Below are 72089 nucleotides of genomic sequence, written 5' to 3'. Positions count from 1 at the left end.
CCCAGTCACCTGGTCTGGAGAGAAGGAGGCAGTCATTATGGAAAACATGTACCGTGGTCTGAATGAGTGTGTCTCCCCAAAATTCGCATGTTGAAACCTAATCCCCAAGGTGATGGCGTTAGGAGATGGGGCCTTTGGGAGGATTAGAGGCCCCAGAGAGCTACAGTGCCCCTTCTACCATGTAGGAACAGTGAGAAGTCACCATCCATGAATTACAAAGTAGGCCTTCACCAGACACAGAAGTTTCCAGCACTTTGATCTTGGACTTCCCAGCTTCTAGAACTGTGAGAGATAAATTTCTGTTGTTTATAAGCCATCCAATCTATGGCATTACAGCATAGGAGCCTGAATGGATTAAGATGGCGTAAAACGATGCTTGAAACATGAAAACTCCGGGAAGGAGAGTAGGTTCTCCAAAGGGGGGGCATGTGAAGAGGAGGGCATTTCCCTGCTGTAGGAGTCTTCTAAGGCTTGGAGGTAGTTTCCTGCCTCAGAGTAACCAGCACTAGCCCAAGCTCATAGGCTCAGGATTTCCCACAGTGCCTGGGGATCTGCATTTTAAGTAGGTACACCAGGTGATTCTTCTACAAATCACAGCTTGAGAATGACCCTGCCCTGCTTGAGTTCAGACTATTTGGCAGTCTCTGAAGATTGCTTCAGGCTTCATCAAAGTTAGGGACATTGGGGTAATCGCCTGTCCAGCACCCATATAGCTCTAGCAGGAAGCACAGATATCCCAAGGACTCCCAGGGGTCCAAGACAACACTGGCCACCATGTGGGCATCCACAGAGCAGTAGAACACAGTGCATCCATGCAAGTGAGCTCAGCAACGGTGGGCAGGGCCAGAGCAGCGGCAAGACACCGGTGGAGAACAAGACATGAGGAATGTGAGGAGTAGGAATGTGAGCAGTTGGGTAGACACTAAGCCAGCAGATATAGGACAGGCCTAACTCATTACTCAAGCCACCTGGAAAGGTCAGACGCATAGACTCTGCAGTTAGCCTCTCTGGTTTAAGTCCTAGCTCCACTTCTTACTAGCTGGGTGGGTGACCTTGGACAGGTTATTTCATCTCTCTTTGCCTTAGTGCCTCATCAGTAAAATAGCGACAATAACAGTTCCTACTCATGGATTGTTTTAGGATAAAATGGGTTAACACATGTGAATATATCAGAACAGCATCTGAGATGCCATTGGCATCATGCTGTCATTGCTGTCATTGTTATTACCATCAAGAATCCACAGCCAGTAGGACCTAAAAAGCATTTATGCTACCAAATTAGTGTTTGGCAAACAGTTGTTCAACTGCATTGAAATATGTCAAGCTGCAACCTGGGTCTCTCCTTGGCCAGTGTGTACCAGTCTCCAAAACTAACTCTACCCTCCTCTTGCAGTCTCAACTCTTCACAGAGAAAAATGATTGACTTCAGGTAGGCTTAGGAACCAATAAGGAGGAAACGCAGCTTCTAGAATTGTACTACCCTGACTCTGCCATTTAGAGTATGGTCAAACTGCTTAAACTCTATAAGACTTCATTTTCTTATCTGTAAACATGGCAATAACCTCCAGCATATGGTTTTTGTGAAAATTTAAATAAATTATATTCTATTTAAGTTACTGATCTTCTCAAAAAGAAAAGCAATCCAGCTAGGGTTATTTATATGGTAATGAACTTAATCTGGTTGAAGTGCCAGTATTTTTATGAACATTTAAAAAAGCAGAAAGTGAATCTATTTAAATCATACATATTTCTAATTGTGGGGTAAGATCAAGGGGTCCCCTCTTTTGCCTTTTGTCTATCGTTAACCCACCACTCCAAAACCCACAACTGGAGAACAGATTGTCTGGATATACTGTATTTATTTTAGATGTTCCTATGGAATAAATTCCTTCTGAATTTAGTGGCTTAAAACAACGATAAACATTTATCACCTTACACCATTTCTATGGATCAGGAAATTGGGAGCAGCTTAACTGAGTGGTTCTGGTTCAGGGTGTCTCAAGAAGTTGTAGTCAAAAGTCATCTAGGGCTGCAGCCATCTGAAGGCCTAATTAGAGGTGGAAGATTTGATTCCAAGATGGTGCACTCACATGGCTGGCAAGTCGGTGCTGGCTGCTGGAAGAAGACCTTATTTCCTCATCATGTGGCCCTCTCTGCAGGGCTTCTTGAGTGTTCTTACAATGTGGCAACTGGCTTTCCCAAGAGCAAGTAATCCAAAAGAAAGCAAGGGAAGCTGCAATGACTTTAGTGACCCGGTCTCAAAAATCCCACTCTCTAATTTCACAGTATCCTATTGGCTGCACAAGTCAGCCTTATTCAAAGTGGGAGGAGATGACACAGGGTGGAATATCAGCAACAGAATCACTGGGGGCCATCTTGTAGGCTGGCCACCACATTTACAAAGGACTTAAAGCCTGTTTTCTTAAGGACTAGATTAAATTGACTTTTAAAATATGCTGTTTTACTCTGAAATTCCCTTGGTCAACACTTCACCAAGATTCTTTAGTTTAAACAAATGCTGGAAATAGGAAGTTAATTCCCAAGGCCATATTTTGCTTATTCCTGACTGGGTATGGTATGAGTGGGCGGATTCTTTTGGGGGAGTACATCAAGGAATGAGACATGGCATTTCTCACCCTGAAACAAATAGTTTAGTATCTTCTCAAACTTTGTATTGCTGGCACATGCGTGCTAAAAGAAAAACCTTAGACAGATTAAATTTAACACGGTTTAGTTGAACAAAGAATGATTTGCAAATTGGGCAGCCTCCCAAGCCAGAGTAGGCTCAGAGACTCCAACGCAGCCATCTGGTGGAAAAGTTATGGTCAGAAAAAAGAAAGTGACATACAGAAAACAGAAGTGAGGTGCAGAAACAGCTGGATTGGTTATATCTTGGCATTTACCTTATTTGAACATGGCTTGAACAGTTGGCCCCCTTTGATTGGCCAAAACTCAATGATTGGCACAGAAATAAGTTACACTCTGTTTATACCTCCATTTAATTTATAGTTCACCATATAGGGAGAAACCTTTAGGCTAAATTTAAAATACGTAAGGAGGCAGCTTTAGGCTAAACTTGATTTAACATGTGTGTATGGTAGATACCAGAATATTTTGTAACAATATCCATGTTCTCTTCTTCTTGAGATAGGTCCTTTGGAATAGTTCTTACGACTGGGATGTAAGCAGAAATTATGTATGTCATCTTCAGACTGAGGCGGTTGAGTGGAATGTGAGTTATCCATTCTCTCTCTCTTTCATCACCTGTTGATAGGATGCAAAGCATTGGTAGAGGGAACCATGGTACTAGAAAATGACAGAGCAACCAGTTTGAAAGAGCCTGGATCCCTGAATGAATGTATGGAGCAGAGCTCTCTCTCTGCCTCCTGAGAGATCCACGTTGAATGGTGGTGAGAGTAAGAAATAAACCTTCATTGTACGAAGCCACTGAAATGGGTTTTTGTTACTGTAGCAAGTATTACTTGCTGCTACTAATGCCAAGTATAAATCATATTTAAATCTTTGCCATCCTGGGATTCAATTTAATTATTACAAAACTAAATTCTTGTCTACTTTAATATTCATGTTTTCTCATGGAAGATACCATTTTTTAAACAATAAGAGTGCCAAGCCCCAGAACATAGCTCTAAGGTGAAAACGTATAATGTCATAACTTATTACATGACATTTGGGTCAAGAGAATAGAGAAGATGGTGGGGTTTAAAAATAAAAAGTAAATAAGGGTTATAAAAAATGCAATACTATATAAAAATTGATCCAATGTATTCAAAATTTAAAGACTCTCTATCTCTTAATAAATACCACAGTACCACAAGATTCTTTATATACACCAAGGAGAGGCCAGTAGAAAAAACAAACAACTTTAACCTTATAATTCTAGAATGAAGGATCATCTCCAGAGTCCTCAGTAGGGCACTTATAAACAGCTCCTAAGATCTTATCAGCACAATCAAGGGCTGTTTCTCAATCTCTTTCTATAAAAAACTAGACTCTGTATTAGTCTGTTCTCAGGCTGCTAATAAAGACATACCCAAGACTGGGTAATTTATAAAGGCAAGAAGTTTAATTGACTCCCAGATCCACGTGGCTGGGGAGGCCTCACAATCATGGCTGAGGACGAAGGGGAACTAAGACACATCTTACCTGGAGGCAGGCAAGAGAGCATGTGGAGGGAACTGCCCATCATAAAACCATCAGATCTCGTGAGACTTACTATCACGAGAATAGCACGGAAAAGGCCCACCCTCCCAATTCAATTACCTCCTATAGGGTCCCTCCCACTACATGTGGGAATTATGGGAGCTACAATTCAAGATGAGATTTGGGTGGGGACACAGCCAAACCACATCAGACTTTATTCGTTTTGGTTCTTCCTTTGAGGAAACTGAGTCCCATAAGGAAATGGAGGAAAACATGGCCAGCAGTGCTGACTCTCACCCCATTCACTTCCCGCCCTCAAGGGTGTGCTGCCCTTTCCTTAGCACCACCCACTCCAGGGCTGTCACCATCGCAGTGGTGGCTCTCCGTGTTTCCTGAGATCTCAAACGCAAGCGTTTCTTGGGGCAGCAGCGGGGCGCCCCGCCATGGAACTCCCGGCTCCCACGAGGGCTTCGGTGCCTGCTGGGTCTTCCTGCTTTGAGCGTCCGCAAGAGAAGCCCCCTGCTGGCCACATTCGTGGCGTGGGGACCTCGGGCTAAATAAATTTCATTTCTCTCTTCTCCCTCCTAAGTGTCTTCCACTATTTTCCTTTGTTGGCTCTGGACTTGTTCCAAATGCAGCCCTACTAAACTTTCGGGGAGCCTGAGTGTTTCTGGCTTCAACGGGTGCAGTGGGGCGGGGCGGGGCGCAGAGGGGCCGGGGCTGCGCTGGGAGATGGCGTGTGTTAAGTGATCGTGGACACTGGTATTTACAGCCTCACTAACGTGCCTTGTCTTGCTGCCTTAGCCTCTGACTGTGAATAAAACAGTTCTCCTATTTTTTTTTTAAGACAAATGACAAATAAAGCTGGGTAAAGAAAGTAATCGTTTACCTTGTGTCTTGGGACATGACATTTCTAACATCTTTCGGAAAGCTAGAGTTCCCTAATGCCCTGCTAAAGAAAATGATTGACATCTTTCAGAGGGCGAGGAAATTTATGCGCTGTAAAACAATTTCCAGGACGTTGGAGATGAGTAATTTCCCTCTCTATCAGTATGTGTACAAAAGAAAAGGGACCCAGGGCACTGATGTAAACTGTATGAAAAATAAATGTGTGGCAAAAGAATAGTAAAAATACTTGAACTGAAAACAAAGAGAAGTAATCATGTTTTATAGTTTGGCTGTAGTTACTGAACAGTTGATTTAGATGACTAAGTCTAACCCATCTGTATTTACATGATCTGGAAGACATAAATTACTAACATGTAGAAAAATTTTGGAGAGGGGAAGTAAGCTACAGCTTAAGTATCTGATGAAGTTATCTAGCAACTCACTTTTTCATCTCTGCTGAAGTCCTGATTACATCTAGCATGACTGTGCCATCTAGTGGTTTCACAGTAACTGCCTGGAGTTGGAGGATACAGTTCGGAAAATTGCTTTGAATATCCCATGAACTCTTGGGTAGGTGCAAAAGTAATTGCTGTTTTTGCCATTAAAACAGCAATTTCTTTTGCACAAATTTGGCCCAATAAGAAAGAGATTGAAAGAGTATTTCCACGGCACCCACATGCAGCTAGTTCTGAATGACTTAAGCCAATCATGGCATGAAAGCTCACGAACTTCAAATAAATGCCTAAATTCAAACCACTGATTTCATCATCTAAAAGCATCTACTCGGTGTCAAAATGCGTATTGTGGCTGTATATCAAAGACACCATCAGGGTCTGTGGGCTTTGTCAATGTCCCCAGATGTTTATCTGCTGAGGAGAGGAGCTGCAGGCTTCTCTTTCCTCTGTTTACAAGGTGCTAAGAGATACTGAGAGTATCTGTAGCAACTAATAAGGATACAGAAGAACCCCCAAACTCAATAGCCATCCGTCAACCAACCAAAGGCTGATGTTCTTCACACAACAACATTGACTTCCCCATATTTCTTGCTCTGAAATGTTGGGGATCTTTGATCATTTTACCTTTAAAGTTAGAGCCCAGCCACACCAGCTTGTGCTCTCTCTTCCTCTACCTGGAATCCCCTGCTCTCTCATCTGCGTTCTGGAGGCCACCAGTGCCCACCTAAGGTTGTTCCCAGCTCGCAAATGTCTCCAGTTCTGTGCAATCCCCTGCTAAGCCACTCACATTCTCAACTGCGGGGACCTCAATGCCAACCACAGTAAAAGAGCCACAAGAAACTCAGGGAAGAAAAATTAGAAAACAACCTCCAGATCTCCAGGGAAGGAATAGTCATAGTTTATGTTACAAGTTGTTTTGAATAACTGCACACTTCATGTAGATCTATAAAAACGTCAATGGACAGAGTGGTAAAACAGCTAGGCTAAGAGGGGAGCAAGGCGGGGCCAGAACCCTCTATAATCTTTGGAAATGTTAGAAAAATGGAAAAGTGTCATAATTTTTTAAACGTAATTCTACTTTTGAAACTAGAGTATTCCAAATCATTGACACGATTTTGAGATATAATTTACATAACATGAAATTCACCGTTTAAAAGAGTGCAGCTGAGTGGTTTTTAGTATATTCACAAAGTTGTGTAACCATCACCTCAAACTGATTTTAGAACATTTTCATTACTCCTAAAATAAACCCGTATCCACAGCAATCACTCCCGATGCCCCCTTCCTGCCCCGGCCCTTGGAAATCACAAATGTACTTTCTATATGGATTTGCCTATTCTGGACATTTTACACAAATGGAATCATATAATATGTGGCCTTTGGTGTCTGGCTTCTTTCACTCAGCATGTTTTCAAAGCTCATCCATCTTGTATCATCACAGTACTTTCTTTCTTTGTATGGCTGAATGATATTCTGTTGTATGGGTATACCAAACTTTACACATTCACCAACTGATGGACACGTGTTGGTCCTGCTTTTACTATTATGAATAATCCCGCTATGAACATTCTTACACAAGTTTTTGTACACGATTTTTTTTCAGTTTTTGTACATGAATATTTTCAAAATGCTCTTGGGTATATATATCTAGGAGTGGAATTTCTGGTTTACATGGTAATTCCATGTTGAGAATTCTATGTGACAATTCTTTAACTCTGAAAAACTGTCCAGTTGTTTTCAGCCGCATCTGCACCATTTTACATTCCCACCAGCAATGTATAAGGGCTCTAATTTCTCTATATTCTTGCCAACACTTGTTATTTTCTGTGTGTAAAAAATATATTACCATTATAGCCATCTTAGTAGATGTAAAGTGGTCATTGGTTTTATTATAAAGAGCAAAAACTAATGCAAATACAGACTACAAAACAAATCAATGTCCTTTGGAGATTGAAAAGATCCCATTATAATAAAGTCAACTACATACTTCTACCTCACTTAGCACAGAGGAGAATAATTATACAGCCTGTTCGGGTACAGACTTTGCTACTAGGGCATTTGTAGGATGAGAGAGTGAGTCAGAACTGTCTTCGTTCATCCCACTGGTGCAAGAAGGTTCTCTACAATTTATCTAACAGTTAATCATTTCATTCAATTTATCTAGTGGCAGGAAACTCTTTTCTTACCATTTTATTTATAATTTCTAGAATGCCCTTCTTGACATTTTCAGTTTGTCATCTTATAACTTCCTGTAAAGTTTAAAACCAAGTGACAAATTTTAAAGTATACCAAGCCACTTCCCATGTCCTCAGTCTCAATACTTCTTTCCATGAAGCCACCTTCACATATTAACCTTTTCTATATAGTCATAGTTTCCATTCCTATACCATCTCTGACACCTTCCTCTAGATATTACAATGTGTCAATATCCTTCTAAGCAGCTATCCTCAAATATGAACAAAATGTGCTCTGGCCAGTGGGGAATACTATGAGACCTTTATCGGTTGTGGTACTGTGTTTCTCTTAATAATACAGTGCAAGTCTGTAGGACTTTTTGCAACTATATAAGATAGCTCAAATAGGGCTTCCACCGAATCTGCTAAAATCCTCAAGACTTTTTCAAATGACCTGCTGTTACCCTGCTGCTCTTGGCTAGTTGGTTTTTGAAGTTTATATTTCTCCATATTAAATCTCATTGTAAAAATTTTAGTCTATAATTCCAGCTTGTTATAATCTTTTGGATTCACGTCACTATGTCAGCTTTATGTCAGTTATGAATTGGAAAGATATTTTTATTGACGTTTGACCAATTCCTTATTATGAACCATGTGGAAAGCCTCCTCTCCAGATGAGCATCTATTCTAGGAGGCAGCACCATCCAGCAGCAATGACAGAATAGCTGTTCACTTGTCTGCCTACTATTACATTGAAATCTTACTGTCCATGTTAAATACTAGTCACTTAATAAATATTTGTTTAATTGAATTGAATAATTTCCCTTTCAAATGTCAGCCTAGAGCTTTGTTGATGTCCCTTGATAAAAATCCCACTATTTAGCTATCTTAAGCCATGGTTAAAAAAAAAAAAATCAATGAAACTTTCTGTACAGCTAACAATTCACTTCCTAATATATCCTCCTTCATCTTTCAAGTTCTCATAAAAATCGCTTACATTTTTTCAAGCTTTTTTATGTGCCATGATTTATGCTAAGCATTCTATGTAAATTAGCGCATTTCATCCTTACATCAAACCTGTAAGTTCCATTTTTATTTTCATTCTAGGTATGAGAAAACTGAGGCACAGGGAATTTAAGTAAATCATCCAGGGTCACATGGTCAATTGCTTAGCAGAGTTAGAATCTGAACCCAAGTCAGTTCCAAGCTAGAGCTAGAAAGCCTTTTATGAAGTCATGACCATCCCCTAAAAAAGGAGAGAAACTCCTATTAGTGATATGCTACTGACAGCATACACATTTTTAGCCACATCCCAAAGATTTCTGCCAGTAATTGACACCTTTCATTCAAAAGTGACCCACAGGGGAGTGGTTGCCTCGGAAAGAGGAGGGAATGAATTGAAACTGAGGTAGGAGGCAAGACTTTACTCCAAATTGGGTTGAAGACTGGCTGAAACAGGCAGGAGGTGAAAACACCTCTCCATAAGACATGTATTACTCAGGGCTCTCTAGAGGGACAGAACTAATGGAATATATATATATATATATATATATGAGGAGTTTATTAAGTATTAACTCGCATGATCACAAGGTCCCACAAAAGGCTGTCTGCAGGCTGAGGAGCAGGGAGAGCCAATCCAAGTTCCAAAACTGAAGAACTTGGAGCCCAATGTTTGAGGCCAGAAAGCATCCAGCACAAGAGAAAGATGTAGGCTGGGAGGCTAGGCCAGTCTCTCTTTTCACATATTTCTGTCTGCTTATGTTCTAGCCATGCTGGCAGCTGATTAGACTGTGCCTACCCAGATTGAGGATGAGTCTGCCTTACCCAGCTCACTGACTCAAATGTTCATCTCCTTTGGGAACACCCTCACAGACACACCCAGGATCAATACTTTGTATCCTTCAATCCAATCAAGTTGATGCTCAGTATTAACCACCACACATGTCCACCAGTGCCATGTCAATTTATCATTGCTATGGCAACACCTGGAAGTTACCACTCCTTTCCATGGCAATGACCAGGAATTTACCACCCTTTTTCTAGAAATGTCTGAATAACCTGCCCCTTAATTTGTATGTAATGAAAAGTGGATATAAATATGACTGCAGAACTGCCCCTGCTACTCTGGGCATCCTGCCAATGGGGTGGCCCTGCTCTGGAAGGAGCAGTCCCTCTGCTGCTGCTGTGCACGGCCACTTCAATAGAAGTTGCTAACACCACTGGCTCATCTTTGAATTTTTCCTGGGCAAAGCCAAGAACCCTCCCAGGCTAAGCCCCAGTTTGGGGGTTCACCTGCCCTGCATCAAAACCAAGAAGAAACTAATGAGGTTTTACCCATTCACATGTAATGCCTTGTCACTTTTATTTTTAAAAGAACGCAAAATTACAAAATGTAAATATGCATTTATTCCAAGTGCTGGATTCCTATGCGTCATTATGTTCTAGATACTTGCCTTCATTTTTCCAGTTACCAAAATAATATTTTTAAAAGCAAATCTGCAGATGTGTGGACATTTTGATGCATGTGAAATTGCTGATGTGGCTGCCCTTTTGACATAGCTAAAGGAGGTAGGTCTGCAGATTTTTACATTTTATCACAACAAATTTAACATATGTCAGCAAAATGCAATTGAAATCCCTTTAGAATGGTTATAATCTTCATAGTTTCTTCTAGAAGATCAATTTACCTTGCAACACTAGGGAGAAAACACCCAGAACCCCTTCAGGTCCGCTGATTCCTCTCAGTAGCTCCAACAATTAGCTTCTATTTAAAGAGCAAGGCCAGGGTGTTAGGGAATGGCCTAATGATGAGATCTTAGTGTATGCAAATTTACTGCACATGGTGGAAGCAGGAGGAAATTAAACAATTGTTGACTGATTATTTCTAAGATACAAGATCATGACGGCTTTTTTCATATACTTTTCATACATGTTCCAAATTTTCCACGGGAAAAGAAATTATTTTAATATATCCTCTTTTGTCTTTCAATGTTTTAATTCACTTTGAAGTTTATCACTGAATGCATTGACAGCCTTAAACACTATTCAATTGGCAAGTACCCTCGAAAGTTTACTGTCCCCTGATTGCAGTGAGTGCATCTTGGCTTCTGTCTTTCTGTCTGTTGCCTACCAAGTACACAGCCAGCTTTTACATCTTTCTTTATTTTATTTACTTTTCAGAGAGGGAGTCTTAGTAATGTTGCCGAGGCTGGACTTGAAATGGACTCAGGCGATCCTCCCATCTCAGTCTCTGGAGTAGCTGGGGCTACAGGTGTGAGCCATCACCCACTTGGGTTCTCATCTTTCGTAATGTTGTTTCTTCTCTCACCTTCTAAATTCCTGTTTCTATGTACTATATGCCGGGAAATTAAATAAGTGTGCTTTTTAGAATTGATGGTAAAATAGAGTAAACTAATTCTAAGTAAATGTTTGAAGAATGTTTTGTTGTGGAGGATTGTTCTGCATCTTTAGGATGGGTTTTGTGACAGTTATTTTACGGATCTTAGAGGGAAAAATTACGTGGGGGGTTTGGAGCATCTGAACCAGAGGGCTGAGGTTTCTACAGATCCAAATATCTGTCAAGTGAGTCATTCTTATATTGATCCAAACTCTGCACACTATTTGTTTTACCCTTAGAGAGCCTATGAATAAACTATGTCTTGCTGCTGAAACTAGTGCCTTGAAAATCAAAACTAAGACACGTGAGCCATTGTGAAAAAAATATATATTTTTTCCATTTCTATACTTTATTAGATGATGAAAGTCAATCTTCTGGTCTTTTCAGTCCAACAATTTATCTTTAGAGCAAGTTCACAGAACAATTTGTGTCCCATGGTTAAGTCATTTGGATTCAACCTTATAGACTGATTTCTGAAGAGTGCTCTGTTTTACAAAGTACAACTAATATATTATAATTGTGGTTGTTGGGTTCTTAAGACACATGTTATATGATTGCTTATATTAATATTGTCTCCCAAGAAGCCTGTAATCAGATCCATTTTGTTTTGAGACTGAAGATCATTGGGAAAAGCTTTTTTTTATTTTCAGAGATTATTGAATTGCTTAATTCCATTTTTAGAGTGGCTATTTATTTCCCTTGCTGTCCATTGAATTACAGAGAGTTGACACTGACTCCATTTTATAGAAACATACTTTGACTTATTTTTTAGGAATAAGAATAGTTTGAATTGAATCTCAAATATTTCTGTTCCCACTGTGACTATCACATCTAATATGTAAATGGTGCTTTATGGCTTCAAAATATACCTGATCTCATCTGGCTCTTAAATGAAGAAAGCAGACATGGCTGATGTTACCCAAAGAGCAGGAACACAAAAGTTTTCTTCTGACTCCTGCAGAGGAGGTTTCTCACCACTCTGAGTGGCTGACAGCATTAGTCTTTGAGATGCCTGGTTTTTCCCTCATTAAAGAATCTTTGCCAATGTTGACTTAGCAGTTTTTATCTGTATTTGCTTCCTAATTTTTAGGTTTGATAAAGAAGTCTCACTTCAAGGCTTCATTTTATGAATTAATGATTCCAAATGAGAAACAGTGAAGAGCACACATAATTTACTATATAGAAGAAAGCCAGTGAGCTGTCAGAATCTCTCCATTCTAAACTTGACTTTGAAAAAGATAGATCTGAAAATTGGATAAATATTCCAGCTTTCTTTTTGTGATCAATCATTGAAATATGGTTCATAAAAAGGAAAATGGCATTTTTAAATCATATCTATTTGTATGTAAGACTTGGAGAAGTTTTAATACCTCAATGTAATTTATCATTTTGAAGTGAGTCATTTATCTCCATGGCTATGATCTATGGCTTCTTCTATGTCTGGAATGCCACATGTCATGTTAAAATTAAGACTGCAGCTTTAAGTGATGAAGAACAAACACTGGAATATTCTTTAGAAAAGCCTTTCCACACTCAGGCTATTTTCAAGTGAGCTTATGTTTAGACAACTTAATGAAATGTGATCCTCTGAATTAAGGTATACATATTTACACACAAGAGTGCCAGAAAAAGGGAAATAGCTTATTAGAACTTGCCTTCCTTATTGTCTTTAACTCTCCTGTTTTTTAAACAAGTTTTAATAGGGTCACCTGCCTTAAGTCTTTATTGAAAGTAGACATATTTTTACGAATAAGAAATATTCATGCAATTAACAAATACTCATAGTACCTCAAGTATGGACTTAGCCATTAAAACGCATGTTTAGATACGAATGAAGTCTTAAAGAATTAAAGCTACCACCATTAGCTTTGATTTTAATGTCCTGTATTAGTTTTAATTAGTGGACATCCTGTTTCTTTTAAGCTATATTTTCTCTCCAGCTCCTCCCCGACAATTTCCCGCTTCTAAGGTCACTGCCAGTGTTCACGCTGGCTCTGGTTGAGTTTCTGCCTCTAAGCTAGGAAACTCTGAATTTGCTTTCAACATGGAAAAAAAATCACGCATGGATGAAAACTGGCATAAGTTAAATCACTGAATTCCCTTAGTCCTTAGTTAAGGGAATTGCAGAAGTGTTCATTTAATTACATTTAAACACCTAACTGAAAATCAGAAGTCCCCTAACTTCTAAGTTCACAAAGAGTCTGTGATAAAAGTTTCACAAGGCCCCATTTCAATTTTATGAACTGAATCCTTGCTTGATACTTTGGGGGTCTCATATATTTCATAGAGTCATTTTTTGTTTTGATGGTTAATATATGTTGTTATGGGATCACTAGCCCAATTTTCATTCTTTCAGAAATTAATACTATAACTTTGAAAGGTAAAGAAGAGACCACACAGGAACCAGGGAAAAAGCTACTTGAGAAACCAATTTGTAGTGTCATGGGCTTTGGAGGAGCTGGCCCAACCTGCCAACCAAATGATTGGGCCAATGCACTCAAACCCCTTCAAGCTCCCCTGGCCTGTTGCTGGGTGGCCATATCACAAGCTGGTGGCAGGGCCCTGATTCTGCAGGTGCAGCACATTAACCCTAATTTGTGCTGGAGCAGCAGCTAAGCCTGGCAGTCTTTGAAATGACATTTTGAGACAAAAGTGGGGGGCTTATTTTGTCTTTCCTACTTCCTGCTTCTAGTATAATTGAGTCCTTGCCAGATGACACTTGGCAGGATGCTAAGCCAGCACTTGACTCTTACTGCTGAAATAGTGTGTGTGTGATTAAAAGCTAAAAATGGATGATATTTGATCCCTAAGTCCAAATATTGCCCCATGGAGGCATGCCAAAGCAGGTTTTCTATTCTGAGGAGCCTTGCTGGAAGACAGCTGAGTACACAGGACCATTTAGGAATTTTTGCAAAGTCACAGTCCTCATATTGTTTGCCAGGTGCTGTTCTAAGATCCCTAAATGTATTAACTTCATAATCCTTACACTGATTCCATGAAGTTGGGACTACTGTGATCTCTTCCCCCTCTCTACTTGTAGATGTAGATCTTCAATGGAGGTGTTGAAACACTTGCCCAGGATCACCAGTTAGGACTAGGGCCAAGTTGTCTGGCTCCAGGGCCCATGCTCCTACCCACTAGTCACTGTGTCCCGGTGTCCCACCTCACCTCCAGTGAGATGGGTTCATTCGTCTGCAGTTCACATGGGTGCTTTGAAATCTGAGAGGAAAAGGCATCATTCCTCATTGCTGTCAGGGCTACAAGGGCACTATCTTTTTTACTTCTTTATTGTAAATGTGCTACTCTTTTCTAGAGATACTGGTGAGCTCTAGAAAAATGTTCCCTTCTCTTAAAAAAAAAGTTTTTCTTAAAACAAAGATAGAGAAAGAAAGAAGGAGGAAGGCAGAAAGAAGGGAAAAAAGGAAAGGAGGGAGCGGGGTTAATTCAGTCAATGGGAAGCATTGGTGGGAGGAAGAGAAAACTCAAGGTATGCCTCCTCCACCTCTCATCCTCGGGTGGCGTCATTGGCTGTGGCTGCATTGCCCTGGCACCAGCTCTACCTGGCAAGCTCGCTATGGTTCCAGCTTCCTCCCGGTGCTCCCAGACCTTGGGCTCTAGTGAGACCCCTCCACCCCCATCCCTCTAGCACTGGGTAGGAGAGGTCACGGCTAATCACTCTTGCCTCGCTCTCCCCACAGTGCAATCAATTCCTTGTTTTAAATTCCCCTTCTGGAAATAATTAGCATGGTATCTCTCTACCTGGCCAGACCTTGTCTGAGCCACCCTGTAATCTCTTAGAGTGCAGCAGCGTGGGGTGCATTTATTCCTTCCAAGAGCAGAAGATGGGCTTAGAAATAGCCTTTCAATTTCTTTTCCAGTGCAGAATTTCACAAAAGCATAATGTTTAGTCAGCTCAATGCTACCAGTCTGTGACCAAAACTATATTACGAATGCAGGGCGCCAAAGAGTAAAGAGGTCACACTAAGCGTAACCCCCTCCTGCTGCCCCACGCTCCTCACACCCCCGCCCCCAACACTCCCTGTAATTATGTGTTGTAACTGGTTCATCTAGCTACTAAATCAGAGAGACTCAGGCACTCTTTTTTCCCAGGAGTTCTCCAGCAAAAATGCAGAAAAGCTTTTGAAGTCTTGTAACCATCCAGTGGTGTCATTCACATTGCAAGGATTCTTTGCAATGACAACCTTACCAGCCAATACCTGCCATGGCCCCCAGGAGCCCCAGGACACAGAGTTGAGGTAGACTGGTCTCTGCTCCCTGAGAGCTGAGAGTCTAGCAGAAGGCTTGGCACCAGGAGGAGGGTGGCCAGCATCATAGGAAGGGAGCCCAAGATGCTCAGAGGAAAGAGATGAGCCCAGCCTTCCTCTTTCCCTACTGAAGTCTGATGGAAGAATCCAGGGAGGCTTTGACAAAGTGACATAAGGCTTGGCCTTCAAGGATGGGGACGTAAATCTGGGAGAAGGACATGGAAGGGGATTCTTGATCTGAGCAAGAAGGGCAAGCCAGGGGCCCAAAGGGCATACAGAAGGTTCAAGTTGATTCAGTGGAACCCCCTGGTGGGAAGCAGACACTCTGAGTGATGGTCAGGCTCCCTGAAGCTAGATTCATGGGCTTGTTCTATTTTATACTCCGTCTGCACTCATGCTCCGTATAGCTTCTCCTCTCTCTCTCTCTCTCTCTCTCTCTCTCTCCAGGTACCCCAGTTGGCTGAGCTGATCCTCAGGAGACGAGGAGGCACAATCACAGGTCGCGTCCTCACCTTCTGTCTGCCTCCTGCCCACCCATTCTCTCCCTCTTCGCCTTTATCCAGTTGCCCTTCCTCAAACCCACTTTAGGGATTTTCTTTTCCATCCTCTAGTGGCCCTGCTGTTTGCTTGCTAGTTAAGTGATTTATACATTCCAGGCTGGATCCAAGACAGTGTGGAATGAAAACCAAATGCAAATTGGCTAGAAGGAAGGGCCAGAATAAACACAAACTGAAGACCCCAAACCAACAGTGTCCAAGCTTGTGCATGCATCTGCGCTGTCCCCATGGGGCCCTCCAACTCTGCTCAAAGCAATCTCCAGGGCTGTCCTCCAAGGATAATGGGTGAGTTGGAGAAAAGATCTCTTTGTGCTTCCTTCTTTCCTTTTTAAATTTAAGGTGGACGTGACCTCAGGGCTTTGTACAGAAAACCTCTGAGGGTCAGTTGAGTGACCCACTTGCCCTGCCATTCCCCACCCTGCTGGAGTCCTCCTGCTACTTCAACTCCATCACTACAGAGGCTCAATTCCTGCACTCTGGGGTTCAGATCTGCATCTGCTAAAGAATCTTCCAGAACTGCAACTCCCATCTGCACCGGGAGCATATCTGGCCCACACCAGCTCAGGCACTGCGTGAAGGGCCCCAGTTATTCAGTGTGAAATTGTGTAAGACTTTCTCCTGGAGACAGGACCTTTGCAATTACAGCTTGAGGAATTGTCTTTACAATAGCCACTTCCTCTTAGGGAGTCAGCAGCCTGGGCTCAAATCCTGCTTGGTCACTAAGATAGTTTTGTGACTCTACACAAGTCACAGCACCCCTCTCAGCCTACATTTCTTCATCCATTCAACAAATATTCACATAGCAGCTACTGGCACCAGGAATAGAGAGGGGAGCATGTTGATAAGTCATCTTAGAATTTACGATTGCATTATGGGAGTTACTCAGTAAATGAGTTTTTAAAAATCAGGGAGTGGGGGGAAACCTTTGAAGAACAATTTGGAAAGATCTAGAAAAGCTGAAATTTGACTTCTCTTTGACCCAGTAGGTCTACTCTTAGGTATATGCCCTAGAGAAATTCTTAAACATTCCCACAGGACAAAGAATGAATGTAAAAGAATTTAAATGACAACTCATAAGAAAATGAAAAATGTGCAGTATGTTCATACAATGGTGTAGAGCAGTGAAAATGAATGACCTAGAGCTACACATATCAACATGGACTATCTGACAAGCATAACTGAAGAATGTTGAAAAAAAATATGTAAAGTATAATGCCATCTATGTAGAGTTAAAATGGACAAATATTAGATATTATTTAGTGGCAAGAGTATTTTTTACATGCATGGGCATTAACAAGACTACATTAGATTAGTGCTTTCTTCTGTGGAGGGAGGAAAGAGGATGGAATTGGGAGTAATACATAGGTGGTATTAACTGTATTGATAATGTTTTGTATCTTAACCTATGTTGTGGTTACATAGTTTTTGTTATAATATTCTTAGGATTTTGTGTCTATATTTTAAATGTTGCCCTATAAAAATTTTAAAATTTATTAAATAATGATAAGTGCTCTGAAGAAAATAAACATCTGAAGTGATTGAGAGTGACTGGGGTTTGGTTGGGGGTACTGGAGATTGAGTGGTCAAGGAAAGTTTCTCAGCAGAGGTAGTGGATTGAGCTGAATCATGACTGACATGAAGGGAGCAGCCATAACAGTATCTAGGGGAGGAGCATTGCAGGTGGATAGAACATCTAATGCCAAGGGTCGTGAATTGTAAAGGACCTAAGATTTTACCCTCCTCGCAAGATAGCAAGGTAGCCTGACTTAGTAGTGTGGATGCTGACAGAAGACACGAGACTACTGGGTCAGAGCAAGATATTTTATTATTCACAGCAGCAGGCAGCATGCTCTTCCTGTTCACACTGCTTCTCCTTGTTCCCCTCCCGTGGTCAATGTTCAGAGATAAAGTCAGTATAACTTGCTCATGGATTTGGATGTGCAGAATAAGAGAATCACAGAAATTTAAGATGATGATATGGTTTGGCTATGACCTCACCCAAATCTCATCTTGAATTTTAGTTCCCATAATCCCCACATGTCATGGGAGAGAACCGATGGGGGATAATTGAATAATTGGGGCAGTTTCCCCCATGTTATTCTCATGAGAGTGAGTGAGTTCTCATGAGATCTGATGGCTTTATAAGGAATTTCCCCATTCACTCAGCTCTCATTCTTCTGCTTCCTGTCACCATGTGAAGAAGGGCATGTTTGCTTTTCTTTCTGCCATGATTGTAAGTTTCCTGAGGCCTCCCAGCCATGCTGAACTGTGAATCAATTAAACTTCTTTCCTTTATAAATTACCCAGTCTCAGGTATTCTTTATTAGCAGTGTGAGAATGGACTAATACAGAAGATTTCTAGATTTGAGGCTCCATCCCAAAAAGTATGAATTGAGGGGCCAAGAAAGGGGTGGAAATGACTCAAAAGTAGTATTTTGAGCATTAAAAGGTTGTGGTGCCTACTGACATCTAAGTGGAGGGACAGAGAAAGCAGCTTGGAGTAAGAGTTTGGAGTTTCAGGGCAAGGTCAAGGCTGGAGGTCTAGACCAGGGAGGGCCTGGCAGATGGAAGGTGCTAACAGCCCTGGGACTGATGAGCTCACTTGAGAACACTTGCCACGTTTACCATACTCACCTGGTCAGCAGAATCACCTGGAACACGTTAAAAACACAGATTCCCATGTCCCTTTCAGATCTTGCATTCTAAAATTTTATGACTAGATTGAGATATATTTCTGCACACATTCAATATGTACTGAATATTTATTGAGCACCTATTATGTTTCAAGCACTGTGCTTGTTGTGATTGGTGAAGCTATAACAGCATCCTGTGGTTACGAAGAAAGACCAAGAGAACCACTGAGACTTTGGCACTAACTTCATTGAACCAATAGACCAGCATCTAATATCTACCTCCAGACTTCTCACTAGGAGGGAAAAATAATCCCTTCTTTGTTTGGGTTATAGTGAGGTGTTTCTGTTTGTATTACTTCTGTCAAAAGCATTCTGACCTCATACACACATTTTATTATTCTATTTATAAAACTAGTAAGCAAATAAATAAAACAAATCTCTTTGGGGAAGGGGGGCTTTAATTAATGTTTGATTAACTCAAGCTGAATAAGCCAAACTCCCTTAAACCATCAGTCTCAGTTACAGGCTTTGTTTATTAAAATCTTTTAAACATTCTAAACTTCTTGTGTAATTTATCATATTTAATTTTCTATTTTAGCACTTCAAATCATTGATATGACAAGATTATAACCAATTAAGACAAAACATTCTTATATATTTAAGCATCTCTTGTAAATCTGATACATTAAACTTATAGTAAATCTAGTCTAATACTGTTAATGAGCCAAGTTAAATATTCTTATACCTTTCAACTTCAAATCACAAACTTAAAATCAATTTCACATTTCAAATTGGAATCATAAGCTTTTTAAAGATTCAAATCACTTAAGGAGCATACACAAGATTATTCCTAAACTTAACATGAAAGTATCAGTATTACGGATTTGAATTATTGCATTATTTCCATAATGAATTCTACACATTCCCAGACTTGGAAAATCATTTACCCAACAAGGGAACAGGTGTACTATTTACTATTGTCAAGGACTCATGCCCACCAAATGATGGACAGCTCAGATGAGCAGAGGTTGCTTAGGATCTCGGGTCATAAGACAGTATTCCAGCACTGGGAGACAGTGCCCTGAGTGCTGTGGTTACTATGGGAACAGGAGGCTCCCAGTTTTCATCCTTCAGGGGGGTTTGATTGTAGAACCTTTATTCCAATTACCTCCTAAGTATTAGTTTTATTTTTAATTATTAGAGTAGAAGGAAGTTGGCGACTCCACCTAGGTTAGCTAACAACTTCCTTTGTGATCTCATTGGCTTTTGCGTTTACTTGGCACTCTGCAGGCATTGCTAACATATTTCCATCCCGCTCTAAAGACATTTAAGTGCTGTTGAATTTAATCCTGAACATTTGGCTCTGAGCCATGACTCTCAGGTCATGATAATAACATAAACCATTCCCCTGCCTCATGACTTTTTAGGAATTTCCCAAATGGGATTATAGCCTCTCACATTTCATTAGAACTACTGTATTTAGCTTGGCAGGATCTCAGCTTTGGGGGCTGTTCTCCCTCGAGCCTGGCCCTGGATGTCCTGGACGTCATTCGCTGAGGCCACCCAGATAGGGAGCGGACCTGGCATCAGCCTTAGATGCGTCAGCACATTCCCTCCACTACCCCGCTGGGAGTTCCTTACCATTCCCACCTCCAGTTCTCTGCTATTCACCCTCTCTAAAAGGTAGATAAACGCAGCGTTTTTTGAGTGTCCAGCCTTTTTTGTGGGCTGAATGGGGCAGGCGAAGGGAGGCACAGTAGCAGCAGAGCTGGAGCAACATTTCTTCTGGACCTCTAATTACTTGTATATATGTGTGAATTGAAAACACGATGTTACCTCTGTTTCCATTTCACACAAATTATAAGAGGGCACTCTGCTGATACCTAGCAAAATAAAATTATATTTCTCATGCCTCTCTGGCATAATATCCACTGATAACTATGTGTTTTTCTTCCACTTACTGATATTCCTAAAAGATGCTTACAAAATGTCTTTTAAAATATCACATCAGTTTGAATACTCTTTGGGAATTCCAATATTTAGAAAAACTAGCCTGGGTGTGGTGGTGTGCTCCTGTATCCCAGCTACCTGGGAGGCTAAGGTGGGAGGATCACTTGAGTCCAGAAGTTGGAGGCTGCAGTGAGCTATAATCACACCACTGCATTCTAGCCTGGGTGACAGAGCAAGAATAAAGTAAATAGACAAACCAACTGGTGGATCATCTTTGTAAGGTGAATCACCCCCAGTTTGTAAATTTGGCTTAAAATGGGGTGCACTTTGCTGGGGTTTGAGCATGTGCAAGAACTATTTACCCCCAATTTCATGCATCAGAGAAGTCACTCTTCCTTTCATAGGGAGGAGCAAATAAGAAGAAATATTGAACTGTCCTCCAGTACTTCTTGATGGAAGTTTCCATTTTGTGGACAGAGGCAGGAATGTCTAGGAAGAAGTCAATCTTAGTTCCACTTTATGTATGTTTGTATCAATTTTCTTTGGCCCAAAGTGATACTCTATTTAAAGCTGTATTAGACAAATATCAACTGATCTTAGTGTTTCAGAAGAAAATCTTTATGCCTTTCACTGTCCTATTCTGATTTCACCAATTTCTTCAACTTTCCTTCTCCCCTCCTTTTCTTTTTTGTTATATCCAGTTTTATTTTCCAAATTCAGAGTTAAGTGTTTTGGGGAAGAGACATCCGGCACCTACACACATCTGGGCCTCCTTCCTTGCAGGTTCAGAGGGATGATAACACTGATGACACTGCTTCACCTCCTGTGAGGTCACATGACTAGTTCTAGCCAAAGGGCTGTGAGACTGAGGGGGTCACTCCTGGGCCAAGGTAGGATGGAATTGTTGGGGTGAGCTCTTCCAGTGTTTTCTCCCCCTGCTGCCTCTAGGAAAGAGGCAGCCATGCCCTAGAAGGTGCGTCCCATAGGATTACTGGGTTACCCCATGCAAGTACTTGTCTCGGAGGGTTTCGAGGCCTGCAGAGGACTTTGCCTGCCCAATAAATGAACTTTTATCATGTCAAGTCACAAGCATTGCATTTGTTGATTGCCAATGCCCCATGGTTCTCAAAATGTAGTACCCGATCACCAGCATCAGCAACACCTGGGAATATATTAGAAATGGAGCATTTGGGCACCACCCAGCCCTACTGAATCACACACACTGAGGGTGCGGCCCAGCAATCTGTGCTTTAACAGACCACCAGATGTGTGATGCCAGCAAGTATGAGGACCATGGCTCTACCCTGTGCTGGCTAACACAGCTTTCAGTTAAAAATTCCTTCTTAGCAAAGTGGAGGCTTCAGGTGAGTCCTATTAGTAAGACACAAACCATTTTCAACTTTCTTAATTAAGTATACTTCCTCGCAGTGATGCAATCATTCCATTTTTTTTTGGTTTTAAGGCCTCAAAACAGCAAGAGGATCTATAAGTCTCCCAAACCACTATTTCTAACTTTGAACACAGTTGTCACATGACTGCATTTAATGAACACATAAAAGAAGGTTAATAAGAGCTTGGGGCTGCAGAGAGAGGGAAGAAAATTATCTTTACTTTTCTAGACATCACTGATGGCTGGGGGGCTGTGGTGATTTGCCCTGATCGTGATGCTACAGCAGAAATTAGTGTGGGGTGTGCTTGGGGCAGAAGAAGTTCTGGTGTTTCTGGTCCCTAGAAGACCCTCCATTCCAAGAGGCAGGCAGGCTGAAATGGATTTTATGTTCCTTCCAAGGGCTTCCTTCCTCTTCTTGATTACTCAGTCGGTTCCCTGCAAGCAATGTGAGCCTCTGGCCTTATTTCTCCTCCTATTCTCATTTCCATTCCTCAAACTATCCAACTGGGGGACATTCCAAAACAACCCAATGAAATAAGCATGATATATCTGCACCTTCAGTAAATCGCTTAACCTAATGAGGGACTTAGAGGGCATTTTTAGGCAAATAATTCATATGACTGAAAGAAATGCTTATTTTCATGTATTTCCATTCAGATTTGACTGTGTTCAAACATAAATTTAAAATAAGAGTAAAATGAGAACTGTACATGCTCCACCTAACATTTTACCATGTTAGTTCTCGCTCACACTCTCCGAACACAAACATACGCACACACCTTCTTTTTTCCTGGAGTAAGTTGTCAGTATGATGCTTCATCTCTCAGTACTTCAGCATGCATCACTCACATCACTAACAGTATCACCTACCATCAGATCCACATTCAACATTCCCAGTTGTCTTTTATACCGATGAGATTTTTCCTAAACCAAAATCCAATCAAGGCTTACGCTTTGCCTTTGATTGTTGGGTCTCTGGTTATCTGGAACAGAGCTCAGACTTTAACAGGCATGCAGATCACCTGGGGATCTTGTTAAAATGCAGATTTTGATTCTGGATGTCTAAGTGAGGCCTGAGAGTCTTTGAGTCTAACAAGCGCCCAGGTGGTCCCAATGATGATACAGGCCCAGGACCACTCTTTGAGTAGCAAGGACAGGACAGTCCCCCTCTTATTCTTCCCACAGTGATACTCGCTCCTTAAATAGTCCAGGCCTATTTTTTGTAGAATGATACACATTTTGGTTATTCCACCATGCCATTAACTTCTTTATCCTCTGTATTTACTGTAAACTGAAAGTTAGGTGTAAGACTGATTAGTTTCCATTGACATCTTTGGAAGGAATACTTCATAATGCATCCCAACAGGAACATTTAATGTCAGTTATCCTATCATTAATGGTGTGCTAGGACTTTGTCACTTGGTTAAGGTGATGGCCAGATGTTTGCATTGTAATTTTTAAAATAAAAATTTAAAGAGTGCCTGCAAAGAGTGAGAACCACGGGGCAATGGCAATCAATAACTCCAATGCTTCAGAAGTAAATAACCTGGCTGCGTATCAGATTGATAACATCAACTACACAGAGAAAAAAATCTTTCAAGTTGGTCTCTGATGAGGTAAGGCTGACTTCCTGCAGGCCAACTCCATCTGGCCTTGCAGCTGCCCCTGAGCCACAAGAGGGCTTCTCTGAAGAGGAGGGAGTCCCCTCACCCACCCATGTTACATTTGCTCACCTGAATCCCAAGCAGGGCTGCCTTGCAATGACAATGGTGTCTACCACAGTAAGGGCCTCCACCATTTATGAATGTTAACCATGTACCGAGCAGCATGCCAAACCCTATAAAGTAGGTGCCATGGACGGAATGTTTGTGTCCCCCACAATTCATATGTTGAAACCCTAACCCCCAATGTGATGGTATTAGGAGAGGGTCCTTTGGGAGGTGATGAGGTCATAAGGGTGGGGCCTCATGATGGGATTAGTGCCCTTATAAAAGGCATGCCAGAGGCTCTAACCCTCTTTCTACCACATGAGGACACAATGAGAAGTCAGCAGTCTGCAACCCAGATCAGGGTCCTCACCAGCACCTGACCATGCGGGCACCATGACCTTGGACTTCCAGCCTCCAGAACTGTGAGAAACGAATTTTTGTTGTTTATCAGCCATGTACTCTATGGAAATTTTTTATAGAGAGGGTTTTCTCAAGGAAAACGAGGACAAGAAGAAGAAATGCACAGTGGGAGGGGATAAAGAGGTGAGTAGAGTTGCTTGATGAGAAATCATCCAAGCTGTAAGTGTTTGCCTCTGTATACGACACCCCTGGGAGGACGACAGAAGGTGATGGGTGAAGACTACATCTGGCATTCCCAACCTGGCACCTGTGACCCTATCAGTCCCAAACAGCTATGCTATCATCTGGAGAATAGGGGTCAGTGTGTTTCAGGGGGTGGGGTAGAAGAGAAGGGAGACACTCTGGGTGCTATGTATGGTAAGCAGCTCTCTTTAAGAAAAAGAAAGCAAGCACTGATTTGTAGTGGTTGTGATGTAAATTCTCCCACCATGGTCAATTTCAAGCTATGAATGTTTAATAACTGTCTTGCAAGATTCTTGAGTATTGAGCAGCTTCTATGAATTGCTACAAGTCAGATCTACCACACCACTAGGCAGCGCAACTGACCGTTTACATGCCAGCCAGGCCCGTGCAACCCAAAGGTACCCTGTCCTGTTCTGTGAAGGTGACATTTTAGTAACTTTGTTTTTGTTTTTTTGAGACAGGGTCTCGCTCTGTTGCCCAGGCATGAGCCACTGCACCTAGCCATGTTTTAGTAACTTTGATGGTTACTTATTCAAAACTAGCAGAGTGTCCCTAAAGTTCGGTAAAAAAAAAGTGGTTCTCAAAAAGTAATGTCTAAAAGCCAGCAGAAATCAGACAGCAGGAGACCATTTGATTAATCTAAATTTAAATTCCAGTCATCATGTAGCTGAATTCTTGGGACCGTGATAAATTTCTGATTGTCTCCTGTATGTGAGTTTTCTCAAAATAAAAGAAAAAAGCCAATAGTGATTTTCTAGAATAACTTTTAAAATGTAAAAACCAGGGCATGTTCTTTGTAAAGTGTTCATGCATTTCCAAAGTGGATAAGAAACAGCACTTATGGGACTGGAAGTGCCACAGAGTGTGGAGAGGCTTCTTGACGCAGTGTGGCCACCTGAGAAGAGCAATGAGGGGACCTGACACCCAGAGAAAGAGAAGCCAAGAGACCCGAGAGGAGCAGGCGAGAGGCGCAGGGATAAGCAGGGGTGCCGTCTCCCTGCCACTCCCTTGGGGGGCCCTGCCTACACCATCACCATGATCTGGTCCAGAGGTTTGCGCTTGAGGTCAGGCACCGTGGCCTCCTTGCTGGGGTAACCCACGGGGAGCAGCATCAGCAGCTTTTCATGTGCGGGGCGGCCCAGGAGCACCCTCAGTCGAGGGCCACAGTTGAGAGGAGTGGTAGTGACCGTCACCAGACCTGCATTCTAAAAGAAGAGGACAAGAAAGCATTTTCAAGTCAGCAGGCAGAATGACTGCTCTCCCTCTAACCTGGGGACCTTCTTGTCCTGATTATACCTGCTCTTCCTATCATTTCCCTAAAGTTGAGCAGCAAAGAGGCTGCCAGCTCAGGTAACGGTATTGTGAACCTCCCTGCCCCCGTCAATCTCCCCACCCCCTCCCTTCTTTTAACCAAGCAGTGGCAAGCTTCTGAAAGAAGAAAAATACTATTATTGTTCATTGATGCTTAAGAAATAGGAGTGGTTATTTTACAGAAAAATACCGTAGGAATCCAACCACAGTAAAGGCAATGCAAAAACAGGGAGTTCCTTTTAGCTAAGGGGTTGGTCTGTGTCCTGGTACAATCACCAAATGATAAGAGCAGTCCACCAAAGCAGTGGCCTAGCCCAAATGTGACATAATTTTCCTACTAAATATTCTTTTTTTTTTTTTTTTTTTTTTTTTTTGAGACAAGGTGTGGCTCTATCGCCCAGGCTGGAGTGCAGTGACATGATCTCAGCTCACTATGACCTCTGCCTCCCGGGCTCAAGCCATCCTCCCACCTCAGCCTCTTAAGTAGCTGAGACTACAGGCATGCACCGCCATACCCGGCTATATTTTGTATTTATTTGTAGAGATGGGGTTTTGCCATATTGCCCAGGTTTGTCTCAAATTCCTGAGCTTAAGTGATCTGCCCATCTCGGCCTCCCAAAGTGCTATTACAAGTGTGAGCCACCATACCTGGCCAATTTTCCTGCTAAATATTCTTTCCTGAACTCCAGTGATCTGCCTGGAATCTATGACTTGTTATCAATAACTCTAATATTGGCATTTGAACCATGTATATATATATATATATATATATTCACACATATATGAACCCATATATATATATGAACCCATATATATACACACATATATATGAAGCCATACATATATATCCATGCACGCATGCACATATATGAATCTAGAGTGACTTGATGTAGTTTCTTACTGAAGGTCTTTTATACAACATCATTATATACCTTGATTAACAAAGATTTCACAATACCTGAGAGACTGTTCTCAAGAATACACGCATCAAAAAACCTAACTGATTTCTTCTTTCTGTCATTAGCTCTACTTTATCATGGTGTTTCTTCTCCTTGATCATATCTTCACATAGTATTTGAACTTGGAATGGATAAATCTTAAACTTTTTTGAGAAAATATTTACACCTTAATTTGGTGTCATTTTATATTTTGGTCCTTTTCAAGACATAGCTTTTACTCCATACTGAATTTTTTATGTCTCTAGCAGTGGAAACCTGCAAATACACAGATCACATTAAACACATCCTCTTATTAATATTATTAATGTTAACTTGACTTCTATTATTATTTTATCTTTCACTCTCTTGATGTGAGTACTTTGGTCTTATTATAGGTCAGGATTTTTTTAACTGGAGTCCTCAGACCCTCAAAGGGCCAAGGATTGAATCTGGCAGGTCCATGAACTTGAATTTGAAAAAAAAAAAGTTTTTATATTCACTAACATCTAACTGAAATTTAGCAGTTTCCTCCTTTATAAACGTAGGCAGCAAACCACAGTAGCATTAGCAATATCTATGACTTTATCACCAATGAAATCCACAGTTACTTTCATATCATTTTACAGCTGTTATAGATATTTTAAAATACCATTACATTCATCACTACTTTAAAATTATAGAGCTACTACCAGCTCTTGGTATTTAATATATTAATAAAGGCTTGTATATTACATTCTAAACAACAACCACCATGGCAAGTTCCTATGACTACAGAGCCAACCACGGAAGCAGAGCCTCCCCACCCAGTGAAATGCTGATGCCCATTGATAGGGGACTCAGTGGCCAAGGGGTACCCCATCGACCTCTTTCCAAGCCTCCAAATAACAAACATCTAAGTAAAAGCAATGAGTAGCTTCCAGACACTTCCCCCCTGCCCCTCTCCAGCTTTTCCGAACAGATCACCACCTCTAAACCTGACCAGGAAGTTCTGGAAGCTGCCTCTACAAGACATGCGTGGCGCACTTACTGAACCCAGTCACCGTACTGGAGATGGGGGCTTCGTGGAGATTTTTCTTTCCTCCATCACTAATCATAACTTACTCTCAGGATTATGCCTTATGAAAGCTAGGGGGCAGCAAACTCAATGGCAAAGTGAAAAAGACTGCCTGCTGCAGAGGCACACTGGCGGCCTTGTGAGCTGAGCTTGCTGCAGGCTTCACTGCTTCTTCCAGGACCCTCAATCAGATGGCGGTGCCCTGCAGTCCGATGCCGCGTGGTGATTCCATTATTTACCTGCTTACATATTCAGGAAGGAAATCAATGCCAGCTCCTTCAGAATAATTTTTCCGATAACCTAAATCACATTTCAATGACTACATTTTGGGAGGTGTTATTCAACATACATGTTTTTCTTTGAGATAGTGAAGAAGCTCTTTTTTTTTTTTTTTGAATCCATTGTCTCTCAAAAGTATGGTTACTTGCTCTTATAGTCTTGTTTTCTACATTTATTTTATGGGTTTACCATCTCTCTCTATCCCCTACCCAGCCCCCAGTCTCTGCTAGAATATACAGTTTATCAGACAACTATCCCCAGTGGCTCCCAGGAACTGCCACATAGAAGGAGCTCAGAGGCCGGGCATGGTGGCTCACGCCTGTAATCCCAGTACTTTGGGAGGCTGAGAAGAGTGAATCACTTGAGCTCAGGAGTTGAGACTAGCCTAGACAATATGGCAAAACCCCATCTATACAAAAAATGCAAAAATTAGCATAGTGGTGCATGCCTATAGTCCCAGCTATTCAGGAGGCTGAGGTGGGAGGATCACTTAAGCCCAGGGAGTCAAGGCTGCAGTGAGCTGTGATGGTGCCACTGCACTCCAGCCTGAGTGACAGAATGAGACCCTGTCTCAAAACAAAACAAAAAGGAGCTCAGAAAGTATTTGTGGAATGAATGCATTGTTGAGTGAATGCATGAATAGTTTGAAAACTATACAGCAATCCTGCTCCATTTTATGTTAGCATTGCTCTTGTTTCTATGCAGATGGAATTTTTGAAAAAGCATGTGACCATCTTCCTAATGCCATGCAATGCAAACTTCTCAGAAAAGGGGCTCTATGAAGAGCCCTTCTCATGGCTTTTTAGTCATTCCATCATCTCTGAGAGCAACAGTAAACGTATCCAGGGAGTTAGCCTCTGTGACTTTTAGGCTCCAAAATTCTTCATGTGTGTCTGCCAAAACCCTTGAAACTGCATCTAGTTACAGATGACTGCAAATGCAACACCAATTTTTCTAACCTTGAAATGATGTTATAAGTGAATTCCCAGCTTGTTGAACCATCATACTCACCAATCCAGGTTTCCAGAGTCAGTTTTCACATCAGAATTACCTCACTTAGGAATTCTACTTTAAAATTAATTTTTAAAAAATTAAAAAACAATTCTACTTTAAAATTAATTTTAAAAAATTTCCAAATGTCCCTGAATTGAAAACTCAGCTGAAATGTTCTAATAAGGCCACCCTTTAACCCTTGATGTCTCAACATACCTGCAGGGCAGCTAGCAGGATGCCACAAGCGATGGAAACACTGATCTCATTGTAGTAGTGGACTTTTTTCTTGCCATTTGCAGCAAAACCATGTACTTGTTTGAAAATGAGAATCAAAATAGGGGCAGTATCCAAGTATTCTTTAATCCAATTGGTTCTATGAACAGAAAAGAGATTCAGGATAATATTTGCCCATATTTTTTGTTCTCTTTTACTACCTTAGCTTCTTTATGATAAAAATAAAAACATATTTACTCATCTTTTATATTTAAATTGAAAAGCTGCAGAATTTTTGTTTTTGTCTCATTCCTCTTTCTCTGACCAGGATCATTCAATTTCATAAACATGTGTTAATAAGTGCCTAGTATGGCAAGACATAGGAAATGCCGAAAGATACAAGGGCAGGTCCTATCACCCAGCATGCACTGGGTCAAAATTCAGCAAGGGAGAAGGCAAGGATGGCAGCGAGGTTTAGCCAAAATCACAGATGGGCAGATGGCAATGCTGTTCACCCAGTTATAGAAAAAAGGAAGGCAACTTCTGTGAGAGATTTCATTACCTGGGCCACACATTTTGGCAGAAGTTTTATTCTAGCACAGATAGTCAAAGGACAGAGAGTCATATAATCCCATATATTGGGATTTTACCTTAGGATATCTTATATCACTCATTAGCAAGAGAAAATCACCATTCATTTCATTTCTAGCCTGGTTATGCTTCCTTGTTCCAAAGCACAGGAAACTCACTTGTGTATTTCTCCATGGTTCCTCTTAACGCTATGAACATCTGTATGTTACACTTTCAAAGCTACTTAACCATATTTCAACAAGCTTAGTCACATTTGGCTATTATCATTTCTTTTCTCCCTACAAAGAGGGAAAATGGTAATGCTTTAGAAGATCCGCACCGGAGCTGGACTGTCTTGGCCACTGCACAAGCTACTTGGCCTCCCATGGAGCTGTTACCTCTTCTGTAAAATGTACTCTTGTGTACCCACCCCCTATGGTTATTGCAAGGGTGAAAATAGTTAAAATACACAAAGTGGCTTTTAATAAAGCCAAGTATCCGAATTTTAAATCACGGAAATATCACCACAGAGGAGGCGCTTGTAATCCACTTTCCTGACTCACTCAATGAACCAACATTCTCCATTCCCTCCATAGAGCATGCGGACTGTGCCTCTGGTGCCCGGAGCAGACCCCGGGGGCTGCAATTGTTGAGGGACCGCAGTGAAACTACTTACACTGAATTCCCATCCACTTCTTTCCTGGAGTTGAGGAAGCCAAAAAGTTACTAAGGTCTCACAGATAACTACACTTGTGTTAAACTTGTCCCAAAACTAAAACCCGCTTAGTAAAATCATTTGGAAGACCTGATCACTTTAGCAAAATGTAATTTGCTTCATGCAAGATCTTGAGAAGAATTTCACCATTTTATGTTCCAGACGGGTGAAAAGTGAAGTAATTCCTCAATTATTTACTAAGCAAATAATTGAGTCAGAGCCTATTTACCAAACGCTCACATGGCAATACAGGATTGAGCCCTGACTTAACTTCCATAATTCCTCCAAGAAGCAGAATAGAATCAAGCTTGTTCACGCTTACAACAAAGCCAGGACATGGTGGTGACGGCTATTTTATTTTAAGAGGCCAAGGCAAACATCCACAGTTCCACCACTGTTTGTACCTCAGTTTCTTGAGGTCTGTGACCCAGCGATGTCCCATCCTTTTCATGTAGTTGATCTCCTCTTCCTCCTCAATGATCTTTCGAATCTTGTGCTTCACGTCTGGGTCCTTCACAACCACGAAGGTCCAGGGCTCTGTGTGGGCCCCACTTGGGGCTGTTCCTGTCACCCATTCCATTAAAATCAGAAATTAAAACTGCAGGCAAGTGTGAGGCTGCTAATTAAAAAGAGGCTCATCCCTGTAGTCCAAGCACTTTGGGAGGCTGGAGCTGGAGGATCAAACAAAATTTTGCAGATTTTTTTTTTTTTTAAACCAGCAGAGTGTGCTGGTGTGTGCCTGTGTCCCAGCTGCTTGGGAGGCAGAGGTGGGAGGATTGCTTGAGCTCAGGAGGCAGTGAGCAATGATTGAACCACTGCACTCTAGCCTGGCAACAGAGTGACATCCCGTCTCTTAAAAAAACATTTTTTTTTTTTTTTTTTTAAGGATAAACATAGTAATGCACACTTGGCCAGGGGCGGTGGCTCATTCCTGTAATCCCAGCACTTTGGGAGGCCAAGGTGGGTGGATCACCTGAGGTCAGGAGTTCAAAACCAGCCTGGCCAACATGGTGAAACCCTGTCTCTACTAAAAATAGAAAAATTAGCTGGGTGTGGTGGTGGGCACCTGTAATCCCAGCTACTTGGGAGGCTGAGACAGGAGAATCATTTGAACCTTGGAGACAGAGGTTGCAGTGAGCTAAGATCGTGCCATTGCACTCCAGCCTGGGCGACAAGAGTGAAACTCTGTCTCAAAAAAATAAATAAATAAAAATAATTCATACTTGCTCAAAATGAGGTTAGATAATCTGGAAAACAAATGCCTGGCAGTGAGCCCTGTCATGCTGCTGCCAAGTCGTTTTGCTCAGCATCAGGCCAACTGATCAATGATCAAGCTCCGTAGTTCCAGGGTTGTGGGAACTCACCTCTGCTTCTCTAATTATGAGGAAGAAAATGTCCCCAGGTAACTGCACCATGCCTACTAAGGAAAGAAACTCAGGGGAAACTTTGACAGCCAGAATTCTCCAGACTGTCATTTGTTTTGGTATTCTTGAAAAAGAATAAAGTTGTGAAGGTTATTGAAGAAGGCAAAATATACATGATAAGATGGTTTTAAAACACTCTTCAAAAGGCAACTTAGCTATACAGTGTTTGGTCCCCATATCAAAGCTATGAGTATGGCACTGTGGTGAGGTTTGTCCTTGGGGACACACAACAGTTGGGGAATTCTTTTTTTTTTTTTTTTTTTGATGGAGTCTCACTCTGTCACCCAGGCTGGAGTGCAGTGGTGCAATCTCGGCTCACTGCAACCTCTGCCTCCCAGGTTCAAGCGATTCTCCTGCCTCAGCCTCCCGAGTAGCTGGGACTACAGGTGCCTGCCACCACGTCCAGCTAATTTTTGTATTTTTAGTAGAGACGGGGTTTCACCATTTTGGACAGGATGGTTTCGATCTCTTGACCTCATTATCTGCCCGCCTCAGCCTCCCAAAGTGCTGGGATTACAGGCAGGAACCACCACGTCGGGCCCAGTTAGAGAACTCTTAGACATGGGTACTCAATACGCACGGCCATGTGTCAGTCTACTCCCGGGGGGACTTCGGGAACTCTCAGCCCACACCTTGATCAGTTCTAGTGTCCCAGGGCAAAGCTTCACAGTGCATCACCTTTGTCCAAGGAGCCTCAATTCCTGTGGGATTCCGGTGAGAGTAGGGGCCAGCTTCTGATCTGGGTGTTGTCCCTCAGCCCTAGAGATGGCCCACTGTTCCCAAGGGGTGACCACAGTGACTCACGGGTGGGATATTTCAGAAGCAACTGTTCCTTCCTTCCCATTGGATAGTTTAATGGAATAAGCGCCACCTATGGAGGGAGGAAGGGCTGCAGACTCTTGGTGGGGTTCTTGCTTGCCACACACCACTCCCAACACTAGAAGTCAAAACTGGCTTGGGAAATGCAAGTCAAAAGCTAAACATGAGGCCCAAATTTCTACACAGAGTGATTCCAGTTAACTTTGTACCCATTTTATTTGTTTACTAAATATTTGTACCTCTAAACATAAGAAATAAATTTTTCCCTAATGTTTTTAGTTGTGTCAAATTTACCTTAACAGTATATGTGTACATACACATATACAAATACAGATACAGATAAAGGCTAAATTTAGTAACTGCTGTTAGGCTAAAGACTCAACAATCTAATGTATTTGTATTCCTAACTGAAGTAAAGTATTTTATTCTTGCTTCCATCCACATTGGACAATAGATTAATAATGGGCATGTGATAATTTTTGCAAATAAACTTAAATATGGTTTATCTAAGAATAAGACTCCAATCACAGGAGTTTCTCAAGTAGGGAGCTTTCTCTTATTTCTCCTCCCCATTTTCTGTAGCTCTCATTTTTTTTCCTCAGTGGAAATATTAATTTACATTAAAAATGGGTTTTTTCTTGCTTTGGTTTACTTTGCAAATTTACATAAGTAAATTTTGCTAGTTAATGAGAATACTGTACTACAGCATCATGGTGTGTAATATAAGAAATTTGCTTCCAAAAAAAAAAACCAAATATAACTGTGAGTATGCGAGTGTGTGTGTGTCTGGTGTGGTGTGTTTGAAGGGGAGGGAAAGAAAAAAGCTGTATCTCCTCCAATATATTAATATATGATGTGATCAGAAATCTTGGTTTTTAATTAAAAGATCATGAACTGAATAATTTCAGAAGTTTTGAACTATTGTCACATCTGCTTCCAAGAAGCTTGTAATAGTCAAAATGTGGAAAGTAGAAGTCATTGTGTTTCTGGCAGTCACTCAGCATTTGGGTAAGACTTTATAGATAAACATATCACTCTAGGCTTTATTCGCTATGTTTAAACTTTGACATTTTTCCATTGTTGGAGTCACACCAGTAAGGTGACTAACATTTCCAAAGACCCCATCTGCAATTACAAACCTGCCGTTCTGATGACATTATCAATGACTTCCATTGGGACCTGCTCATTACTTATGAACCTGACTGACCGTCTCTTATTGAGAAGTTCATAAAATTCCTGAGACCTCTTAACCATTTCCTTCTCAGGATAGTGGGTATGAGAGAAGGGGATGTGTTCAACATTTTCTTCTGATTTTTGCCATTCATCAGCATCTGCAAATAAGAACAAGAAAGGTAACAAACTAAATGATCTCTTGGTCATAAGGTGACCGCTGGGGAGAAGAAGATAAAGTGCTCAAATGTGTGAGGTTATGAACTCAAAAAAATACTATAAAATAAAAAAAGAATAGATTTACAGAATCCTTACCACTGATCTTGACTATCCTTAAAACTCCAGCTGGGTGCAATGGCTCACACGAGTATTCCCAGCTGCTCTGGGGACTGAGGTGAGAGGCTCGCTTGAGCCCAGGAGTTCAAGGCTGAGGTGAGCTATCATCACACCACTGCACTCTAGCACAGGCAACGGAGAGAGACCCAGTCTCTTTTTAGAAAAACAGAAAGAAAAGTCCAGGCATGGTGGCTTACGCCTGTAATCCCAGCATTTTGGGAGGCCAAGGCGGGTAGATCACTTGAGGTTGGGAGTTCAAGACCAGCTTGGTCAACATGATGAAACCCCGTCTCTACTAAAAATACAAAAATTAGCCAGGTGTTGTGGTGCACACCTGTAATCCCAACTACTTGGGAGGCTGAGGCACGAGTCAACAGTCTGCCTGATTCCAGATGCTGCAAGCCATTCAAGTGCAGATGTCAAGTACAAAAGGAAATGTGTGAGCTTTGAAGGTGAGATCCCATCTGGAGCCCTCTGGAAGCGATGCGCATGACCAGGAAGAATAAAAGGAAGAGTGGAAGAAGGTCAAAGACCCGCCCCGAGGGACTCGGCCATTCTCCAGGTAGAATTCAGGTAGAGAATTCACCTTCTGAGGAACACCAATAACAATGTTAGCAGGCGCTACTGTTGGCTTATAGCTCTTAGTGAGGAAACTTCTTTTTATATTTCTCTAGCAGAGACAGTTTGGGCCTATTTAGAAGAAAGTAGATGTGATAGGGGAGCGGTAATAAACATCTATCAACTTTCTATCAATCAGTCCTGAACGAAATGCCAATGTCATCAACGTCACAGTGACAACCCTGAACTTTATCAAGGTGTCAATAAAGACTTTCAACACCAATGATACTTTTGACACCGTTTAAGATGAAGTCTGGCAGCCTCTGTAGTTAATAAGTGGTATATAAGCAAATGCATTAAATGCTTCCTTAACTCTTTGAAAGGTAAGTTACTAACTCTTAAGACCCATTCAGCACTTGTAAAAACCAAAAGCAGTCTAAATGCATGACTTGGCAGTTTCTGCAGCTTCTAGAGTCCAAGGCAGACTCTCCTAATTAGCAGAAGGAAGCAAACTGTTACCGCATTATCAGTGCTAGCCATTATCCCTGACCATGGAATGGTCAAACAAATGATCCTTATCACCTCCTGATGGGATTGTTCTGAGTGCACTCTCGGAGCAGTGCACAGCTGGGCTGCCATTCCTGGAGCCTTTCACAGGGCAGAAGGTCTATACCATGGCTGGGGAATGAGACTAGCAGGGCCGGGCTAGGAGCACAGTGAGCTCCACTTGTCCCCTTCTCTTGAACTCCTGACTGCTCCCGAGGAATGTGGCCCTCACCCAGAGGCAAGAGAGCAGCCTGTGTAAACCCCTTTGTTTTCCTGCCTTCACTCTAGAGCAGTCAAGCCACTAGGGATTATTCAAGCTCGAAGGTCCACACAGTGCAAAGCAAATGTATACTATTATGGCCTGCTTTTTGAATGAAATCTTGTGCTGCCACACTCGGAACTTGCTATTGATACCAACAGTAACTTGCCTTGTATCTTTGCACTGGGGGTCTGCAAACAATACCCTAAAATACTAACACTTGGCACTTCACCTGGTGAACTGAAGAAGCACCTCCAGGTCTCCCTCTGACCTGCCTGGTCTCTGCTCTCTGATCCTTTTTCCTGAAGCACTGACAGAGACTCTTTCTGGAATTTCCCTATCTGACTAAGGACATTTCTTTCCAAAAGAAATGTAATAGGGACAGGCCCAGTGGCTCATGCCTGTAATCCCAGCACTTTGGGAGGCTGAGGTAGGAGGATTGCTTGAGCCCAGGAGTTCGAGACAAGCCTGGGCAGCATGGAGAGACCCTGTCTTTACAAAAAGTCTAAAAATTAGGCATGGTGGTGTGCGCCTGTAGTCCTAGCTACTCAAGAGGCTGAGGTGGGAGGATAGCTTGAGTCCAGGAGTTTGAGGCTTCAGTGAGCTATGATCATGCCACTGCACTCCAGCCTAGGCAACAAAGCAATACCCTATCTACTAAGAAAAGAAAAGAAGAAGATGAAGAAATGTAATTGTCTTAAGATCCCTTGCCTAGGAATCCAGGCAGACAGAGACAATCTGGGGAACTTTAATTGCATAATGAGAAGACTTTTGTTCACAGTGAAGTTCCACCTCTCGACTTCCCACTACCTCTCAAAAGCTCGAGGAACTTCATCCCAAGGCATTGTTCTTTGGACCCATTTATTTTCCCTGAAAATCATTTACTCTTACACACTCCCACCATCCCCTCATCCCCTATGAAGAAGGATATATAAGCATCTGGACCCCACTGGGTTATTGGGGATTCCCCAGTGCTTTTACATGTTAAATAAGTTTGTATGCCTTTTCTTCTATTAATCTATCTCTTGTCAGTTCATTTTCAGTGAACCTTCAGAAGGCAGAGGAGAAACTTCTTTTCATATTTCACTAGGAGGAACAGTTTTGGCCCAAACTGTGTACTTTTAGTTAGAAGGAAGTAGATGTGAAGAGGGAGTGGTAATACACACTATCAGCTCTAGCAATCAATCCCTTGGTCCCTACAATCGCTTTAATGCCAAGGAATCCATTAATTGTGCCATAATTAAGTTTAGCCAGCCAAGTAATTCTAGGTCACTTCTATCTTTTCACATTTAGCATGGAGGTGTTTTTCTGGTTGCATCTCCAAATACATTGCTTTAGTGTTTTTATAGTTCTACTACACAGTGTTTGCAAATGGGCCACTATTTTCCAATTAAGAAACCAAAGACAATTTGTGTCACGTCATCCTTCTTCCCTTCTTGCAATTTTGGGAGCCTTGAGGAGTAATGTTACTAAGGAGGAGGGTGATGCAGATTTCGAAGGTGAGGATGGGAGCCACTTTAGGGCTCAGCACCTGCCTCGACAATGCCTTTTTCCCAGCTGCTTCACCATTGCTGTACTCCCTACCTGGGCCTCTCAGTCATCCCACTTCCTGTGAGGCCATCCTCATAGGGCTAACAAGAATTATGGACAGAAGTACAGTTATAATCAAGCATTCATCAGGCTGCTTTGACCCACTTCCTTGTTCTGAAAGTCTCATAGCACTAGTAGATACTGACCATTTGCATCCCCGCTGTTCCTATACATAGAATTTCTGACATTAGAATCACAAGGCTTTTGTTTGAGATAGATAGGATCTCTCTATCGGGATCATAAGGATTTGATTTAAAAATTACTTAAAATGTTTTTCAGATCACGAATTCCAGTGAAATGGCTGATGCCAACCAGTTTGCAGACTCTCATAACAAAGTGGAATCAGCATGAGAATACAGTTTCTTCATCTCCCTGTCCCATGACTTCACCCTGCGCTCTGACCAATCAATGACCTCCGCACTTTGCCCCATTCCAAAACCCTAAAAAATCCTAGCTCCAAACACTTCAGGGAAATGGATTTAAGGTTTCCTCCTGTCTCCTCATTCAGTAGCCTTATGATTCAACCTCTTTCTCTGTTGCAACCTGGTGTCTCAATGTATTGACTTGCTGTGTGCATCGAGCAACAGAACTATCAAGGTGACACCTGGCTGCTGTATAGATGGATTATTTCATTAGTAGCACTGAGGCGGGTAGGGATTGGGAAGGCCGAAGGGTGCCCAGACAGAGAAACCTTGAATAGGGCAGTGCTATCCTAAAGCCAATGGGGTTCAGAACATATTACCCCAAAGCATGCCAACTTCAGAGCAAAAAGGGCTTTCTGACCTTCCACTGCCCTTCTTTCCTAAAGCAGGTCAGAAAACCTAGGAAGAATTTTCTGCCCCTCCCATGAAGTAGGTCATATGGCACCCACGTAAGAGGTGCCCACCCAGAAGAAAGGAGCATTCTCGTCTCTGAGGACGTTAGGGACACTGAGAAGAATCTGAACAAATAGATACTGCAAAGTGATATGGTTTGGCTGTGTCCCCACCCAAACCTCACCTTGAACTGTAGCTCCCATAATTCCCATGTGCTGTGGGAGGGACCTGGTGGGAGATAGTTGAATCACGGGGCAGTTTCCGTCATACTGTTCTTGTGGTAGTGAATAAGTCTCAGGAGATCTGATGGTTTTATAAGGGGAAGCCTCTTTCGCTTGATTCTCATTCCCTCTTTGCCTGCCACCATGTAAGCTATGCCTTTCACCTTCTACCATGATTGTGAGGCATCTCTAGCCACATGGAACTGTGAGTCCATTAAATCTTTTTCTTTATAAATTACTGAGTCTCAGGTATGTCTTTATCAGCAGTGTGAAAACAGACTAATACACTAAGTTTCCCCAGTTTATTGCCATTAGACCGCATTAGACCATAGCCTCTCTGTTGTCTGGTATGTCTCCACGACTGTTCACTTTTCACCAAACCTAGCATGAGAACACACAGGTTTAACTGTTCCTTTGGGTCTTCGTTTCCCTATGAAGGCTCCTGTGTCACATGAAACTTATGCTAAATAAACATGTATACTTTTCTGTTATTCTATCTTTCATTATAGGGGCCTCAGCCATGAACCTAGATTGGGTAGAGGAAGAGGATTTTTATCCTCCTCTCCAAAGCAGTGGAGTGAAGACAGGATTTGTCCTCTGAGACCCTTTATCTCTTTTGGTACCCCAGTGTCCTGTGTTGACCCTAACTTTCCCCTCGTAGGAACCTACCCAGATTTGATCTCAAGAGCAATGTCTTCATTCAAGTCCTTTTCCTTTCCTACTCTTCTCTCATCTAAACTTACCTGACTCTTGTTCTAAAAGCTTAAGGTCTTACAGGAGTCTAGCAAACCAACTTCTTAAATTAGCCATGTGAAAGTATTAATGACTGGGTGTGTCAAAGACAAAGCTGATTGCATTGCTTCCCATAGTAAAAGACAAATATGTTGGTCAAGCTCGACTCGCTGAGCAGAGTAGAATGCTGACTTAATATAGAATTTTTGGCAGTGGTGTGCTGGTAAGCCAACTCTTTGTGGGGTGGAAGGGAGAAAGCACTGATTCATAGCACTTGCCAGTATCCATGATGTAAATAATCACACCATGGCCTGACTTCAAGCCACTAATGATTTAACAAAAAACTCCTAAATATTTAACAATTGGCTCTTGCTAATCCCCAGAGACTCGCCCTAGTACGCTACTTGGTTGGGAAGCACGAAGTTCAGGAACTGGTGGACTTTCAGAATTGCAAGTGGCACACATCATTTGTAGGATCAGTGTCATTTGGTTGAGACTGTGACACTCAGAGGAGCTGGCCCTGGAGTGAGTCCACCCCTGGTTGGCTGGCTTTCAGAAGCACGAGGCTGACACTGATTGGTTAGCTTGCCAAGTTTATTCTGAAATGAGTTGTCATTGATTCACTGCTCAGGCTTGGAACCAGTTCTGAAAGCTACTTGTTATTACGGGCACATAACAATCTGTTCCTCAAGTTTGTAGGAACATTTTTGTTCTCAGATGCTACTCACACTGGATAAAAAATTTTAATTCAGGCCTTTCTTAGAAAAGACTGGACAAGTTGGGTTACTTATTATTCAGTTAGTGACTTCAGTTAGAATAATAGCTTTTGGATGGCCAATGAAGCTAAGTGCAGAAGAATCCCCCACTAACATTAAAACAGATTCATCTTGATGAGATGCGTTTCCTATCTTTTTCTTCTTTTCCCATTTCTACGGACTTCTATGAATCTGAGCCTAACTAGAGGATTTGTGGGTAGGATTTTCAGTTCACTTTATTGGGACAATCTGAGACTTATTTCTTTGAGATAAACTTCAGCAGCTCTTCTTTCTTGGACCCTAACTGTAGACAAACAAGGTATTAACAGGATACCAACCTTGGCTGGTTTGCAAAGGAAGACTGTACCCTACATCTAATAAGCATGGTCACATAATGTTCCCTCACCACCCCCCCACCCCACCCCCACACACACATGTCTAATAAGCATGGTCACACAGTGTTCCCTCACCACCCCCCACCCCACCCCCGCACACACGTGTCTAACAAGCATGGACACACAATGTTCCCTCACCACCCCCCAACACACACCCCCACACACACATCTAATAAGCATGGTCACACAATGTTCCCTCACCACCTCCCAACCCACCCCCACACACACACATGCCGATTCTCTGACCTGTGAACATGGAGCAGGAATTCTTTGTGAATCAGAGCTGCAGGAGGTTGTACTGGTACCCATATTTTCCTTAACTCATGCTAGAATGGCCTACAATACTTATTTTACCATTTAGTGCCTTGTTAATATTAAAAATGGTTTGAATCTGGTATCTATTTGCAGTCAACAACATCATCTCCATGTGTCTTCAGTAAAGGAGTCCGTTCTCTGCTCCAGTTAGCTCCTGCTCAATCCCTTCTGGACCTACAGTAATATCCCCACGTAGATCATGTCCACCCACCCTGTGACTGAGAGCAGGGACTCGGGGGACTGAGAAGCCTGCGTTTAAGCATTGGTTCTCACTGGTCACCTGTGTGACCTTAGCATGCACCACTTATGTAAACAACATAAGAGATGTGGAGTAAATAGTTTCATCTTCATGACAATACAACGAGGTAGGCCCTATTAGAATCCCCATACAAGAGATCTGTGGACACCACACTCAGGGCAGACTTTGTCCCAGCTGCTAAGGAGGACACTAAGGCTGTCCCGTTCATTCCTTTGTATAAAGATAAGAGAAGAATGAGGATGGAAGGGAACAGAGAACGAAGAGGCAAAGCATTTTGCAAAAGTAAGTGATCAGGCAGAGAGCCAGAGAAAGGCCCTCCAGTTCTGCTCTATGTTCCCAGCTTCCAGGCCCAGCCCCAGGACCTGACCCTCAACAACCTGCCCAAGCTCTCCTGTGTCCTCAAACCTCTTGGGTCTTCAAATCCAGTGGCCTTTCCTCGATGCACACTCTTTCTGGTCTCTCAGAGAATGTTGGTCCCTGCTGGCTATCTCCTGCCTCCTCCATTCTAGGTCATTCTCCCAGCGGAGAGGCAGCCTAGCAAACAGCTATATGTCTGGACCCTAGAGCCAGACTGCTTGGGTCCTATCTCTGCAATCACCTTCTTGAGCTTACCCTATTGGGGCCTCAGTTTCCTTATCTGTAATATGGGGATTCTAATAGTGCCTACCTCACTGTACTGTCATGAAGATGAAATGATTTACTACACATAAAATATGGCTCTGATTGCATACAGTAAGTGCTATTAATATATAAGGGCTTGTTACTGTTATGATCCCAGAGCTCCCTTTCCCACAGCTTCTCCCTTTCTCTAGTACATTTCTCTTCCACAGTTCCTTTAACCACATGTGTCCCCCAAGTTCTATCCTCAGCCTTCTCTCTAGCAATGCCCACTTTGTGGATTCATTATTTCTCCAGATTCCAATTATCTTACCCATACTGGTGACTCTCCAGTCGGTATCTGTGGCCTGGGCCCCTAACCTAGACTGCTCTCTCCCTTTTCTGCTCAGCTGTGTCAGTGTCATCTGAAATCAAACATGTCCTCAATGGAACTCAACGTCTTCCCCTTTAAGCTGGATCCTCATTCCCTCACCCACTTATGAGAGCTTCCAGTCTCCAACTCTCCCTCTGTCCTCCTTTTCCCAATATCCAATTTACTAGCAAACCCTGTTGCTCTTCCATTAACTTTACTCTGATCCACCCCTTCCACTGCATTCCCACCTGCCCCCACCATCCAGGCCATCCTTACCAGCACAAACCATTACCCAGCTTCACAGCAGATGTTTCCTGGATTAAGGGAAGTGCTTCTCTGCTGGGTAGAATTGACATTCTGAGTGGAGGAGCTTTCAGTGTAGGAGAGCAAGAGGCAGCCCTGCTAAGAGGCTAGACTCCTGTGTGGTGCAGTCAGCACTACAGGCTCCTAGCACTGAGAGCCAGCTGGACACCCTATGCCCTGGTCCTAAGATTTAGGACACACACTCACACACACACACTCTCACAAACACACTCATGCACACGTGCACACACACACTCATGCATGCACACACAAACTCATGCATGCTCACACACACACATGCACACACATGCACACTCACATGCACACTCAGACACACACACTCGTGCACACCCACTCTTATGCACACACTCACACATGCACATTAATGAACACTCACATGCACACTCACACACACGCACACACATACACTCTCCTGCACACACACATATGCACGCACACACACACATGCACATTCATAAACATTAACACACACAGTCACACACACTCACATGTCCAGGTGGCCTCTGGGGATGGGGGCATCATTAGCCCAGCTGAAGATCACGGAGCCTCTTCTAAATCGAACCCATCCCAGACAAAGCTTCTCAAACACTGATGGCTCAAGCCTCCTCCACAGTCTCTCCCTTCCTACCTACCTCCTTCATCACCTCTTCTTCTCAAGGTGGCCATTACCTTCCCGCCCTCAATTCTCTACTTCCATTCTTACCCCCTCCTTCCACCCTCAATTTTCCACTTCCTCTCTTACCCCTGCCCCAGGCCTCCCGGTGCTACTGCTCCTTTGGCTCCTTGTTGCCTGACAGGCCTCCTAGCACTTGCTATTTGTACCCTATTCATCCTCCCAGCCTGGTTCGTCCTTTCCCTGACTGCACTGTCAAACTCCCAGGCCTGCTCTAAACACCTTAGAATCAGTTCCACCGGGTCTGTCTCTTTGTTACTCTCTCTGATTCTCATGTATCATCTTGGCAGCTGAACTGGACATTCAGTTTGTTGAGGACAGAGGCCATCCCAGGCTTTCACTTCCAGGGCCTGGCACAGGGAAAGGTAGCAGCCTCCTAGGTGATGCCACTTGGTAGATTTCAAAGTTCCTGATCAAAACCTGGCCACTTAGTCCCTGCCCACTGCCAGCCTGGGATGAATTCCTGCAGAAAGATTTTAACAACCAGAACAGAATTGGAGCCAGGGAAAACTTCAGCCTCTCAACAGCTTTTTCACTGAGCATCCAAAATAAAAAAGTGTTTGTCCCAGCAGGTGACAAGCTCATCACTGGAGAGAGATGATCTGTCTGTGCCAGGCACTGATTCATTAGCACAATAGAGGTTGATGTTGAAGCTGGCCTGTGTGTGTTTCTTCCTCTCCATAAGCCCTGCCATTGACTCACACTCATCATCAACACAACACGACAGCGAAGCTAAGCAGCATAGCTGGTGTCTTTACCTTCTTCTGCTTGGTGCAGGTCACTGCTGTCTTTTAAGTCTTCATCCACCCAGGGGCGAGCCTCGGCCCTGGTTCTAGGCTCCCCCTTCTTTTTCTCCATGCTTCTGTCAGCATTTTTAAAGATCCACACAACCAAAATGCAGAGAATGGCTACCAAGATGGGAGTCAGGAAATACATGGTCTGGAGTCTGATGTCACAGGCGTGCACACTTCCCACACCGGTTTTTAAACACACAGAGGCAGGAGTGGAGAATGCCGGGAGATGGAAGGAATGCAGACAGAGGTGTGCCAGGGAAGGAACAAAGTGCAGAACTCTTCAACTCTATGAGGACTTTGCATAGGAGCAAAGATCACAGTCACATGTGTGGGGTGTTGTGGCTTTGGTTATACACCAGTCCATTAACTTTTTGAAAGTATGTACTCTGTCGATACATTCTTAGACAACAATTGCCAGAATCTGAGTAAGAACCTGCATGTGCTAGATCTAGCTAGATCACCTGAAGAACTTGTTTTTTGTTTTTTTGTTTTTTTAAAAAAATAGATTTCCACACACCAACTCAGATCTGCTGGAAGAAAACGTTCAGGAAAGAGGTTTGGCACCATGCATTTTAAATGGCATGTTTGTGAAAACAGCCCTAGGGTTTTGATTTTTTTTTATGATACCTGAGCTAATATATGGAGTAAAGAGAATATCATGTTTTGCATCAGAGAAGAACTTTGATCCAGGAAAAGTGACACAAAAAATTAAAGTGACAACTTGATTATTTATGTAACTACTTCAGTAGGGCTTTTTATGTGTTAGTTTGTCTGTCTGTTTTAGAAAGTGCCTTAGTCAGTTATGGCTGAAATAACAAAAATACTATGGACTGGGTGGCTTAAACAATATAAATTTATTTCTCAGTCAGGTGTGGTGGCTCATGCCTATAATCCCGGCATTTTGGGAGGCTGAGGGGGGCAGATCACTTGAGGTCAGGAGTTCGAAACCAGCCTGGCCAACGTGATGAAACCCCATCTCTACTAAAACTACAAAAATTAGTTGGGCATGGTGGCACACACCTGCAATCACAGCTACTCAGGAGGCTGAGGCAGGAAAATAGCTCCACCCAGGAGGTGGAGGTTGCAGTGAGCCGAGATTGTGCCATTGCACTCCAGCCTGGGCGACAAGAGTGAAAGTCCCTCTAAAAAAAAAAAAAAGAAGAAGAAGAAAAAGAAAAGAAAGAAAGAAAGAAATTTATTTATCATAGTTCTGGAGGTTGAGAAGTCCATAATTAAGGTGCTGGCAAATCAGCTCCTGGTGAGGGCTCCCCTCCTGGTTTGCCAACAGGTACCTTCTTGCTGTAACCTCACACGGTGGATGGTGGAAACAGATCATCTCTATCATCTTTTTTCTTATAAGGCCACTAATCTCATTAATGAGGGCTCCACTCTCATCACCTGTTCACCTCCCAAAGGCCCAACCTCCAATACCATTGTACTGGGGCTTAGGGCTCCAACATATGAATTTTGCCAAGACATATTCAGTCTTCAGCATCAAGGTGCAAACATATGTATAACATGATGCCATTTGAATAAAACAGAGTGGAAAATATGATACATTTATACAAGCTTATATATGTATTTCCCAGAAGAGTATACTCTAAACTTTAAAGAGTGGTTATATCGGGAATCCTCTTTATTAATTTTGCAATTTCTTGTGAGTCTATATTATTTCAAAATAAAGAGTTAAAAAAACTGTTGTTACTTGTTTTAGAGGGAGTGTGGAAACTGGGTAGATGGGGGACAAGGGTGAGAGAATTTCTACTGAATACTATTCCATAATTTCAGAATTTTGAGCTGTTGTAAATTGAATATATGTTATTTATTTCAATAGTCATTTTGATGGTTTTATTGTATCATATATTGCAATATTCCTTTTTGTGATAGACAGTTGTTTTTTAAAATGTATGTCATACTGGTTCTCTAACACCAGAGAACTCTGTAAAAGATAATAAACGAAGTTTATTATGGAAGCACTGGCCTCCACAGACCATTGAATTTGGCAGTGCTGCCTGCTGTGCCGACAGCTTTTGTGCAGGAAAGTGCCCTCCCTGTGCCTGCTGAAAGGGTGTCAGAGGGGACATGTCCAGTCCATGTGATCCACCCCCTCACAGGCAGCTGAAAATGGCAGAGCCTGTGTTGGGGCCCAGCTTCTCTTTACATCCCACTAAAAACACAGAATAAAGAAACCACTCCATAGCAAGAGAAGAGCAGGACAAACGTGCAGAGAGAAGCAGGGCCTGCGAGGCAGCAATGCCTCACAGCCCAGGGGAAAGACAAGGTGAGGGGCCACGGGTGGCAACTGCCTCTGTTCCTGAGGGGTCCCAGGCCTGCCTCGGTTTCAGCCCGTGTGTCTCCTTACCTTCAAAGAATCAGAAAGATCCTCTGTACCTGTAACTACAAAAGCACAATTCATATCAGTGTCAGGAACAGGATTAAGCCCAGGAAAAATGGGGTGGTGGGAATTGGTTATAGCGCACTGGTGGGTGAAGTCTAGGAGGCACCTCCATCTCAGAAGGGAATACTAACAGCTGTGGCATGCAGAAGCTGGCTGGCTAATTAGAGTATTGCCTGAGTCTCTTGGGTTTCAGACCATGTGCCCAGCAGAATGAGTCTGTAGGGGATTCTGAAGCCACTGAGAGCCCGAGAGGAGCAGAAACATAAGGACAACCATGCCAGAGGGCGTCTTTCCATCATGTTTGGTGACTTGCAATGGGAAAGAAAAGATTCTTGCTCTCAATTGCTTGGTTCAAGATAGAGAAGAAAAGCAAAGTGACCATGCATTCCTTCATTCGTTCATTCACTCATTCATTCAACATATATTTTTTGGGATCCATGCAAAAGGCATTGCATTTGGGGCCAGACATAGAACGGAGGGCAGTAGGGACTGCAAGTGCCTCATGGAGCCCGGAGCCACAGAGAGACAGGCGGATCGAATCTCACATACTAATGCCGCATTCCAACTTCCCTAAGAGCTGCTAGGGAGCTGACTGGAGTGTGACTGGGCCGAGTTGGTGAAATTAGAGGCTGCCCAGAGGAAGGAATGGCTGAGTTGAGGTCAGAGCTGTGAGTGGGAATCAGTCATGGGGGAGGAGAGAGCCTTCCAGGCAGAGGTCATGGTGTGCAGCAGGATAATTAAGGCATCAGAGAGACCGAGGGGTTGAGGAGGAATTATTCAATTATTTAGGTGCACTGACCCAGTTGGATTAACAGCCAAAGGACTGAGCCCCGAACAAAGAGTCAAGCTACCTTTTAAGCATTTTGTGGGGTGGGGGGAGATTTGTGCAGGGGGAAGCGTATTACAGAAGTGAGAAACAAAGACAGTTATCCAATTAAGACATGCATTACATTATTTCTTACTTTTCAAGGAACAACATGTTTTATGACTTGAGATTATCTGTCTAGTGACCTTGCAGCTGCACAGCTAGAGAAACAGGGTCTTCACAATGCCTGGGAAAGGGGGAAACAAGGCTCACTAGCCTCAGAAAAACAGGCAGTCAATTTTTAAAGGACTTCAGCTCTTTCTCTTCCTCAGGGGGAATTGGTTTTTCTTACATACAACTGAGTTTTGCTTACACATTTTTAAATTTATTTTAATTCCTGTTCCAGGTGTGGGCAAAGGCCTATGCCTTGGAAGGAACAGGTACCTGTGGAGAGGACTGACAATGAGCTGAGCATTTCAGGAGGGCATAAACAGGGGATGCAGGGAGCCAGAGAGGTAGCGAAATGCCAGATGAGGCAGGTCTCTGTAGGTCATGCTGGTAAATTTTTTCTTCACCCTAAATGGAATGTGGGGAGGGAATAGTGACAGGTTGAGAATCGGGGACACATCGAGCACATACCATGTGGTACCAGGTACTCTTCTTAGCACTTATATATATTATCTCATATGTGCCTCACAACAACCCTGTGCAATAGATCCCATTAGTATCCTCATTTCTCAAATGAAGAAAATGAAGTACAAGTAGGCCTAGGGTCAGTGTCAGATAAATGGGCAGAAATAGCCCCTGTGTGTATTCCCCTGGAATGGCTCCCCCATTGTTCACTTCTTCGTAGCAGGCCAGAGTCCTTGGCCAGAGCCCGTCAGTGCCACACTGGCCTGACTGGGGAATGGAAAGTGGGAGGTGCAGGTTTCTTGCACAGATGCAAGAGGTACAGGTAATTGGCATCATGTGGCTCCAGCTTAGCTTAGGAGAAATACAGAAAATAGGTTTAAAAATGCATATAGCATAGAGGAAAAGAATTGGCAGCGGCCACCAGGGGGCAAAGGGTGGCAGGAACAGGTAGTGGAGAGGGGCAGGGCATGTCATGGTGATGCCAGGAGGGGAGGCACACAGCCCCGGAGCTCTGATGTCCACACTGCTTTATATTCCAAAGCACCTGCAGGGTCAGTGAAGTGCATCCTTCCCGGGACTCTCACTCTTGGATTTCCACGATACCATCCCTGCCTCCTTCTTGATGTGGATTCCCACAATGCTTACCTGAGCTAGACCTCTAGTTCTCCATATCCAACCCATCTCCATGGCCAGGCCTCTCTTTCACGGTCAAGTGAAGATAGCAAATGCCTTGTGGTCCCCACCAAGCTTGATGGGAAAGGCCTCTGCTAATATCAGGCTTTCCATTTGGTTTTACTTTAGAAGCAGAGCTGTGGTTGGGGGCATAGTGAGCTGCCACACTGCTGACTTGTGGAAGGCCCAACTATCTCTCTACTCTGAGTAGCTCTAAAGCATCCTGGTCAACTTGTTTTCACAACACGTTTTCCTCATCAAGTGAGGAAAAGGGAGTGAGTGCTGAGGATGGATGCGTCGGAAGATGGTATGAGACACTTTCACACCGGTTGTGTTTCATTACTTACTGCAGATTGGCTGTCTGGTTTAATCATTTCATTTCCACTGATGACAGGAAATTTAATTTTGCTATCAAGACAATTTTGGCTGGGCATGGGGGCTCATGCCTGTAATCCCAGTAATTTGGGAGGCCGAGGCAGGAGGATCACTTGAGGCCAGGAGTTTGAGACCAGCCTGTCAACATAGCAAGACCTCATCTCAACCATAAAAAAAAAAAATTAAAAAATTAGCCATGCATGGTGGCCCATAGCTACTTGGGAGGCTAAGTGGGAGGATCACTTGAGCTCAAGTGTTTGAGGCTTCAGTGAGCTATGATAGCACCACTGCACTCGAGCGTGAGTGACAGAGCAAGATCCTGTCTGATATGTTTGGCTCTGTGCGCTCACCCAAATCTTATCTCGAATTGTAATCCCCATGTGTCAGGGATGGACCTGGTGGGAGGGGACTGGATCATGGGGGCGGTTTCCCCAGGCTGTTCTCATCATAGTGAGTGAGCTCTCATGAGATCTGATGGTTTAAAAGTGTTGCACTTCCTCCCATAAATTACCCAGTCTCAGGTAGTATCTTTATAGCAGTGTGAGAATGAACTAAGACACTGTCTCAAATAAGTAACAAATAAATAAATAAATAAATAAATAAATAAATAAATAAATAATCATTTTACCCCTTCTATTTTAATACAGAGACAAATAGCTTTCTCTTTCTTGCCCTTCCATTTCCCTGGGTGCCCACAGAGTGTCCTTGTACTGAGACAGAGAGAAGCGGGTCTTGGTGTGGCCCCTTCTTGGTGGGTCCCACGGAAGGGTCTAGTCCTGGTGGCCTTAGGCAACAGGTATTGTGCAGGCTGCACCTACACCCAGACATAGTCTGCCTCTCACCACCTCCAAACCCAGATCACAGGGCCCTTCTAGCTGGTCCATCATCAACCAATCTCCATGCCCCTTGGGAGTAGTTTCCAAGCCTTGGGATATTTGTTCCCTTGAGTTTTTGGAGACTAGGGGAAGGGAAGGAGGGTTGTTGCCTATCTCAGGCCTCTCTCACCTTTGCTATTTATATATATATATATATATGCTATATATATATATATAATATATATACACACACACACATATAATTTGATTTATATATATATTTGATACATATATAATTTGATTTTTTTCAACTACACATACATATATATATATAATTTGATTTTTTTCAACTAGCATGCACTTAAATTTTTTAAAAAAATATTTTGAAAATTTTTGGGATACCTAGTAGATGTACATATTAACATGCACTTTTTGTATTTTTTATTGTGGTAAACTATATATAGCATAAAATTGATCATCTTAACCACTTGTAAGGGTACAGTTGGTAGCATTACAGTTACATTCACAATGTTGTGCAACCATCACCAATATTTCCAAACCTTCTTCACCAGGCCAACAGAAACTCGAGACCCATTAAATAAATAGCCCCATTCACCCTCCCCCAGCCCCAGGTAATCTCCAGACTGCTTTCTGTCTCTGTGAATTTGATGACTCTAGGCACCTCGTATCATGTGAAACTACACAGCATTGGTCCTTTTGTCACCAGCTTATTTCACTTAGCATAATGGCCTCGAGGTCATCCATGTTGTAGCAGGCGTCAGAACTCTCCCAAAAGATTACAAAAACTGTAATCTCACACAAAGGTCATCACAACCTTACACAAAAAAAATACTTCTGGGAGGACATCTGCCCAGCAACCGCCTGTCCAATCTCAAATTGGCGTCATTCTTATTATTGGTCCTTGTAGCCAAGGATAATTATCTCAAAATTTTGAGATAGTTATTCTATATCAAAATAAAATATGCGTGCCATTAATAAGCTACGTTCATATTTGGAGAGGTAAGGGGAAATAATAATAAAATTAAAATTAAAAATTAAAAATACTAATAAGAAAAGAAAGAAATGATTTTCCCTTACCTCCCTGAATATGAACATAGCTTATTATGGCATGCATATTACCTTGCAATTTCCTAATCCTCAAGTAAAAATTATTTTTTTTAGAGAGCCTCTCTTTGTTTGTTAAACTGTGGGCTGACAATAGAATCGCACACACACAGAGTCCCTGATTTAGGCTAAGAGGGGACAGGGCCCACGGAGGAGTCGAAGCTTTTATGTAGTGTTGAACTCATTGTCTTCTGGGACAGTGCTGCTCAAGGTGCCAGTCCAGAAAGGGGCTTGTGCCAGAGTGTAATCAATGCAGCTTCTTTCCTCAGTAAAGTCTTGTCCCCTCTCCCCCACAAAAAGGCCAGTGGAACTAAACAGTGTGTGTAGAGATGAGGTTGGTTTCCCTGAATTTACATTCTAGTACATGTTTCTTATCTCATTTGGGGACTGGTAACCAAGAGTCATATTCAGAAGCCCATCTGCAGACCACATTTTGAATAGTACTATTCTAGAAGACACATTTCCCCAAGACACAGGTTATTTTTAACTCTCAATGCTGACATTAAAGCTAATGATCCCTGTGTTCATTTTCCTTTTTGCTTTTCAACTATCCTACATGTGTATTCGCCAAAGAAGCCAAATGTGTTTGAAAAACTTTCCACAAAAGAGAATTCTTGGAGCACTGAGTGAGTTAACTGTTCTATCCATTCACACAAGCAAACTGATGTCAAGCATTTAAATCAACTGCTCATTTGGCAAGTTCAAGTTGAAGACTTGAAATAGGACGTGCCTGTGTTGTACTCCATGGTCTTATCTCTGTTCCAATGTGAAGCTGGCAAAACTTAAGGAATTCACAAATGCTTTAAAACTTAATTGGCCTTACGCTCACTAACATCAACCCACCAAGGGTATTTATCATATAGCTAATTGCTCAGAGGGTTTATGATGCTGACATTTATCATGTATTACCTACTATGTGCCAGCACTGTATTAACCCTTTATCTACATTACCCCAATGAATTCTCAGGATGAGGCATCTTATGAGAAACTCCACCGCTCTGAAAACAAAAGCAAATGAAGAACTATCTACCGTGGCCCAGGTGCAGTGAGTGAGTCAGAGCCGGAGTCCTCAGAGTGTGGTCCTGGATTAGAGCATTGGCAGCACCTGGGAACTTGATAAAATGCAGGTTCCCAGGCCTCACTCCAGGCTTACTGAATCAGAAACTCTAGGACCATGACCCTGCAATCTGTGTTCCAACCGCCCTCCAGTGATTCTGATGCTGGCTGAAGTTTGAGAGCCACTGGTCTATAGCAAAGGCTCCTTCTCACATGCCCTACTTTATTCCAAATTCAGATTCTCCAAACCCAAGCCCCTACATCATCCAGAAAAGCAAATTATTCTAAAGATAAAACAATTATTGAAAATTGTTCTTACATGGTGTCTTAATAAAGCACTATTTTGCTTTTCTGCAAGTAAAAAAAAAATCACCAGAGCTAGTAATTATTTCTCACTCTTATTTTTCCTCTAAAAATAAATTATTGGGACACCACTTTTGGAAAACAAGATGGCTCTTGACAAAGGCATTGGTTGCTTGGCATTTAAGAAGATGCCTGATTGCATTAGTTTGCTGGAGCTGCTGGGGCAGAGTATTGTAACCTCTATGGTTTAAAACAACAGAAAAGTGTACAGTGTCTTGCACATAATAAACTCCCAATAAATAGATATTCAAAGCTTCAATAAAGAATGGAAGCGATGTTTTTAAAACTATTTTAAGACAAAATAATCTGGTCACAAAATCAGGGGCCAATAAAAGCTGTGGCAGGAAGGTGAGTCAAAGAACCACTGCAGCAGTTCAAATGAAAGCTAATAGGGGTCTTATTTAGAAAACCATGGGACTGGGAAGAGGAACTATCTGCATAAAATTTGGCAGTGGTGCCATGGAATACTATGTGGCCATAAAAAAGAATGAGTTCATGCCTTTGCAGGGACATGGATGGAGTTGGAAACCATCGTTCTCAGAAAAATAACACAGGAACAGAAAACCAAACACCGCATGTCTCACTCATAGGTGGGAGTTGAACAATGAGAACACATGGACACAGGGAGGGGAACATCACACACTGGGGCCGATGGGTGGGTGGGGGGCAAGGGGAAGGAGAGCATTAGGAAAAATACCTAATGCATGCGGGGCTTAAAACCTAGATGACCAGTTGATAGGTGCAGCAAACTACCAGGGCACCTGTATACTGTGTAACAGACCTGCACGTTCTGCACGTTTCCCAGAACTTAAAGTAAAATAAAAAAAAAATTGGTCGTGGTGGAAGTGACATGGTCCCGATATGGAGGACAGTGGAGTGGGAATTAAAGGTTATATCCCACCTTCTCCAAGCAAATCACGTCCTTTGCCTTACTCCTTACTTTCCCTGGGGAAAGGGTTTTGGATTTTCCCAGCTTAATGTACTATTCAACCTGATGAGCATTTAAGTGTAGCCACGATGGGTTTGGGGAGAGGCTCTTCACAGAAAGAGCTCTCAGGAAAAAAACGCTCGAAAGAAAATACGGGTCTCAGAAAGTTGAAGTTGGTTCTGGAACGTAATCCATCAAGTGAGTATGTCTCTGTTCCAATCAAAGCATTAATTTTGAGGTTGAGGGGTTTTCTAAGTGTTTCTTTTTCTTACCCAAACAATATCTGAACAGTGCTGCTTGGGTCTTGGCTAGGGGCCTAAAAAATAAAAATTATAGTAATTCTCCAACCACTACATTATATGATCTTTTGAAATCAATGCCTTTATATAAAAAAGCTTAACCACAAACAATATGACATGCATTCAAGAAAAGAGGAGAGAATCTCTGTAATGATATTAGTCACAAATGTTTTTAATAGAAAAATGTCATGTTCCAGAGCAATATTATATAAGAGTTATCAATAGTATATTCGCTTCTTATGGAAACTTAATTTTTACAAAACAAGATAGTTTTTTTTTAAGAGAGAGATAGGGTCTCATTCTGTCACCCAGGCTGGAGTACAGTGGTGCAAGCATAGCTCACTGCAGCCTCAAACTCTTGGGCTCAAGCAGTCCTCCCACTTCAGCCTCCCAAGTAGCTGAGACTACAGGGTGTCTCTCAGTAAAGGTACTTGTTGCTTGGCATTTAAAGAGATGCCTGATTATATTAGTTTCCCAGGGCTGCTGTAACAAAGTATCAGAGTCCAAATAGTTTAAAACTACAGAAATGTATTATTCTCTCACAGTTTTGGAGGCTGGAAGTCCAAAATCGAGGTGTCAACTAAGAGGCAGGGCTCTCTCCTGATTACACTGGGGCCACCTAGATAATCTGGAGTAATTTCCCTAAAACAAACAAAGTTCCAAAACCAACCAAAAATCAGTGACTATGGTTAAAAAAATTACAAGCATTATCAAATCATTTTATGCGAAAAAAAGTATCCCAGCTCAGATGGTGAACTTTTTAAAGATTCAAAGAACAGATATTACTCAGGCTAAATAAAAAGTTTCAGAGTATATATAACCATGAAAAGCTTCCCAATGTATTGAGCAAAATTAGTATAATCTTATTTTAAAATGTTAACAAAGATAGCAGACCAGAAAATAAAATTAGTCTCATTTACGAATCCTACTCATAAATTTTACAAAAAGAATTGGCCATTTAAATTTATTAGCATGTTTAAAATATGTCTTCTATAGTCAAATGAGATTTACCCAAAGGATACAGGATAATTAAATAAGAAGAGACCTGTTACAGGTTGAGAACCCCTAATTTGAAAATCCAAAATTCAAAATGCTCCAAAATCTGAAACTTTTTGACCCAACACAGCACTCAAAGGGAATGCTCACTGGAGAATTTCAGTTTAGACTTTCAAATTAGGGTGCTCATCTATGACACAAATCTTTCAAACTTCCCAAAAATAAAAATTCCAGAACAGTTCTGGTAAGAGGCATTTCAGATAGAAATGTTCAACCTGTAATACAACTGTTGGTCCAATTTTTAAATTATATAATAATATCCAAAGATTTCTGGAAGTTATCTAATATTTAACATCCACTCTGATTTTTAGAAACTTCTTTAGAAGCCAGTAATTTAAAAAATCTATCTTAAACCCAATCAACATTGTTACTTACTGATAAAACACAAAAAGCAATTTTATTAAAATCAGAAATCAATATACAAAAGAAGAAAAGAAGAAAGGAAAGAAAGAAAGGGAAAAAAGCTCACTCTAGCATTCTTGTTCTTGAAATTTTGGTCAAAAAATTAAGAATGAAGTATATAATAGACTCACTATTATAATGAAATGCACTATAAGAACTGAAAAATTTTAAAAATCAGATGGCCTGTATCTTAATTTTAAATCATTTTGGAGTGGATTAGAACAGAGATTTGCAAAGTTAACTGAGGGAGACACTGGCTGGCTTTGCTTAGCAAACTGTAATGATAATTATAAAATCATAACTCATGTTTTTATAAGCATTTCCTCTGTCAGGCACCGTGATACTCACTTGACAGCATTTAATACTCACTTCAAATCTACAAGGTAGATGTCAAGAAGCATTTTCCTCCCTCACTCCTTACATTCCCACCTAGAAAGAAAGAGATGTCCACTGGCTCCCAGGCCTCTCTCAACCTCCCCTTCCTCACTGCTTCGCAGAGGACTCCCGCAGGACTCTTGTCCCTCTGCCATCTCTATTTCCTCGAGGCCCGTCCAGATGCACGAATCATTTGTTCCTCCCAGGAGTAAGCCTACTGGAGCAGAACTGGTTGTGGGATTAGGGGGTGAGAGAGATGGAACAAGACAGTGGTAGTTGTGAGGAGGAAGAAATGGAAAGCCCGATTCTACCCCCAAATCCACCTGCATTCTTCAATTGAGTTTTCTCAGTAGTGAAACTAGTGATTTGGGTTGAACCGTCTAACTTCTGAGTCTACATCTGAACTCTGAGGAGCAGAGGGAAAGGTGGTAACAATCCCCCTCAAGCCCCGCAGTGGGCACTCTTACTGTCCTTATTTTATTAAAGAAATCGAGGCCTGAAGAGTGTATTAGGCTGTTCTTGTGTTGCTATAAAGAAAGATCTGAGACTAGGTAATTTATAAAAGAGGTTTAATTGTCTCAAGGTTCTGCAGGCTGTATGAGAAGCATGGCACCAACATCTGCTTAGCTTCTGGTGAGGACCTCAGGAAGCTTACAATCATGGCAGAAGGCGACGGGGAGCCACTGTGTCACGTGGTGAGAGCAGGAGCAAGAGAAAGAACAAGGTCCCAGACTCATAAACAGCCAGATCTCATGTGAACTAACTGAGCAAGAACTCACTCATTACCAAGGCAATGGTGCTAAGTTATTCATGAGGGATCCGTCCCCATGATCCAATACCTCCCACTAAGCCCCACCTCTAACACTGGGGATCACATTTCAACATGAGATATGGAGGGGACACACATCCAAACCATATCAGAGGGGTTAAGCAACATACGTGAACAGTCTTGGTATGTCTCCAAGACAGCCACTGAGAAAGACAGGAGGCAGCCAAATGCCTAGGCAGAAGGGGGTGGGTCCCTGGTGAAACCCCAGCTCCAAACAAAGACAATCTAAAGCCTGAAAGCCAAGCTACAAGTTAAATCCTCAGACCAGATTGAGAACTTGTTGTCCTGTTTGGCATGCTTTCCTCTGATTGATCCCCACACTTCACCTATGTTGCATATACTTACCCTTTCCTAATTGGTTTCCCATGCTATTGTTTGCACCTTTGAGTGGTGTCTTTGCTTTAACCTTTTTTGCTTACTCACAAACCAATCAGCACACCCTCCCCATCCTGTGGCTATAAAGACCCCAGACTCAGTCAGTAGAGGAGGAGATGACCTGACTTCAGGGAAGAGAAAACCTGACTTTGGGGAAGACGATCTACTCTTCCTGTCCCCTCTCTAGCTCCCCTCTCCATTGAGAGTTGTTTCCGTCGCTCAGTAAAATTCTCTGCCTTCACCATCCTTCAATTATCTGTGTGACCACATTCTTCTTGGACGCTGGACAAGAGCTCGGGACACACCAAATGTGAGTCCCCAGAAAGGCTGTCACACTGGCCCTTTGCCCTCACTGGTGGAGGGCAGCTGCCCCATGCAATGATACAAGGGGCCAAGTGATCTACTAACATGCTGCTGTCTGTAGATGGCAGAATTAAAGGAGCACTGTAACGCCCCCTCTTGGGCCTCAGGGTTGCAGGCACCCTCACCTGGGTGCTGCTGCATTCCCCTCAAGGCGACACAGCTGGTCTGGCCACGAGCCCTGCACGGAGTTTGCTCCTTGTCAGTGCTCAGAGCCGTGGGCTGGATCCTGCACTCACTAGCTCACATGCTCCCGCCCACAAGGGGCTGAGCGCAGTGGGCTGAGTAGATGGGCACCCCTTCTGTGAGTCCGGCAAAGGGGCCAAGAAAAATCCTGCATCACCACCATGCTCATACCAGCTAGACACCTGTGATGTAAAAGGCACCTTCCCGAAGTTGCACAAGGCACAACTTCCTGCCCCACATGGTGGCTGCAGTGGTCCTGGTACCCCTTGGGAAGAGTGTCCTAGGTGGGAGAATGTGGTCATAGGGTAGGCAAACACTCATCTTTACAAAGTAATACCAAGCAGGCTTCCAAATTGTTCATCAATCTGCAGTCCTCCTGCAGTAGTCTACAACGTTACAGAAAAATTCATCCTGAAATTTGTTGGAGGGTAAGGAAGACTATTCAAGTGTCACCTAAACAAACAAAAGTTTTAAAGAATTAAAGTAGTTTTATTCAGAAGTCTTGAGGACAGAGACTGAGGCCAACAGCCCAGGAGCATTCCTGTTAGACTGCCCAGAACGGTGTTTCAACCCACTGCTTTTATAGAGATGGCAGGGTGTCAAGAGTGTGCAAAAGCACATCAGACTTGCTCAGAAGTCACATTATCACAGAACTACATCAAAGTCTGGGTGTAAGAGCATATCTGGTTATAGATTACAGAGGTACAATCGCTAACGCTGTCAGACTTTATCTCCTATGTAGGAAGAGGCAAGGATTAGAGTTATTTATCTTTTAAGGAATACAGTGAGTCAGGGAAGCGATGTGGGAGGCCGTGTGCTGTATCTTCTTTTGTCTTCAAAGCTGCACATCATCACAGAGGCAGGGGTTCTGTGAAATTATGTGAGCAAGCAGAAACGAACAAACAAGGTTTCTTATGTTTGCTACTTTGTCTCACACAAGGAACTATTGCAATGGGGGTTTTGCTGTAGGGGAGAGAGATTGGGCTCAACTCCAAATACAACAAGGACAAGTGGAGATTTATAGCCAAGGAGTACAGCAAGGGGTCAGTAGATGGAAAATTACTAAGAGGATACCTCAAGGCTAGGGGGATTATTGCTGAAAGCAGACCAGGGTGATAAGACATCAAGGGTGGGGAAGAGGAATTTGATCAGATATCAAAGATGGTCAGAAACCAAGAGTGAAGTTCGAGGAATTTGGTCAGATATTGAGGGCAGGGGGAATCTTAGATAAACTGACCCAGCAGGGTTCTTGCTAAAACTGGACTAAGTAGGCCAAGGGCAGAGTCCAAGGTCAGGACTTAGTTGAAAAGGGGGCCCCGAGGAGCTAACTCAAGTGTGGTCAAGGAGAGAGTCTTTGTCAATAAGAGTCTTTATTAAAAGAGGTGCAGCTGTAGCGCATCTCAGCTCTCAGAGAGGCTGAGGTGGGAGGATTGCTTGAGCCCAAGAGTTTGAGACCAGCCTGGGTAACATAGTGAGACCATGTCTCTACCATTCTTGAAAAACTTAAACAAAATTTTTTAATGAAAAAAAATGTTCAAACTCAACAGTAAAGAAATGTAAATTAACAACAGAATACCACGTTAAATTACTCTAATCAGTATACCAACTCAGCTAGACTCATGGAATTATATTAAAATATAATAGTCAAGTTTGGCAAGAGTGAAATAAAGTAGTCTTTCTCATTTCATACACATCTGGGGTATGTAAATTGATACAGCTTTTGTGAAAAGAAAATTGCCAATATTCATTAAGTATCATTTGAAAGGTAATTTTAAACAAAAAAAAATTAGAAATAAACCTCAAAGGAAGAGTCTGAAATGCAAAAGAAGCTTTTTGCATAAAAGTGCTCATTTCAGCACTACTTATAATAGCACAAAACTGAAAACAACAATAAACCGCAATACCAGAAAGGTGATTAAATAAATTGTGATGGACTATTAAAAAGCAAAATTCTATTTTGTGAAATATTTAATAATATGAAGAAATAAATGGGAAATTATATAAGTAAATTGAAAATAACATTAGCTGTAAAATTTTACATTTCAAAATTTTATATAAAACCTATAACACAATATTCAATTTTAAAGGACTATATGAGTATTAGAAATGTGCATAGAAAAACTTAGGGCATGTATCAAAATATTTATACTGGTGATCTCTGAGTTGTACTTGATTTTCAATTTTCCTATTTATATTGTTCAACAATTTTCATATTTTCAACAATCAATATATAATATTTCTAAAAATTTTAAAGGTTAAAAATATATATTATTTAATATATTAAAACTCCCTTACTGGTGTTCAAGGGTCTAGAATCATTACTGAAGAAACATAATATCATGTAATGTAGTGCATGCTCTGGGTCAAGCTGCCTGTGTTTCAGTCCTGAATATGCCACGTGCCAGTGGTGTGAACTTAAGTAGGTTACTTAACTTCTTGGTGCCTCAGTTTTCTCCTCTGTAAAATGGAACAATAACAGTACCCAGCCCATAAGATGTAACTGAATTAATATATGTAAAGTGCATAGAAGAAGTTTTATGAAAGTAATGTTATTATTATATATAAAAAGAGTTATCAACCAGATTGCACATTTCTTAAAAACAAGGCCCATTTTTCTTAGTTCTTTTATATCTTTTATATCTTTATTACCACCTTCCCCCCAAAAAACTGAAAAGTAGTGCTGGGCCAATAGTGATGTTCCTTGCCTATAAAATAAGAGGCCAGCCCCTTCTTGCCCATTCCTGTTATTCATTTTACTTCAGTATTACAAATGTCAGAAGGTACCTGCCCAGCATGGACGGACTGTGGAAATAGGGCTCTATCACCAAAATTGTCATCATCATATTATCAAAGCACAGTATCATTATTGAACATCACAGGCAATGAGATGTTAATGAAAGCAAATCTCAAGTAGCCACTTGGACTTTTATCAAAATGCTCTATACAACTTTTGCCCTTAGAGCAACAACAACACCTTCTGGCAGCACAAGGAACTGGGTGGTCGAGGGCTTCTGTGGCTGTTGAGAATGAAGAGCTATTGGCCTTTGGGTAAGGGGCAAGGAATCCTAGAATGTGGCCCAAAGAAGGTGGTGGGAGAGTCTGATCTTGATTTTAGAAGTTGGCGAGCAGTAGGGAAATGGGATCCCATTCAAGGGAAGATGTGGACGTCAGGAGAGAATCAAGTTATCTGAGCAGAGTGACTTTGAGGTTGGTAATGGGAACCTAAGTAGGAAGCTGAAGGGAGAAGAGAGGTCAGAGTGTAATTGCCCAACAGGTTCTTCCTGCCCACTGCACCGAGAAAACCAATTCACTGAGATGGCAGTATTGCAGTAAAGAAAGAGTTAAATTCACATGAGGTTAGCCATGCAGAAGATAGTTTATAACCCACAACATCCTTCCCAAGAACTTGGAAGCTAGGATTTTTATGAATAATTTGGAAGGCAGGCAGGGGGCTAGGAAATGGGTGCTGCTGATTAGTTGGGGGTAAAATCATATGGGTGTGGTAAATGGTCCTTGCATGCTGAGTCTGCCTCTTGGTGGGGCCACAGGACTGGCTGAGACATGAGTCATGGGTCTGGATGGGATTGGTGAGTTGCCAGAATGCAAAAATTTTAAAAACATTTCAAAAGACCAATCTTAGGTTCTACATTAGTGATATTATCTCTAAGAGCAATTGAGGAAGTGACAAATTCTGTGACCTCTGGTCGTATGACTCCTGAGCAGTAAGAGATTATAGAAACTATGCCTACATTTCAGCAGGAAATCTTTATTTATAAGAGTGTCTCATTCTCTGTACCTAAACTACTAGAAATGTTTATAGTAAGAAGACAAAGTCTTAACTTTTACATTAAAAACCTTACCTTGTTTAAGATACTTTTTCTGGCAATATTGTCTTAACTAGGCTTTTACCTGTGCCCTTTGTCTCAGCAAATAATGGTATTTAGATTAAGTTCTGTGCCTTTGAGATGTAAATGTTCCACCTTATTTTACCTGAGAACTATGTCTTTGGAAATGATTGCTAGTCTAAAGGAGAAAGGGAAGCTACTTGAAAACAGGCAAACAAAGAGTCTTATAAATCTTTAAGACCTGCTTCTGTCTGTGTGTCTCTATGTCGATATGTTGATATGTGTCCTGCGTATGTGATATTTCACTACCAAAATATATGAACGAGCTCCAGTCAACTGACTTAATGAGAAAGTAAGCACTTAAATCAATGTTATTTTTAGGAAAAGGGAAACTAACTCCAGTGCTTTTTAGCTCACATGACTTTAGTCAGTCTTTGGTAAATAAAACTAGTTTTAAAATTGTTGGTAAAATAAATAGGAATGTCTTCAGAATTTTCAAAACTAAATACAGCTCAGACATTTTTGTTTGGGTCTGCTGGTCAAACAGGTTTAAGCTAGCTCTCCTAGATGTTTTACATTCATAAACTTGACTCAGCGATATTTTTGGTAATTGTTCGACTTGTCTGTGAACTTATGTCTTACAACCATTCGATTCCAGGCTCTAAACAAATAGCCATGGTAAGGCTTGGGAACATATGCAGAGTTCTCCCTGACCCAGCTGTGCCTCCTGGCTATGCTGGAAAAGGTCAGGTGTTATCTCCACATCTCTGTTCATGGCCTCTGCATCTGGTATACAATTATGATTGCTTACTTCCCAGGTTTTTCAATAAAAATAAGAGTTACTAAGAGTTAATATTATAATTAATGTATGTAATTAAAACTACTAGATATAACCTGAGGTCAGGAGTTCGAGACCAGCCTCAACATGGAGAAACCCTGTCTCTACTAAAAATACAAAATTAGCCAGGCGTGGTGATGCATGCCTGTAATCCCAGCTACTTGGGAGGCTGAGGCAGGAGAATTGCTTGAACCTGGGAGGCAGAGGTTGCGGTGAGCCGAGATCGCACCATTGCACTCCAGCCTGGGCAACAAGAGTGAAACTCCATCTCAAAAAAAAAAAAAACAAAAAAAAACAAAAAAAACACTACTAGATATAAGAGAAACAATTCTATATACAGAGTGTATAAAGAAAGTAGGAAGTGTTTGGGTGAAGTTATAAAAAAAACATGAAGATGTGTTTTTTGCTAAAGGAGATGTAATTTTGTCTAGTTTAGAGGTCATTTAAAGGTTTTGTTTTTTTTTTTTTTCAAAATGAAGGTTAAGAAAATATACAGATAAAGGTAAATGGATAAAAAGAGAAAGGATAAAAGGGAGCTCCCAGGGATTTGGTTCACTGGACGCATGAGAAAATGCAAGCTAACAAGAAGTGCACTAAATACATGATCTTTTGGTTATTGCTATCCATAACAGCTAAAGTGAAAGTGAAAGAGGGTACTGGGTCAGGCCTCAACCTCAAGGCTGGACCAAGCTCAGATTTCAGTCTGTCTGAGCTCAGGCCACTAGCCTCAAAGCCACTCATACACAAGGGTAAGATTACGCCAGGGCAACAGAAAGTACCTCAAAGCCATCCACAAACAGCAAAGTCATGCCAGGGTAATAGAAGGTACTTCTGAGACCCGTAGTTACCAAGAGGTGGTCAATGTGAAAGATGGGCAAAACCAAGTAACTATGAAAACCAGAGGGCATAATGTGAAGAAATTGTTCCACTTTGTAGATTAGTATCATCAGCTTCCTAAGGAAACTTTAAAGTGGGTTATGAGAGTAACTAATTTAGGAGCAGTATCTTTGGTTTTAAATGCTGCAGAGTGGAAGAACGTATTTGGGTTCCTATTAATCCACTGACTATGCCTGTTATCCAGGTCATGGTAAGTGCTGTGGTTAAGAGGGCCCCTTCTACATGGTCACTCCATGTGATGTTCTGCAGGAATAATCCTGCAGAATTGAGCAATAGTTCAAGAAGCCTTATCAAGTTAAAGAAAGAAGATGAGTGAAGAAAACATTCATGGGGTGAACCTAAGAAGAAAAAGAAAAAAGAGGGCCATGGGACTCAGCAGGGTCGAAATCTTTAGATAGTTAAAAAAAATGGACAGGGCCTGGTGGCTCGTGCTTACAATGCCAGTGCTTTGGGAGCTGAGGTGGGAGGATCACTTGAGGCCAGGGAAATATAGCAAGATCCCATCTCTACAAAAAATTTAAAAACTTAGCTAGGCATGGTGGCATTATCTGTAGTCCTAGCTGCTCAGGAGTCTGAGGCAGGAAGACCACTTGAGTCCAGGAGTTTGAGGCTGCAGCAAGCTATAATCAAGCCACTGTACCCCAGCCTGAGTGACAGAGTGACACTCTGCCTCAAAAAAAAAAAAAAAAACAAAAAAACACAAGACAAAGGGAAAGAAAGATATTAAATGAATTAAATTGAAATTGATGGGGTTAAAAACAAAGGCATGATCATCGCTCACTGCCACCTCAAATTCCTGGGCTGAAGCAATCCTCCTGCTTCAGCCTCCCAAGTAGCTGGGACTGCAGGCACATGCCACCATGCTGGGCTAATTTTTTTTAATTGTCTTAAAATTTAAGGTCTCACTAACCTTAGTTAACCAACCAACAAGGTCTCACTAAGTTGTCCAGGCTGGTCTTGAACTCCTGATCTCTAGAAATCCTTCCTTCTTGGCCTCTCAAGTGCTGGAATTACAGGTGTGAGACACCATGCCCGGCCCAAATACAGCTACGTTTATTCAACATATGAATGGAGAGGCATTCAGCAATAGGTATACTTTATAAGAGAAAGGAACTTAAGGTCCCCTCCTCCATGTCTCATTCAAAGGCATACCAGTGGATCCTTGACCCTTTGAGGAATTCCAAATAGTAAGTTCCACTTACAGAGTATGATTTTCTTCATAAAATATGATAAGCCTAATGGAAAAAGGCAAAGCGATCTCTTTGGACCATTATGGATGATTATTGTAAATGACGCAATAATTAGAGAACAGATCACTCCAATAGCAATGGACATGCTAGCAGCCAGGTAGGCTCATTCACTAGCCACAAGATTGTTCCTGTGCACCAGCGTTAAAGCACACCCAATGCGTAGCCACAAGCCAGTCTATGTTGCTACATACCTTGGACTTTTTAGATCACTTGCAAATAAATTTAAACTCTGGAGGATACATTTGAGATAAAGGTCCATTGTATTAAAAAAAGAAAAGAAAAGAAAACAAAAGTCATCTGAGACCCCATTCATAAGAAATCAATTCAACTAATTTCTTTAGAAGATGCCACTGATCAGTCAGCAACTATATGTTGAGTCACTGCAACATCGCTGTTGCTAACACCAGAGCAAGAAATGTGTCCTTCCCAGATTAGGGATGCACAGTTCTGGCACCTTCTTTAAAGGTTGGCATCACAGAATCCTACTCCTGATGCCACAGACGTTTGTCAGCATTTTCCATTCACGTCTGCTTTCTTGTATTCTCTTTTAACTGAAAAATTTGAAAACTGTATAATTAAATAATTGTCGCAAATGAAACATACAACCTGTACCATACATATAGAGGTGTCAATTTAGAAATGAGAAAGAATACATATAAATGAGAATCCTCTACCTCTTTCTAAAAATTTAAAGCAGAGTCAAATAGAACGAGAAAATACCATCATAACTGGAGTATGAGTAATACGCAAGCCAATAAAATCTCCCAACATCCTTTACTATTACTAGGAATATAACTGCATTTACTCACCTGGAATGACTCAGGAACCTTTTCCTATTGAACTTTTAAAAAAGAAGTTTAAGTACTTTTTTTTTTTTTTTTTGAGACAGGGTCTCACTTTGTCACCCAGGCTTGAGTGCAATGACACGATCTTGGCTCACCGCAACTTCCACCTCCCGGGTTCAAGCAATTCTCATGCCTCAGGCTCCCAAGGGGCTGAGATTACAGGCCTATGCCACCACGCCAGGCTAATTATTTTGTATTTTTAGTAAAGATAGGGTTTCACTGTGTTGGCCAGACTGGTCTTGAACTCTTGACCTCAAGTGATCTGCCCACCTCGGCCTCCCATGCTGAGATTACAGGCATGAGCCACCAAATGCGGCCTATTCTTATTTAAGTTTCATCCCACATGCTCTACTGAAAGAATCGGAAATAGCTTACTGATCTACATAAGTACAAAGACACAATAATATATTACACAACGCAGGCGGCACAAATTTTTCCTAAAGTCATATGTACTTGCAGTCCCCCGACTAAGGCGAGTTGGAGCCCCTTGGTAAAAGCGGTAGATTCTAAGTTTTCTTGTCTGCTAAAGCAAATTGAACACCCTGCAAAAAATATACAAATTCATCTCTATCTAGTGTTAGGGTTTTCCACATTGATCACATTTTTGAAAATAGGTAAGTGGTACGTGTATCACAAAACTCAAAAGGACAAAGAGCCAAAGTTTATCTCCCTTGTCACGTATCCCCTCCCCAAAGACAACCACAGCCAAGGATTTTTGTCTATCTTTCCAGAGGTAGTCTATGCTTATAGAAGTGCATGAATAAAAGGTCTCTCTTCCACCACCTCCTTTCCTCTCTATTACCTCCGTATGGTTGCATCTGCAGGAACCACATCCCAGTTAATCTGCAAATTTCACACACCCCATTCTGCCTTCCCTGGGACTGGATCTACAGTCTAGGGATCTCCCATGATGTGTGTGGGGAGGGGTCCAGACAGAAGCCCAGACGGTCACGGGCCCTCCTGGGTCACTGCTGAAATGTCCCTCATCTTGCCCCAACGGGACCATATGGTCTGCCAGGCTCAGTGGCTCTTTCTGCTGCCCCTTAGCCATGTTGTGAGGCTGCCCAAGGCCCCAGCTGCCTGACCTTCCCGTGGGCCTCCCCCACTCCTGCCTCAGCCCCCTGCCCACCCTGGGTTCTCTAGGAAGAGTGGAGAGCAGGAACCCTCTTGGTGGGATCCTCAGCACCCACATCTGCCCCTTTCCTCACCTTCCTCTTCCTTCCTCAGCCCCCAAGGAACTCTTTCAAGTTTGATGGAAGGAGACCTTCTAAACATTTTTCCTGAATTGCATTCCCCTAACACATTTTATTTTATTTTATTTTATTTTATTTATTTATTTTATTTTATTTTATTTTTATTTTTGAGATAGGGTCTCGCTCTCTCACCCAGGCTGGAGTGCAGTGGTGTGATCTCGGCTCACTGCAACCTCCAGCTCCTGGGCTCAAGTGATCCTCCCACCTGAGCCTCCAGAGTAGCTGGAACTACAGGCATGAGCCACAATGCCTGGCTTATTTTTGTATTTTTTGGTAGACAGGGTTTCACCATTTTGGCCAGGCTGGTCTCAAACTCCTGGACTCAAGCCATCTGCCCACCTCGGCCTCCCAAAGTGCTGGGATTACAGGCGTGAGCCACTACACTAGGCACCCACTAACATTTTTTTAAATGAAAACTAAAGCCAGAGGAGCCTTGCAGTTCTTTTCTGCCTTGTCACATTCCTCTAAGCAGGAGATCTACTTACTTTCTGAGAGGAGCAGGGGAACAGAGCAAGTTACCCATTCACTCCCGACATGGCCCTCAGAGCCCTGCATCTTCCAGGACCTACCAGCTCACAGCTCGCGCCGCAGCCACACTCCTCTTTCACAGGGCCTTGTACTCACCGGGCTCCTCGTGCCACAGGGCCTTTGCTCACGCTGTTCCCACCATCTGCAGGACTCTTCTCCTCTTCTCTAGGAATTAACCCCTTCCAACCCAAGTGTCACTTTCTCAGGAGCCTTTCTGGGCCTATTTGTTCCTTTTAAAAATATTATACGGCACAGCTACCCCTCCTAGTAGCCATGGTCCCAGCTGACACTATTCATGTGCTCGCCTCCATCTAGGCTGAAGCTCCATAAACACAGACTCTCTGGCTTTGGTATCATTCTTGCCTAGCTGAGTACCTGCACTCAAATGAATGCTGAGCTGAATGAATGAATAGATTTAGGCACTCAATAAATAAATGCTGAATGAGTGAACGAATACGCTCCACTGTCTTCTTTCTCCTCAGCTCTCTGTTCTTCTCTCTGTGAGCCCATCTGATTTAGATTTTATATCTATCATCTATCAGTGAAATATATGTTTTCTCCTGGGCATTAAAATAATCTTCCACATTACATCTCTTTAAACCTGCCATCTTAGCCACTCAGGGAAGTAGCTATTCAGGGACTTCTTGCTAAATTTTTGACTTGCTATTTGGTTCATTTGTGGTTATTGTAATTAGTCCCTTTCAAATCATTTTCATCTTTTCTTTTTACTAAACCTTTGTTTTAAATATGAACCAGGCATTTCCACCAGATATTTTGAATACCTTTTGACCTCACGTTAGCCTGCAGTCTTATGGTCATGGGAATGAGAGATCTGAATTGCACGCAGTTTGCAGCTAAAGGAAACCAGCTTTTGAGTTGAGTCTGGCAGATCTCGCAGTTAAACACAATGAATAGCTGCTTTGTTTAATGACTGGCAGGCTTGTGAGTCACACTAGAGTAATTAACTGGCTCACTCACCCGGTTGATGAGCACCTTGTCAATGTGGTATCCACTTGCCAGAAATTTCTTTAGTCCTCCAACCAGATGATCCATAAATGTCAACACTCTTCAGAAACCAAAATTATATCACTAAACTGGGGGTTGAGGAGACCTTTGGCGAGCTTCTAGAAGTCCTGTTAGGCAGGATGTTTAGAGACGGTGGCTCCACAATTTCTATAGGAGAGAGTTAAGAGCAGCAATTGGTTGGAAGACAGAGCTTAAAGTTGCTTTGGAGTGGAAAATGTCAAAATGTAATCTCATATAATGGGAAAACCAATTGATGAAGATCATGGCTGAAGACTGAAGGTTCCCATTCCCGACCTCTTGACACCAACAAGTATTTGAGTTCTTGTTATCACTATTTACACCTGAAAACAAACTGCTAATTTTTCCTATTTTATTTTTCCTCCTGGAATAATAGTAACTTTTAATAATGGTGTTGCTACTTTAAGCCTTTGGAATTAAAACAGTCTGCTTAACTCACTTTGCACCATGCCTAGTAGGAAAAAAAAGGCTACTTAATAAATACATCTTGATCATGAGAATATACAGCGCTTGATAGATGGGATAGCCATGCATAATGCCTTCATATATTTAGAACAAAATATCTTACTTTTGTGCTATTTAAGATTTAGTGCTTTCAAAAATAGTTGGTTTTGCTTTTGTTGTTGTTGTTTTACTGTTTGTATTTTATTAATTTTTCTCTTTCTTCCCCTCTCCTCTCCTCACCTTTCCTCTCTCTCTTCCTCTCTTTGTCTCTTTCTTTCTCTCTCTTTCTCTCTCTCTGGTTGTCTTGGTCTAAAAAAACATGGCTGGAAAAACACTTAAAAGATCTTTTCCTCTTTAGAAATCAACTCATGAAAACCACCTAAGCCAAAAGGTAATATTTTTCAGTCTCAAAAAACAGCCAGACAAAATGTACTGAGAAGTTTCCAGCACTCCAAAGTACGAAAGATGTCCCATTCAATAGTGAGGCTGTCATTCTCTGAGACGTTTAGTAACATTTCAAGATATATTTAGATTTGCAAATTCATTTTCCAAGAGGATTCACCCAAGAACTGACCTTGCAACTCAGATAAATGGCCACAAGGTGGGGTGAGAGGTATAAACAGGACCAAATTGAAACTGCTGCAAAGTTTCCATGAAATGTTGAAGTAACACATTTTCTTTTTCCATGACACAATTCCCTATTAGACAATAGATCCTACATGGTCCTATTAGATTCTATCTAAACAACCACACTGTATTCGGAAGGTTTGCATAAAGGAAAATTAGCATGAACCATAAAAGTATGGCTATTTGTGCACCTACCTTCCCTGCCAGATAGGAAACCCCTGGGGCAGGACTATCTCTTCTCATCCTTGTGTTCCTGATGGATTGATGGCACTATAAGAATGGAACCTACCTGCCCTAAAAGGTGTTTGGCAAATGCTCGTGGAACTGAGGTCTTGGTCACCAAGAGGAACCACAGTGTAGCCATCAAATCCTGATGTGATCATATCTTTCCCCTCTAATTTCTCTCCTGGGTTCTTCTCTTTGGGGCCGTGTCTTTCCCTACTGACTAGTCAGGTGCTCCCCCAGGCCTTGGCTGTGGGATCCCTGGCCACCAAGAAGAGTGAAAACAACATGAATGTGGCAGTCAGAAGATCTGGAGTAGAGGCCTGCCTGGCGGGACTTGGTTAAGTGGGTGCAGCTCAAGGACAGAGACTGTGCTGTGCCCCTTTGGCTTTCAATGTGAAAATCCCCCTACAACCATTCACACAGAAAAAAAATCACCATAATAAATACAAGAAGGCCATAGACTGAGACTGGCTGAATTACTATGACTGGTAAAGTGAGAGCATTGATTAAGACAGAACAGAATCCTGTCCGTTGGGACAGGGATGTGTGGGAAGACCCTGATGAAGCTGGGGACACTTAGCCCCTAAATTCTGATGAGTCTTTTCTGCCAGTGAAAGAGACCTCCCAACCATCAGCAAAAGTGGCCTCTGCAAGCCCCAGCAGAAGCGCTGTCCCCAACCCGGGAGATGTGGCCTCCCTACCCAGCAGTGATACCAGCCTTTCTACATCCCTGTGAGGGGTTTCACCTTGCATGGCCGGAGGAAACGTGAATGGCCTCCCCTGGGGCAGCTGCCATGCAAGGCAATGCTGATTCTCCTCAGAATCCGCCCCCATCACCCCTGTTTGCTTCTAGACCTATGACCAGACTCAAGTTCCAGCAGGTTCCTAAAGGTGAGGGTCGAAGTGTGGCCTGTGAGGAGTGCACTACACTGCAAAGAACTACTTTATATTTCCAATTTATACAGACAGAAACCCAGGGAGTGTGTGCAGGGAGGGATATCAAAGGTATGGGATAACGGTAGAAGGAACATCAAGTTGGATCCGGCCAACTGTATTGGTGTGGGCCCACCAAATAGAGATTCTGCGTGCAGTGTTGCACACAGGGAGAGAGAAAGGGCTCTAACAGTTTGCTTGGTTGATTGACTGAAATGTGGGTCAAAAAATGGCCTGCCATGAGCAAACTGAAAATGCCCCATCTCCCTTGATTTCAGTTAGGGGATGGGATTCAAGGGTTTAGGAAGATTGGAATGTCAGAGTGGATTTGCCATTAAAGACCTGCTCACCTCCACTGGGAGGAGCCAGAAGACATACCTGTGGCAAATGCTTTGAAAAATAAACCGGTGACGACAGTCTTTGGAGTGTCCCTGAAGAGTGCTGGGACTGCTCTTCTCTGTAGATCAGAACTTACAGTGGGACCCCAGTCACACAATTTGAAGACCTTAAGGCAATGAGAGTAATTGGATCTCAGTTTGGCAGAAGCCAAATGGCAACACTCAATTACCAAAGGCAAGGTGGGCGTGGCCACCGCAACAGGCAGTGCAGGCAAAGCCAGTAATCAGAGTAGCCTGACTCATGCACCCTATCAAGTCGCACACACTATCAACTCGTGCACACTATCAACTCGTGCACGATATCAAATCGTGCACACTATCAACTTGCACACTATCAACTGACACACTATCAACTCGCACACTGTTAACTCGTGCACACACTATCAACGTGCATGCTATCAACTCGTGCACACTATCAACTCGTGCACAATATCAAATCGTGCACACTATCAACTTGCACACTATCAACTCACACAATCAACTCACGCACTAGCAACTCATGCACACACTATCAACTCGCACACTGTCAACTGACACACTATCAACTCACACACTGTTAACTCGTGCACACACTATCAACGTGCACACTATCAACTCATGCACGCTATCAACTTGTGCACAATATCAACTCGTGCACAATATCAACTCGTGCACACTATCAACTTGCACACTATCAACTCACACAATCAACTCGCACACACTATCAACTCGCACACTATCAACTGACACACTATCAACTCGCACACTGTCAGCTCGTGCACACACTATCACATGCACACTATCAAGTGCACACTCAACTCACCCACTATCAACTGGCACACACTATCAACTTGCACACACTATCAACTCACACACTATCAACTCGCACACACTATCAACTCACACACTATCAACTCGCACACACTATCAACTCACACACTGTCAACTCGCACACACTATCAACTCACACAATCAACTCGCACACTATCAACTTGCACACACTATCAATGCGTACACTATCAACTTGTGCCTATCAACTCACACACACTATCAACTCGTACACACTATTGACTCACACATACTATCAACTCATGCACACAATTGACTAGTGCATGCTATCACCTGGCACACTATCGACTCACACACACTATCAACTGTTACACATTCAACTCATGCACGCTATCGACTCACGCACACTATCAACTGGCACACACTATCAACTCACACACACTATCTACTGGCGCACTCTATCAACTCGTGCACGCTATCAACTGGCACACTATTGACTTGCACACACTATCGACTCACACACAGTAGCACACTATTGGCACTGGCTAATTGTGGTGCTCCTAGAATTAAAATAGATAGGATGCCTACTAAATTCTGACTTGATTTGTACAAGCAGAAATGTTTCAGGTTAAGTGAACGAAAGTCTAACTTGAATTATAAAAAGAATCATAGCCCCTCAGTCAGTTCCCAGATTTCAGCCAGTTTACAGACCCAGAACCTCTTGAATGAAAGGAAGACAGGGTCCCCTCAAGGAAGGACCCTGGTATACACCCAAAATGTCACTGTGGTTTCCCCACTCAGAGTAGGGACTTATGGAAGTCAGGGCATCAGTGGAGTCTTAGCTTAGGTCCCTCTCATAGTGGGGCCAGTGGTTCTTTGAACTTACCCTGTGTTTATTTCCCACTTCCAGATACATCGCTGGACCAGGCAGCAGCTGGCAGAATCACCACACTGGTTCCCTGACCTGTGGAATGAGTGCTTTTTTTTTTTTTTTTTTTGAGATGCCCAGGCTGGAGTGCAGTAGCATGATCTTGGCTCACTGCAACCTCCGCCTCCAGGGTTCAAGTGATTCTCCTGCCTCAGCCTCCCAAATACCTGGGATTAGAGGCACCCTCCACCATGCCCAGCTAAGTTTTTTATTTTTAGTAGAGATGGGGTTTCACCATATTGGCCAGGCTGATCTTGAACCTTGAACTCCTGACCTCAGGTGATCCACCTGCCTCAGCCTACCAAAATGTTGGAATTACAGGCGTGAGCCACTGCGCATGGCCAGAATGAGGGCTTTGATGGTAATAAAGGCAAATGGAAGCCATTACAACTGTCCCTACCTAGGAAAATGGTAAACCAAAAGCAATACGACAATCCTGAAGGAATAGCAGAGATTATTGCCACCATCTATGACTTGAAAGATGCAAAGGTAGTGATTCCCACCATGTCCCCATTTAACTGCTCTAATTGGCCTGTGTAGAAGACAGACGGATCTTCTAGAATAACAGTAGGTTATCATAAGAACCAATGGTAGTTTCAATTGCAGCTGCTGTACCAGATGTGGTTTTATGGCTTGAGCAAATTAACATATCCCTGGTACATGGCATGCAGCTACTGATTTGGCAAATGCCTTTTCTTCCATCCCTGTCCATAAGGCCCACCAGTATCAGTTTGCTTTCAGCTGGCAAGGCCAGCAATGCACCTTTACTCTCCTACTTCAGGACATATCAACTCTCCAGCCCTATTTTATCATTTAATTCACAGGAATCTTGATTACCTTTCCCTTCAACAAGATATCACACTGGTCCATTACATGATGACATTATGCTGATTGACCCTAGTGAGTGAGAAGTAGCAACTACTCTACACTTACTGGTAAGACATTTGCATGTCAGAGGGTAGGAAATAAATCTGACTAAAATCCGGGGGCCTTCTTTCTCAATG

At 42.3% G+C, this 72089-nt stretch overlaps 1 protein-coding gene across 3 annotated transcripts; it reads right to left on the bottom strand.

Moving 5' to 3' along the window:
* Positions 1 to 25195: 25195 nt before the first annotated feature.
* On the bottom strand, positions 25196 to 43352 carry IYD (iodotyrosine deiodinase). Of its 3 annotated transcripts, XM_055244049.2 has the most exons (6): positions 43175 to 43352; positions 33638 to 33829; positions 30660 to 30819; positions 28974 to 29130; positions 27613 to 27724; positions 25386 to 25387 (listed from the first exon to the last, which is right to left on the bottom strand). In XM_055244049.2, coding segments are annotated over exons 1-6 (801 nt in total). The 3 variants fall into 3 exon arrangements, with proteins under 3 accessions (XP_055100015.2, XP_055100024.2, XP_063490060.1); XM_055244040.2 differs by lacking the exon at positions 27613 to 27724 and having other exon boundaries at positions 25196 to 25387; XM_063633990.1 differs by lacking the exons at positions 25386 to 25387; positions 27613 to 27724 and adding an exon at positions 27729 to 27785.
* Between the last annotated feature and the right edge of the window lie 28737 nt (positions 43353 to 72089).

This window comes from Symphalangus syndactylus, chromosome 2 (genome assembly GCF_028878055.3).
Source record: "Symphalangus syndactylus isolate Jambi chromosome 2, NHGRI_mSymSyn1-v2.1_pri, whole genome shotgun sequence".
NCBI classification, from domain to species: domain Eukaryota; kingdom Metazoa; phylum Chordata; class Mammalia; order Primates; family Hylobatidae; genus Symphalangus; species Symphalangus syndactylus.
The sequence above is the reverse complement of the archived record's forward strand: the minus strand, read 5'-3'. Positions and strand labels throughout refer to the sequence as shown.

Excerpts from the sequence above, each read along its gene's own strand:
- IYD (XM_055244040.2), bottom strand. The coding sequence starts at position 43,352 with ATGTATTTCCTGACTCCCATCTTGGTAGCCATTCTCTGCATTTTGGTT. Across the intron at positions 30,820-33,637 it reads TAATGTCATCAGAACGGCAG|GAACAGCCCCAAGTGGGGCC; the intron begins GTTTGTAATTGC and ends AATGGGTGACAG. Across the intron at positions 29,131-30,659 it reads ACAGACCTCAAGAAACTGAG|AACCAATTGGATTAAAGAAT; the intron begins GTACAAACAGTG and ends TTCTGTTCATAG.